General features: G+C 37.8%; 1 protein-coding gene across 1 annotated transcript; it reads left to right on the top strand.

Annotated features, from left to right (window-relative positions):
* The first annotated feature begins 12,157 nt into the window (after positions 1-12,157).
* Positions 12,158-70,686, top strand: LOC109613225 (uncharacterized). Its single transcript, XM_059123479.1, has 2 exons — positions 12,158-13,433; positions 69,470-70,686. Exons 1-2 carry the CDS (start codon positions 12,909-12,911, stop codon positions 70,079-70,081), a joined length of 1,137 nt encoding a protein of 378 aa, XP_058979462.1. The 5' UTR covers positions 12,158-12,908; the 3' UTR covers positions 70,082-70,686.
* The last annotated feature ends 1,403 nt before the right edge of the window (positions 70,687-72,089 follow it).

Genomic DNA, 72,089 nt, shown 5'->3' with positions numbered 1-72,089 from the left:
TCATGGCCATAAATCATGGCATTGGCACCATGGAATGGCAGTCACCATTCCAAGCAGACGAACAGCAAACGCGGCAGAATGAAAAGGACAACGAGAGGAATTCTTGTTCTTTTGATTTAAATTACTTGACAATTATTCTAATGGTGACAAGGATGTGAAATATTAGACAAGGATTATGCACCACCCGACACTCATTTATACATCCTTGCCCGCCGGCTCGCGAGCTGGTGGAGTGAGGAATGAAAAATACACTGTCTTGATATATTAACTCAAATCGTTTGTTCTTAACCCTGTCTCTCAGTCTCTGCGTTTCCCCATCTCATCCTTTGGTTGGTCATGAAATGAAACTCACATTTCATGCCATGAAATTAATGATGTTGAAATGAAATTCATTTCCTTTTTTCTTTTTGCATTTCTAGTTGGAAGTTTTCAAGTTTTCCAAAGATTTCGTTACAATTGGACGTGCATTTGTTGGCCAGTTTATGATCTGCATGGAAGTCGAATAACCCATTAAAATGGTTGTGTAAAATACTACCTTTTGCATTGTAGTTTTTTTTTTAAAGCTAAGAAAAAGAAGCGACTTTCCTCATTACCCAGTAATGAGTAGATTCTAATCTTGAAAAGTACGTGCAATCTTTCAAGGTAAAGCTGTTTACGCATTTACGTTTACCCCATTGCAATGGTACTAAATGTCGTACATATGCAAGCAATCTATGTATCCTTGTAAAATCCATAGAATAGATCTATTAGAGTGTGGTACTTTTCGTGCCATTTTCTGGTCCAGCCCTACAATAAATAATAAGGACAATTTCATAATTCAATCTTGTTTTATTAAATAAGCCCTATTTTCCTTCTATATCTGATGTATATTAACTTTCCAATAGCAGTCGATTGCCTTTGCCATCCATGAAACCCGTCCCCCAATCCCTTCCTTGATGTACAGATGTTGTTTAGGGCTCTCTTTAAGTTACTAATATTTTGAAATGAATTCAATTTTAAATTTGAAGGCTGCTCATCTAAAGTCATTTTTTTCCTTTGAGTTTGACGTCATCACCTTTGCCACCACAGAATCCGCAACCATCCATTCATTCATTTAGCTTCAGCTTTCTTTCAATAATTTGAAGATGTATCCTTGTAAAATTTCCTTTGTTGCAAAATTTCTAATTGCTTTGCGTTTTAATATCCTTAAACCAATACCTGGTGCAATAACAAAACAAAACAAAAAACAACAACATCTGGAGCATTCACAACAAGTACCAGGGCAATGGCAAGCTAGCAAGGTACCACCCGCAGCTGGCAATTGCAACACTGTGGGCAAGCAGCCAGGCATCTAGTCAGACAGGCAGTCGGACAGACATCCCCACTTGGAGTGCAAAACAAAGCTGTGCCACGGCAAAGGAATTTGCGGAAAACCTTTGCAAAATCTTAACAATTCGAAACGAACAACAGCAACAAGCTTCCCAAGTCAAAAGAGATTAAAGACAAACACTGTGAAGAGCATTAAAATCTCTGCTTAACTGGAAATAGCGGCAAAGGTTTACGGGTTGCCGCTGCCTTTGCAACTTTAAATGCCACTACTCGAAAACAATTTTCCACCTTTTAGCTGCCATCAGGTTGTGCAGTGTCGTTCTCGTTCTCGTTGTTGCTGTTGTTTTTACAACGGGTTGGCAGCAGCAGCCAACAACAGTTCAGTGCAATGCAACATAACAAGACAAGTCAAGTCAAGTCAAACAGCCAAAGTGGCAGTCATACTTCACCTCTATTTACTCATCTTTGTATCTTTGAAAGTTTTATCTGTTTTATTTTTCTTTCTTCCCTGCCTTTCTGTAACCCTGCGATGGAGGAAGTAGTGCCGGGAAAGAAGTCGAATTGGTTATTTTTGTTTCGTTTCAGCAAAAACTTCAAGTAACGTCAAAAGAATATAGAAAAGAAACGAAAAAAAAAAACAACAAAATGCATAAAGAATGTCAGGCGATTGTGGGACAAAGGGAGGCGGACGGGAATACATGGCGTGACATTATGCCCTTTGGCTGTTCGACAACGAATGTTGTTGTCTGAGTTACAAACAGTTGTAGCGGCAACAGTCACACACTTGTTGCCATGTCAGGCAGATGCGAGGATGGGTATGGAGGAAGGTGATTTAAATTCGCAAATCACTGTGGAAGCACAGTAACCGATTAATATTCCATGTAATTTCCTTCACAATATTTTTTGAGCAATGCCATCAATGGCTCTTACGTAGCAGTACAAAAATGCTGATACAATAACTGCTTAAATTTGAGACAAATAAATGCCAGCCTCTTAATAAAGTCGGTCTTCATCAAAACTGTTATTATGACGAGAGCGTATACGTATTATGGGCAAAATCGTTGCTCATACGCAACGGCGGCAAATGGTGTTAAATTACCCAAATGTACTGAACAAATACATGTTTGTTCTCCTCTCCAAGAGAAGAAATTAAAGCAATCTCTTTTAATTTGCTTTTGGCTGCTACAATTACTTTTTATCACTTTTCGTTTGCGGATGGACCTAACAACATCCCCAGGCCAAAATTATTATCTCAAATATAACCACTGGCAGTTTAGGTTAAGGATTTACTGCCAGAAACCCTTGTGGAAAGGAAGAATCCCGTTTTGCTGCTCTTCTCTATTTTTAATACTTCATTATCGCACCATGTTAGTTTACTTCATTTGCTTTATGAGTTAACAACAAAACAAAAACAAAAAACAAACAAATCTAATATAATCCCCCATTTTAAAGTGTCTCCCCCACACCACGGGAGGGCTACTCCTCTATACTGTGTATGTACGCATTTGGTGTGACTGTAAACACTATCAGATGCACACACACAGCATTACACCACACTACAACAGATATTTAAAACAACTTTATTATTCCGTAATTAAATTTTACTTCATAAACTTTGAGAGATGAAAAAATTGAGTAGTTCGAAAGGAAGTCTTTGTGTGAAGTCATAGTTTGTGAGGGGTGTGGTGTCCCCGTCCCTTCGAATGTGGGCGGGTGTGTGTGTGTGTTTGCATATCTTCATGTAAATACTCCATCGTGTGCTATGCATATGAATTTGGGATAAACTACCACAACTCTTTGCCTCCGATGCTGTTCGTTTGGTTCGAAGCAAAGTTTAGCTTTAGTTAATACTCATACTCTGAGGGTAGTTTCTGTTGTTGCTGTTGTTTTTGTCAATCATATTGGTCTAAATGAAACTAGTTTGAACTGAAAATTAACAAATCAACAATAACAACAACAACATCAATGGCATAGCATCAACCATATCTGTGATATTTTGTATTTGATAGGGATTACGAGAGATAGAGATGGAGACAGGGAAACGAATTTGGTTAGCAAAAAGTTTTGAATATTTAACGATAGGATTAATGAAGTTTTTTCCAAATATTTTTTTGAAAGCACAGGGATTATGGTGGAATTAAAGAATAATAATTTTTGTATAACGTCAGTAAATTAAATGCTGAGGGTCAAAAGTGTTAGTTCTAGAAAGAGATAGAGATTTGTAATAAAAGCTACCATAGGGTACTCATTCAAAATATCAATGAAAATATATTTGTCCCAAAGAATTTTTATACTCTTCACAGTAAAAAGTATGAAATAATAATAAAATCCAATCCCATTGCTACATCTCGAAGTATTCTTCGGAAACCCCTTGATTTAATCCAATTCAACGATGCTTGTCTGTTTGGGGTTTGAAGTCAACATTATTTAAATTATGTCTTGACTCGCATTGGGCGCCATGTTAAACGGTCGCTCAACTAGCCAAAAAGTAAGTTTTTTGTGTAAAAAGTAAAAAGAAGTAGTAAAATGGTATCAGTCGGTTTTGCCGACAGATGTATACCCTCAGTCTTGAGTTATGATTATTCAAACTATTGACCCGTTCCAAAGCAGTTGGCCAATATTGACCAATTTATTTTTGACCCAAGGCTGATATAAATATTACCAGGTGTCAGATTTGGCGATACATATAGCAAGTTGTAAAGAATCGCTGACTTGTTTTGCAAGTTATGACAGATATAAAAGTATTGAAAATTGTGACTCTTTGTGGGTGAGGTACCAGAAAGGGCTCGCAGATATATACCATCTTCACAACAGATCCTGCGTTGGTAAAAATATTTGAATGAGTGAAATTTAAAGAGAGTTGGATGCTTATCTTGCTTTCTTTGAGCGTTTTATTTTTTAAAATCTTGAACCCTATGTGGGCGAGGTACCAGAAGAAATTGTCCAATCTCTACCATCTGTAACCAAGTCTGAATGGAATCGGATGTTAATTTCCCATTTTATGAGTTTCATGGGTGCTCAAAATGTTGATCCTTTGTGGGGGAGGTTCCAGGATCTCTTCCATCTTCACCCCAGACCTTGGGTTAATAAAAATATTGTGATGAGTGTAATTTGAAGAGAACCGGAATCTTATTTCGGATTTTATGATCGTTTTTGTTATTTAAAACTTTGACCCCTTGTGGAGGAGGTACCAAAAGGAATGGTCCGATCTCTTCCATCTCTATAACAGATCTTGTGTTGATGGAAGTATTGAGAGTCTGAATGGAATCGGACTCTAAATAAAGAGTCATAATTATTCAAAAATTTGACTGTTTGTGGGGGAGGTACTTGATAGCACTGATGCAAATATTGGGATTTGCAAAGTTGGAGCAAAATTTGATTATCCTTTCTCTTTCTGTGCAGTAAAATGTTTTTTGAAAATGTTCACATTTTGTGGGGAAGGAAGGAATGGACCTATATTACCCAACTCCGAACTCAATCAAAGTTTGACAATAATATTACGATGTACCAAGATGGGGTCAAATTGGATAGATCGAACCCAAAAGCTAGCCATACGGCTGAGGGTATAAAAATAGGAAAATAAAACAAAATATTGGATGGGTCTGGGTATATCTTTTTATGGGATGGGATGGGTATATCTTTTAATACTTCAAAATGTCTCTCTGCTGGCTGTCTTTACCCAAACTAATATTTTTGTTAACTTAGGTCATGTTCGAAGCAGGGTAATATCGGCCTATTTCCTCTCCTTATGGTACTCCACAAATTATTAAAAGTTGGGTATCTCACATAAAGCGAATAGAGTATCCCATTTAGATCACACTTTATATTTTAATAGCTTAATATTTTAAGCAGGATAGGCAAAGCCATGATCCGATTCAAAATGTATAATTCCCAAATTCGTCAATCCCAAATGATCTCCATGGATACAAATACAATGTATAAACTCCTTGGAAAACTATATTTGTTAAATTCTGCACTTTCACCGAAAATATGTTTGAAGCGAACTCCTTAAAAAAAAAAACAATTGCCCGCCAATGCTACAAACATTCGTACAAGCTTAGCCAAACAAAAGGGATAAATACCGAACAACAATGGAAGTCGGCACCGCAACAAAACTATACTTCCATGATTTATTTCAACAAAAGTTAAGTTGAAGAAATTAAGGAAACACTTAAGTTGCCCGACAAAAAAAAAATAAAAGGACCAAACGAAAACGATAAACACAAATTGCTTTGGGCCATAAGTGAAACCTCTTTCGTCAGACGGCCATACTGTGAGAGAACCCACCGAAATACAATCTACATGACATAATTGTCCAGCCACAACAAATGGGCCCAAGAGGCACACATTTGTTTAACCGCAAGGGATTTCAGTTGGGAGGGTTTGAAATTATCAAAACCATAGGCATTCGGATTCGGTGTTGAAAGAGGGAATGGAGACTGAACAAATTATTTTGGGTTTGCAATGAAATTACTTGTTTTTGGGTTCGGTGGGGGAAAAGGAATAGCAACACCTAATGCCATGGTGACGTATACGTCGCAACGACAATTATACGCAGGGAGGGTCGGTAGAAAAATAACTTTTATTATTTGAGTATTCCATAAAAGTATTTTAAGTTAATCTACGGAACTATTGGCACTTTTGTAGCTGGGTTTAATTTCAAACTCTTCGTTTTGTACATTTCAAACTAATGCGCCCACCTTCTATGTTGCCAACACCAAATTTATTCAACACACTAAACTTTGGTATTAGTAGTTGTTGTTGTTTTGGTTTTACTTACAAATAACAGCGATATACTTATATTTGTTTTAGGAATACCTCCGCACGCCTGCCCCACAACATACACACTTATTGAACCCCACACGCCACGCCAAGTCAAGAGTGGATAAAATACAACCTCGCTCTCTTCCTCCCCTACACACTCTCTCTCTCTCTCACTGCCTGCCTTGCATATTTAATTTTACTACGAACTCCGGTTCATTCATAGTCTGCTGCGTGGCGAAGGTTCAGCTGAAAAACTGACAACTTTTTGAACCCACTGTCCATGAGGCAGAGCGCATGCGCTCTTTCTCTTCGGCCAAGTGTTTCTCTTGCACAGGATGTGGAAATCGGTTTGTAGTTGCCGACTGTGTTGTGATAAAACGAAGTTGTTCATCATCACCGTCACCATCGTCACCATCGTCATCATCGTCATGATTGGTATTATCACGGAGTTAACAACAACGACAACAACAACAACAACAAATGAAATTATCACGAAGCAGCTGGAACACAAACAGACGCTCGCAGTGAGCATGCTGCTGCGTGCGAGTAGTGGCAGTGGTAAACAGAGTTGGTGTTTACGTTTACATGGTGACAACACCTTGTGCTGTGCTATCAGTTACTCGTGATAGCTGCATGCTAACGGTTACTCGCTAACGGTAGCTCACGTTTTCCGTTCACCAAAGAATTGCAAAGCGCGCGTATTTCTTGTTCGCCTTCATCGGCTGTCTGTTGTCACTGCTGCTTGGTGGAACAGCCGATTGTGGTGGTGGTCGTGTGCGTGTGCTTGTGAGTGTATGTGTTGGCTGTGGTTTGAGGAAGCGGGACTCAATCACTGGGTGTTTTTGGTAGACATCCGTGTGTGATCTGATGATGACGATGATGTGATTTTTTGATTTCAAAATATCACGCTTACACACATTACCACATGCTCGTGGCTTATAGGTGTTCTTTGTGCACCTATTTGCACAACAGAGCAAGCGAGCGAGCAAGTGAACGGGAGTGTGTATGAGTGTGTGTGTGTGTTTGCTGATGGAAAAACAACACTATTCCCAGCCATCCGCCCTACTGCCACATGTGGCCGTGTGTGAATGTGCGGAGCTTGGTTTGCGCTATTTGTCTAGCTGGGGAGTTCATAAAGGCAAATATCAAAACGGCGGGAAAAGTAAATTGTTCGCGTCTACTCATTCTCGAGTCTTCATTTTAATAAAACATGAATTACCTGAAGTGTTTATGCTGTTCTGTTGTTGTTGTTGTTGCTATTGGTGGTGTGTTGTTCTTGTTCACCATTGAACTATGAATGTGTAATGGATTTTGAATGAAATTGGTACTTTAAAGGGCACAGTGGGAGAACGGGCACGGGAATCTAAATTGGAAACGTTTCGAAACGAAAATAGTATTTGTCGTGGAAAAATGTGGTTTAGAATCTTGAATTCAATCCGTTGGAACCTGAAATACATATTGAAATTTTTGCTAGACAACTCAGTGGAAATGGAAAATAATGTAAAAAAAACTCTTAAAAATGTATGAAAAGCTTTAATAAACTAAACATTGTATGAGACTATAACAAAAAGCGGACCATTGTCGAATATCTTTCATCGAGAGGCTTTGTGTCCAAAATGTCGAATTATCACAAGTCCGATTGAAAATAGTAAGATAATATCATACATGAGGAGGTGCATGTGGTCGGCTATGAACCAATATAGGTCGTAATCAAACTTGTTCTAACTGTCGCAATAAGTGGTTCAATTATTATTCGTGTGTATGCGGGACTCGATTTAGATTGTTTTATTACGTCCGTAGAGTGTTTTGAAGATATATAAAATGACTTCTTCAAATTTCAAAATAGTCACACCCTCCATGTCATATGGCTACAGAGGGTATATATCATTTGATACGGCCAAACCTTCTTCATCGATACTAAATCCGTTTCAGGACATTTGGAGCCGATCTAGCCAGGTCCGTCTGTCTGTCTGGCTGGTGCTCACGATAACTCTCGAAGGGAGTATCCGATTTGGTCCAAACTTGGTACGAGGTAATATTATTGTCAAACATAGATCGAGTTCGGAGATGGACAATATCGGTTCATTTTTTCTGATACATCCCCCACAAAAGGTGCACATTTTCAAAGAAAATTATTTACTGCACAGAAAGAGAGAGGATAATCCGATTTTGCTCCAACTTTGCAAATCCTAATACTTGCATCAGTGCTAGGTCAGGTGCGAAAATGGACAATATCGGTCCACTCCATCAATTATATTGGTCTATCATTCGGAACCCACTCCATAGAGGGTCAACAATTTGAATAATCATAACAGAAGTCAAAATATATTTAAATATTCGAACATTGGCTGAGGGAATACATGTGTCGTCTTGTTTAATAGAAAAACTAGTAAAAGAGAAAGTACGGAAAGCTTGTGAAAATTATAAAAATAAATGACAGTCCTTCAAAATCAACATCCAGCCATTCATAAGCTGGCAATGCTGCTGCTATTTTCTACTCGAACAAAATGTTTGTTTCTGAAATTTCTTAGAAACTTGCCTACAATTACAGAGAAATTATGAAATTCGATTTAGCTTCCATTTTACTTCCATACCGATCACAGTTGGCATGACTTTACATATCTTCTCAATTAAAAGGAAATGTTGGTTGAGGAAAGCTATGACAAATATGGGGAATGGTCTAGGATATACCATAGTCGAACCGCTCAACTTTTATCCTATGCTCTCTGGTCTGGAAATGGATCTGCATATTATTGTGACGATGATTGTTCGTCACTATGATTAAATTTCCATTCGAAATCCCTTTACTTTCTATTTTTTTGAAGGTCATCTACAAAATTCTATACTAAGTTAGTGTTCATAGATTAATTTGTATCTCTTTCAAGGGCCCTATAACTTTCCTCAGCTCAAAATTCAAATTCAACTCAAAAAATTCATCGAATAAATTGCCGTTTATTTTTAAGTTCTTTGTGAGATTTTTTTTTGGGCAGGGGATGCCTTTCTTTTTTATTTTATATCGTTTTTTGTTGTTGTCGATTTCTTATTCTCGTAGAGCAAAACTTAAATGAAACATAAGTACTTTTTCTTGGCAATGTTTACTACCGGAACAAACTAAGTGAATGTGTATGCGTGTGTGGGTGTGTGTGTGTGTGACTGTTTGCACACATATCTATGAAACTGTCAGGATACCCGATATTAGAGTGTTTTCGAATTTAAGAGAGCAACATTTTTTCAAAAATATTGGGCTCTCAAAACTATTACAATTCAGCTTATGGTGAGAATACATAAAATGCTCTTTTGACTGACTTAATTCATCGGATGGCTTCTTCCTAAAAGAACAAAGGAGCTTTAGATTGATGTTCTTCTATTTTGGCTCATAATTTATACTTGTTAAGCCCACGCTCCTTTGTTCTTCTATGAAGAAGCTAATCGATGACATGAACCAGAACAAAAAGGCGTTTTATGTATTCTCAGCTTTAGGCTTTTAACACTGAATTCCATTGCATCCATACATTCAGTGTCATAGAACCTTACAATAATCGTTCGGTGCCCTGAGGCCCCTGTTGTTGCTCCAAATGACTTCAGAAATGTCCCTAAGACCTCATTCGGAGTTTTCGGTCATCATCTCTTGATTGAACCCATATATGTTACACCCTATTGTGTCAGGGTATACATCAATGGATGCTCAAACTTGTTGTCTATACATTCATAGACACATGTATGTATGTGTGAGTATGTGTGAGTGAGCTACCTCAATTTAAAGCAACTGCTATGCTAGACGCCGACTAAACTTTGATCGTTAAATTATATATCGTTATAACAGAAAAATTGAAATTAAAGTATAGATACTATTACAAGAAATGCCAAGGAAATTACATGGTTGGCCAGAATCAAAAAGAAAAAATGAAAACATTTGAAGGATCACTTTAAACTGCTTCATGCCAAGGAGCTAAGTTGGCTGTTGTGGATTGATGAATTTCATGGAATTTGACTTGGGAAGTTCCAATGAAGAGTTTATTTTTGTTCGTTTCTAGAATTGGCCATAAACATTTTAGAGTATTTTTTTCTAATTTTTTTGCCAAGACTTCAGTTTCGAAGGTTGGAAGTCAGCGATGCCGGGCGTCGCTTTTTGTTCTTTTCTAGAATCGGCCATGAACATTTTAACAGCGATGACGGGCAAATTAATATTTAAAATAACACGAACTTTGAACACCTTAGATCGATTTTTTTCTACTTCGAAATCATCAAAAAAATTGATAATTCGATGAACATCTGCTCCATTAACCGACTGTTTTAATCACGCTAGAGTCAAAACGAATAAAGATATGAAGCTAAAATTTTGCACAGATCAGTCTTTTGTCAAGATCGAAGATAGGCTATATCAGTCCACGATATCGTATAGCCCCCATATACCGGTTCCCCCGATATTCGGTATTTTGATGATTGTATGCAAATTTTTCAGTGGAATTGTCTGAAAATATACGAAAGGACTACCTTCTGAGTACTTTATCTCCTGGAAGAGTATTGTCTTTATTGGTCCACGATATCGTATAGCCCACATACAATGGTACCCCCCGATATTGGATATTTTGACGTTTTTAGGGAGTTGTTTCAAATTTCGTATTTGGAGTTCATAATGGGAACTACAGTCTATGACAGAAAATTGTCTATGTCTCTAGTTCAGATCTTCGTATGGGCTACATATATCAGTACCTCCCTGTATTCGGTATTTTGACAATTTTAGCTACATTATTCACCGGATTTTTTTAAGTCTCTTATTTAAATATTGTAAAAGCTTATGACAAAAGTTGTCTATGCAGGTCCACGCCTTCGTATAGACGCCAATATAACGGCTATATTCGGTATTTTTAAGATTTTAACAGAATTTGTAATGAATTTTTTTTTTAAGTCTAAATTCGTTTCAAATTGTGGAAGGTATGACAGTTCGGCGCGGCCGAACTTACTGCTTGTTTAGTTTTTATCAATGACTACATGGCAAATGATTTATCATAATATTAGGCCTTTATGTAGGACTTAATGTACAGCTCCATTGATTTATTTTCAACCTTTCCCAATTCTGAAGGAGATTTACAACGCACTTCACTTTACATCTCTCCAATTCTAGAGTCAAAATATAGTTCTATGAAGCTATTGTTATTGCCTCCTGCAAAAGGACAAATTGTCCTAAGAAGCCACCTTTCTTGGAATTGATTTGTGCCCGGCAAATATAGGCTAGTGATAATCCGGCCCACATTCATCCAACAATGGCGGGGTGAATGACACAAAAAATGTTATTGCTCCGCCAAACGAGACCAGACAATAAAATCATCTTCTTTTCTGCTCCAGTGAAATGAAAATAATTCTTGGAAATCTCGTTTTGGATATTTGCATTTCGGCTGGGCTAGTCTCGGAGAAAAAAAATGCGATTTTTCCCAAAGAATTTTTAATTAATGCTTCTCGTTTGTAAAATGGAAATTTGGGAAATCTTTTTTGATGGCGAAATCTAATGAATTAAGCCCAACTTGCCGAAATTGAGTGCTAAGAAACAAAAGGCTTTTGGTACAACAATAACAACAACAAAAAAATAACAGATGTGATGACAGGAGCATTTAAAAATGTTCCTTTACAGCACCCAGAGAAAAGACGACCCAGCTTAGCGCAACAACAACAATAGCAGAAGCAACAAAACTCGTGAAAAGGATCAAAAGGAATTCTTAAAAAGCAACAGTAGCAAAAGGATTTAAACGTTTTGGGGGTAGGGGGGCCAATTGACTAAATTTGAGACAATGCCGCCAAAAAATGTCCTGAAAAAAGGAAAAGCTAAACAAACACACACATACACCCATACACAAATATAAATAATCAACATAAAGAGGGAAAAGGAACAGAGAACATTGCGAGCGAACAATTAAAAAACAAAGAAAGAAAGGGTTGTTTAGCTTGTGTCAAAAACTTGTAAATTGTAAAAACATCTTAGACATCGGGAACATTGAGAGAAGCCCTGCTCTAAATTAAATGTCGCCGGCGAAAGCACTGGCAAATTTTGCATAGATATATGTGTTGTAGTCCAGTTTCCCCTCTCCACCCACAAAATATCCTCTCAAAACAATTTATATCTGACTATGCCATAGATGATGTATGGAAATTGCCAAACACCAACAACAATCGCAGAGACAACAACAGAAAAAAAAAACACACACACACACGCATCCGAATACCCCCAACAACAATAACAAAACATGAAATTATTTTTTACAGGATATGAAGGAAAATTATGAAAATGCTTAGGAAAATACAAACATCCGTGATTTGCATATGAATGCAGACCAACAAAAGGGGCGGAGGGCCAAACAGCGGATGTTAATAACAAATAACCAAAATAAATAAACAAACAAACAAACGAAAGATAAACAAATAAACCAAAAAAAGTTGAATACCATTCTAAAACAGCAGCAACAACAACAACAACAAGTGGATGATGCCAACAACACCAACTAACTAATAAAAGTATTGCAAATAATTCATATATCCGGTTTTGTATAACGGAAACGGATATAACTGTTCAAGTTCGGACGTGTGCAAGTTACACAATTACATCGACACGAAGCACACACACACACACACAAACACAGACTGACACACTTGGAACGCCCACACACGTACATAACATTAGCAAAGGTGTAAACGGTGTAACTGGTTACAGTGCCAACACAACAGCTACACCAACAACCTGAGTAGCAACTCCTCTTCAAGGAAACAGGACACAGTGTTGTACAGCGGAAACATCTCCCAGCAGCTGTGGGAACGGAAATGCATACAAAGTACCGCATTTAACAATGGAAATCGATGTAAATCTCCATAAGCCACCAAACACCATAGAACTCAAGACCATCTCGGCCGGCAGCTACAGCTATCGCCAGGGTCACGGTGGCACCAGTAGCAACAGAAGCAGCAGCAATAACAACAACAGTCATTCCTTCAACAATAATAACGGGCAGAACCACCAGCAGGCTGGACTGCTACGCAGTGTCCCGCAAACACCACCATTAACATCAGATCCTGCTGTAACTCCCGGCTGTTGTGGTATTCTCTCACGTCTTTTGTGCTCCTCCAGCAGCAATTGCGGCAAGACGGCTACATCCAGTGCTGACTTCAACACAATTCCATTCAATGGCACAGAAGCCCTCTATGGCGGCATTGGCAGCAGTGGGGGTGGTGCCACCACCCAGCAACCTTATCCACTCTATGCCAATCTTTTGAAGAAGGGCCAGCAGCATCGTCGCACTCCGCAAGAAATCTATTTTGAGAGTCGTGGCAAATCCTGTAAGAAGCTATTGAAATTCAATGGTAGCTCCAATAAGGTAAGTGCAACACCACCAACAACAATAAGAGTACTACCAAAGAATGGGAGTGGAAAAAAAGATCTTCCCGACCGCACAACTAAAACGTTTTGTATGCACAAAGCTTAGAAATCGATGAATAGATTTCCAGTTGGGGATAAAAGTTGTTTTTGTTTGTTTGGATATTATACGGGGACTATACAATGGGATATTATCTTCCATTGTATGGAGGACGAGGAGGAGGAGGAGCAAGAGGAGCCTATTCACTAAGATACATAGAAACACACACACACAATATATACCAGTTTGTTGGAAATAAACATCATTTCCGTGAACTGTATTGCCCATAGAGTTTGTCAGGAACGGAGTTTGGATACGAAGTAGATTTTGAATGGAAAATAATCGGAACTGAAATCTGATATTTTTGCAGATTTATTTCCAATTTTATTTGGGAATATTGAAATGTTCTCTCATGTGTTGTCATGACTGGATTGACACAAAATTTCCTGAAATCGATTGTGTTCTAAAGGCGCCAAAGCCCACTTGGTCCTAAACAAAAATCTTTTCTTTCTTGGAGAAAGTACCAGGAGGAGGTACCTTTCTATATATTGCTATACCCTGCACAGTTCTTTTGTCATTTCGTTTGTAGCTCCTCGAAATAAGACGTTAGATCCTATCATATATATATTCTCGATTAGCATAAAATTTTAAGTCGATTTGGCAGGGACCCCCTGTCCGAAGGTCCGCATGTATGCCTACAATTTTGTACATATACAGGTCACGTAGGTCCAGGTACAATCCGATGATTTAAGCCAAATTTTCTAACGATATTGTTTAAAATTCGATATTTCGATTTCGTTTTGGATTGGCTTCTACCTTCAGTCGCTGAACTTTGTCTATACAGGCCCACCGTAGCCCCTTTATAACAGTAACATCACATATCCAGTATTTTCTGGGATTTAACGACATTTTTCGCGAAATTGTTTCAAATGTAACATTTGAAACTCGCAATAAATTACATTGCCTGTAGCAGAAAATTATCTGTGAAGGTTCACGTTTTGATATATTTTAGGAGTTTCTGGTGTTTTGAAGGCTTTAAGAGCATTCTCCAACTAATTTCACTTCGTTTGCAGTTAAAAATTGAATAATATGGAAGTTATTAGAACATTGAATTTCGATTCCTTTATTTTAAAAGATTCTCTTTACCTCTTGGTGGAGCGTATTAAAAGTTCGCCACGGTCGAACGTGAAGCTTTTTTACTCGTTATCATAGTGTTACAATCCCAACGGCCGGATATTTTTCTTGAATGAGGAGCAATCATATTATTATTCAATCGATAATCTCAACTATTTTAATGTACCCCCATTTAACTCTTTTATTTTGTTCGAAGAACACACTCAAAAAAATTTGTGCCATAAATATAAGAGAGCGAGGGAGAGAGAGGGAGAGAGGGAGAGAGACAGAGAGAGAGAAATTAGTTTTGCAGAAAAATCAAGGCCAATTTAAAAAGACGAACTAAGTCCTCTCTTCTTTCGTGAGGATCAAATTACAAAAGAAAGCGCATCTAAAGATGTACAAATTTTACCATATATATTTTTCAGAAAATGAATACTGATTATTGTTTTGAGTGGCAAATCTAGTAAAAGAGAGGCAATTGTTAAATTCGCTCTAAAGAGGGAGAGAGAGATGACTTTGCCCGAAAGTAAAAATATTAAGAATAGTTGAAAATTCTTCAAAATCAATATATCAGAAGGTGGCAATCAGCTATCACATTTTACTCGGACAAATTACCTAGTAAAAGTAGTAAAAGAGAACATCTATATACAGGGTGAGATAAAAAAAACTGTAGCAAGGTCAAACGCCATAATTTTTATTTTATTTTTTTAATTTTATTGAACGAAAGCAAAAAATGTCGAAAATAGCATCAAATTTTAAAATAAGTTTAGATTTGTTCGAATTGGTCACCTTTGGCACGAATTATGGTCTTCAAACGGCCAATGAAACCGTCACACGCTGCCCGAATGTTGCTCTGCGGTATTTTGGCCCAATCGCGGTGAAGCGCTTGCTTGAGGTGATCGACACTTTGGTATTTTTTAGTGCAAACCTTACTTTCCAAAATACTCCAGACACATTAGTCCAACATATTGGTATCCGGAGATTTTGGTGGCCATTGTGCGCTGGAAATAAAGCGAGGAACGTCATTTTGTAACCATTCTTGGGTGGCGCTGAGTGTGATGGAGCTGAGTCCTGTTTGAATGTCCAAGGTCTGCGCAAAAATGATTGTGTGCCTAAGTCTTTAATACACCCTCCAGAATATTCGGCATTAATACGAGCGGAGAGCGACCATCGGCTGTTATGAGGGAATACATCTGTCGGAAAAACCGACTGATACTTTTTAACTTGTTAATATTAAAAAAACGTCCATTGCATCATCTTAAATATATCCAAATAAGAGATCACATTATTAACCAGAACACAACTGAATTGTCCAGTGGTTACAACTGGCCCATAACTTCCACCGAAGAAACCCAAAACTAATTTCTTGCTGGCAATTAAAAGTTCACCATCCAATTTGTGCAACATCTGCAATTCTCGAAGTCTAACCACTTTTGTCGAGCGTAACCACAACTTCTGCCAGCCGTAAAAGTTTTCTTTGCCATCAATCCCCCGCACAGCCAGGACAACAGTCCGACGGATGGACGGACGGACCGACGGACAGATGGCTATTCCAATGTTTGAGAATGTCTTACTTAACATCCTCATTATACACTTCCACTGTCCTCCCTGTGGCAGTGGAGGGCACAACAATTCCATTTGAGTGCTGCATGACCATCTAAACTGGCAAATTGTGCCACTTCGGATTTAAAGTGAGTCATCCAGGGAGGTAAAGGGGACATTTTGGCAACCCAACCACCAGCAGCAGTGGAAGTCAAACCAAAAAACCATGGTCTTTGCATCAGGATAATGCATTAGATTCTGATTCTATTATGACGACAACAAATGAAGACAACGAGAGCGGGGGTTTGGGAGTGGGAGAGAGAGAGAGCGTGTTATTGTTAGGCAAACATCATAGATGCTACTTAGGAGCATACACACACACACACGCAAAGAGTGATATACTCGGAGTATGCATGTAACTTGTTGTTTTTCTTGTAACAATACTTGTTGTAAAAAAAAACGAAGAAAAAAATCATGATTTCTATCAAAATGATGTTTAAGCATCCTCCCTCTTTATCCTTATTGTCCTACTTAACCGCACGAACAATGCACAACTTGGATGTGGAGCAGAAGAATGTTTATTTTAATGATGACTTGGCACAAAAATTGGAGTCAGCCAGCCAGCCAGGCATTCATCCTGCCGCTGTAAACACACGCACGCATACCCACCCACTCACACACACACGCATGTCTTCACATCAACTTGGAATCATTCAAATTAAAAAGGAAATACTTAAACTATGTACTTATACAATTACATGCCTGTATAACCCTCTCCACATATATGATATGATGTGTGTGGGTGTGCGTATCCTTTATCTCCTGATATGAGCTCAAGTAAATGAGTGCGTCTCTAAATAAAGGACAGGAAAGAAAATAAACGAAATGAAAGATGAATGAAAAGCTCATAGATAGATGTTAACATATGGAAAATCTAAAGATTTCCTTGATGTCTTTAAATGGGGATGATGTCTGCGGTGGGTAGTTCACATCCACATCAGATCTATTCCATCTCCACATCAGATAGAAATATTGCGATGTGCCGGGTTTAAAAGAAATCGGATGCTTATTTCACGTTTTATGAGCTTCATGGTTATTCAAAATTATGACCCGTTGTGGGTAGTGAGTAGTGGTTTGTTGCACCGGTTCTTTATACCTGATATGATGCTAGTGGAAACATCAACATGTCCGAAATTCGAAGACCATCGAACTCATATTTCACATATTATAAAAGTTATAATTGTTCCAAATGTTGACCCTTTGTGGGGGAGGTGCCAGAAGGAGTGAGCACATTCACACCTGATCTTGTGTTAGAAAAATATTCAGATTTGGGATTTTTCAAGAGGATTTGATATTTATTTCGTGTTTCATAAGAGATATAAATATTCAAATTTTTGACCCGTTGTGGGGGAGGTGCCACAAGGAGTGGTCCGACCTATTTCATTTACATACCAGACCTAGAGTTGTTAGAAATATTGGGATATGCGAGATTTTAAGACAATTGGATTCTTATTTCACATTTTCACACCTAACTTAGCAGAGATATAAATATCAGGATATGCAAAGTTTGAACAACATAGGATGATTCTTTGTTGTTCTGTGATGTAAATAATTTTCTGTCAACATTTTCATATTTTGTGGTAGAGGTACCAGAGGGAGTGGACCGATATTGTCCATCTCCGAACTAGATCTAAGTTTGATAATAATTTTTTTTTATTCCCTTCGTGCGCACCAGACAACAAACAGACAGACGAACGGATGGACATCGCTAGAACGACTTCAAATGTCGTGAAACGGATTTGGTCCAAAGTGACCAAGAGTCTAAAACCGTTATTTCGATGAGGCACGTTTTGGCCGTATCAAATTATATACCCACTCTAGTCATATACCCTAAGGGTATAAAAAACGAAGTCGATTGACAGGCATTCCCCATCCAAGGCTTTTAAATTGTTCCCATTTCTTCTACTTTGGTTCCACCACTACAAATAAGTGCATAATTTTTTTTTCAAGCCAAAATAAAATTATTAAGAATGCATATACAACAGATTAACAATAAAAACAATTAGATTTTTAGCGACTTTTTAAGCCATGTCTTATAAACCCCATTCTCAGTTGGCCAAACAGCTAAAGAATTATTTCACAGAAAAGGATGACACTTTTATTTTCAAAACTGCTCGGTGGAATTAAAGAGACAGGAGGAGAAATGAAAACAATGCTGCCCACCTGTGAATGCTGGGCATGAGAAGGGGAACAGTCACTGAGTGAAGTGAGCCGGAAGTGTTAGTTGTTGGAAATGAGAATGAAAAAAAAAAAAAACAAAGAAAAGCTGACATTTATTTCTTTGGCAAGATGGGTGTCATGTTGCAACATGCCACTTAAAGTTGCAAGTTGAATACCTTTGTTTGTCTTTGTTATTGTTTTACTTTTTTTTTTGCTTTACGGAGACAAATCTCTGCTTAAGCGAAGTGCCGAAGAAAGTGTTCTGTTATTGCAATTTCAGCTGTTGCTGCCATGGATGCTGTTGCATTTGCCTGCTAAGCATTTATGTCCTGCCTGACTGGCAGGGTGGCGCAGAGAGTGGGCGCTCTGAAGTGCAGCATTAAAAGGCGAATAATGGAATGCTGCTGAAATATAAATGCAAATATTTTTTAATATTCATTCAAAAGATCTGACTCGACTCTCCCTCCGCGGCGCACTTTTGACATTCATTCGTTTGCTTTGCTACTTATGCTGTGACATTTGTTCACAGTTGAAATTCCTTCCTGTCAACGTCTGTTTAACTTCCGTTTTGTGAGGCAGTCCCACACACACACACACGCATACACCCTCAGTTGTATTATGGTTATGTGTATATGAGAGAGAGAGAGCCACAACAGAACGCTGCCGTTGTTGGCAGCGTTGACATTGAAGCCGAGCCACTTGTATGAATCAGTTGTACACTCACATGTCGGTGTTTCCGTTTCCTCTTGTCAAAGGTTAAACATGAAGGACATAAAAATGTGCACAAGAATTTGTTCAGCATTCTACGTTCCGATCCCTCTCTGAGTGAGTGAATGAATGCGTATGTGTGTGTTTTTATAATTTTAATATTCACATAAACATATTGATATTTATCCCTGCCATTACCAGACCAAACCGGATGTAAGTGAGAGAAATGCCACTCAGAGTATGATAGTGAATTGGTGTGGGTGTGTGTGTGTGTGTGTGTACATCCATAAAGCTAAAGTGTTTTCACGGCTTTGTGAATGAGTTAAATCTGTAGTGTTATTGTTATTGGTAGGATATCTTATGAAGGGTTGCTAATCTATTTCGGTTGGGGAATCTGCCATAGAGTTTTGAAGAGAAGTTTTTAAATCCTTAGATTGATAGGAACTATTTCTAGATCAGGGCCAGACAAAGGCAGGCTTTCTATTAGGGTAATTCTCTCCAAACTCACAATCAGAGCCATTGAAGAACATTGTAAGCAGGGAGTAACAAATTCGGGAGAGAATAAAAGTGAACTCTCTGCCCGACCCTGTTCTAGATATATACCTAAGTGTTAAGTGATGAGTAAGTGTCTGAGTTCGTCAAAGTCCAGGCGAAACGCCTGGATGCTTCCGAAATGGTCAAGAATACTGAAATGAACTTAAACGCATAACTTTTAAGTGAAGCGAATTATTTCCCCATTTCAATGGATATTTCCCATGCCCACTTTGATTAGCTTATTTGTTTGATCAGAAGCGAGGACTTTTTGGGCATCAAAGTCTTAGCTTAACGTTAGGCATTTGTCCCCGCTTATCTTTCTGAGAAAAATAATGACAATGGCATAAAGAAATATAAATCTATTAATCAATAGTAGATCTATTAACGACAATAAATTCTAGTTCGTACATTAAGATATACCTTGAGCGGATAATGAATGAAAGGACAAAAATATAAATGGAAAAAGAAACCAGCAGCTCATCCCACAGACATGGGAAATGTATCAACTCTGGCTGCTCCTTGCGAGTGGCTTATCTACATTCCCGGTTTCATTCTCGGCAGAAACTCATATTCCATTAAGAAGCCATTATTTAACATCATATCTGGCCTGGAACAATGAATGTCTTTTATTTGCTTTATTTAACAACAATAACGGCAACAACAACGATATTGTTATTGCCTCACATTGCCTTACATATTGCGGATCACAAAAACGACACCAGGAACTGCCTACTGGATGTTGCTGGGAACATTCGGTGGCCGACAATGTTTTCGTCGTTAATACATGTGTCGATTTGAACTATTTCATTCTCTACCTTGGGACAGACTATGTCCCCTCCCCATCCCTCCTCCTTTGCCTTACATATTGCGGATCACAAAAACGACACCAGGAACTGCCTACTGGATGTTGCTGGGAACATTCGGTGGCCGACAATGTTTTCGTCGTTAATACATGTGTCGATTTGAACTATTTCATTCTCTACCTTGGGACAGACTATGTCCCCTCCCCATCCCTCCTCCTTTGGCTGTGCAGTAAATAATTGGGCTAAACTTGAGGGGGTGGAGACACAAATGGGGATGAACAAAATTATGGAGGTAACTTCATTGGCAAAGGGCCAAACCATATTTGGGGAAAAGTCACTAGAGTATGAAAACGAAAAGAACTTTAGGTGCCATGCCGTACCGTGCCTGCCATGACAGGCTGCACCTCTGTTCTGCTACTGGCAATCAATTCGATTCTGTTCACTCGATTTAAACTCACCCAGAATATTAAAGGTAAGGAAAACAAGCAAACCAAACACCAGCACCTAGGAATGTGTTACGGAATTTAAAAGGATGTATGTGTGTGTCAGAGTGTGTGTTGGTAACACATACACACTCACATACATGTATGTGTGTTCGGCATCTTCTTGGTAAGTTAAGTCATTTGTAACGGAAAAGCCACAAAAAGGTTAAACCAAAAAAGGCCTTGTTTTACACTCCGACACAACTATTACAGGGCAAAGAGCCATACACCTTCACACGTTCGCACACACTCACACACACCACATCCACATACATGGCACACACACACACCTATATGCAGGCATGAAATGCAATTACCTGTGTTTTCAGTCCCTTGAAATGGATGAATGGATGTTTGTTTAAATTTTTCAGTTTCTCGGTTTCAGGGGCCGGGTGTTGGTGTAGGTCAGATATTTTAGTTGTTGTTGTGTTTGTGCACCATTTCTTTTGGCCTAAAGTTGTTATTGCTTTGTTGACTTTTATTGGAATTCTCTTTGAGGGGTCCAAATCTTTTAGAACCTGGTCGTCTCCTTCACGGCTTTCTATTGGAACGTTGGCTCTGTTGGTTCCTGTATTAAATACACATACAGACATACAGACATACATATGGACATGCACACCTACATATGTATTGGTGTTTTACGTACATGTGCTTGGAAGAAGATAAATTACTTTTTGTTTACACATGTTTTCCAGGCATTTCATAATTGGAGCTATCCTTTGTTGTTAGATTTGGTTTCGAGATCTTTTAAATTAACTAATAATTGCTTCACATTTGAGAAGAAAAAGAAGAAGAAGAAACAGGAGACGAAGAAGAAGAAGAACTAAAATCACTGATGTGTACGAATTATCCTGAATTTATTTGTGATTGCCTTTGAGATTTATTGCCATTGCCTTTTTTTGTTGAGGGGCACGGGGGTCATTGAAGAGAGATTAGTTTAGAATTTATAGTCTTCTGTCATTAAATGGGAATTATATAAATTATTATGGCTGCTACTTTGGAATCGAACCGAAATGAGTTCAAAATCATTTCCATGGGATGATAAAATATTTGAAATTTGGATAAGTTTGAGGAGTCATATTGTTTTTAATAAAAATAGGAAACGTGGAGGAAGTCAATAAAAAGAGGAATGGCCCACTGTCTCTTGAGTCCAAATATTTTTCTTTTTTCACAAATAGTGGCATTGTGAAGAATGCGTTTCCTATAGTTGAACTTCTTTGAGTCATGACATAATATAGGTATATACAAGAATTAATCACTTTGAATATTTTCCAGATCGAACGAAAATGGTCTCAATATTAGGTATCGATATTAGCTATACAATTTATATTCAGACTCTAAAACATTCTATCCTGCTACATATTTTGATAGAAACGACACCTTTAGTTGATCTCTCCCAACTTCCTGCTCTCATGCCAACCGTAACTCATCACTTGCATGCATGCCATCACTTTGGCTAGATGTGCGCTATAAAGCCACAAGATTATCCTTGGAAAACAGATGGAAGATAAGAATTCAAATTGAAATGCATTTCCATTAACCACATTCCCGTTGGAGTCTCCTGAAAAAACAATGGGAGCAATAAACTGTTGAGAAACAATCAATGCAAGCGGGCTTTGTTTCTTGTTCTCCACATTTGATAGTGCCTCCTGCTTTTCCTTTCAGTTCATGTGCATAGAAATCCCTCATATCGTTCGTCTGTCCATCCGTCTATTGTGTCCTGTCTTAAGCGCTGTCATTCAACAATCCTCTATCTATCAGCCAGCCCAAGCCATTCATGTGAGTCATTCAATGCAAAACAAGCAGAAAAAACTCCCCTCCCCTCCCAAAAAAACACAGGACAAGACGTGGACAAAAACAAAGTGAATGGGTAAAAGTAAATGCATGACAAAACACGACTGAATGGCAAGACAAACCAAACTTATTTACGACCACACACAAACACTCAAAAAGAAAAAGGGGAGAGTGTCTGAATCAATGAAAGGAGATGAGAAATGATGCAGAAGTGCGGCTATGTTAAAGAAAAGCAGACCCACCTACCCGCCAGTCTGCCATACAAAGTTGTTGGTTAAATGTTTCGCTCTGGAATTCATAACATGTCTGGGCAAGCAGTCGTGTTGCTTGAAGTGCCGTCGACAGGTCTCCGAAAAGAAAGTAAGAGGTCTTAAATTATGGCCTCGAACAAATGGAAATTTAAGAAGTTTTCGATTATGAGGCATTGTTTTGCCGAGGCTAAAATTGGACGGAATGTAAACTGAATGGAAATTTTGGGAGAATAATTAAAATGAACGCCGTCGGATTTATGCTATTCCATATTAACTTGCAAGAATTTCGAAGAAGTGATAAACAAACATTTTAAGCCCAACAAACATAATCCTCAAGACCAAAATTGTAAGGTGAAATAGAAAGCCCACTGCATTCGAAATAGTTGGAGGTACATAAAAAAGGATCTGATTTTTCTCTAGAGGATGAATATTTTTGATTTTAGGAAAAGCTTTGAGGACTGTTTTTCTTGTAGAAAAATATTGCTCTTAAAATAATTATCAGAATATTCCTTTTTTGGGCGCATTAAAAGGACAAACCTGGGAACAAGGGTCCATCTGCTCACATAGTTTCGTCCTAATATGGTTAAACATTTTCGTGTGGCATTGCAGTTTAGTAGATTTTTATGGAAACCTTAATTTGTTTTTTTTTTTAACTAAATTTATTTCCCGGGCCGGGCAGATCACCCTCGTAACCATGACTATCAAGTCATAGACATCATTTGCCCAGGACATTGTTGCATTGTCTGGCATTTTTTGTTTTGGTACTTCGAAGGCAGTGAGACAAACAGACAGACATGCAAACTGGCAGACGGGCAGACGTTCTGTCGTCGCGTCCTTGTTGCCTTTGCCTTGTTTTCCTTTTCTTGTTATTTCACAACAATGGCATTTTATTCCCTTAATTCCATTGTTTGTTGTCGCTATGTCGCCAATAGTTTCTGTGGAGACGACTCAAAAGAAAACAACAACGGCAACTAAAAACGAAGCCGAACCACAAACTACTAGGTATTCCAAAACAGACAAAGTGCATTTTCTACAAGGCATGAAGGCATGTCGCCCAGTCCAGCCCAGACCAGCGGAGAAATGTGAATGGCCCAGGATTAGGCCCACCGGAGAGTGAGCGGGTGTCTACAGTGGAGTAAGACGGACACTCATCTATCAATGAAATACTTGAAAAGTGAAAGAAGAAAGTTGCTGAAGCAGAATTCTTCGGCTGCTTGTTTCCAATAGAATTTGCTATCAAGTTTAGGATTCATCTACTTTTAAGAAGATGTCGCCGAAGCAATGTAATCCCATAAGTCACAAAAGGAAATCGTTTTCACTGATGATGATGATGGGAAACGTATTGATTACTATGTGTATGTGTGCGTGTGGGAGTGTCAATAGATGACAAAAGATGAACTAAAGTTGTATCAGACCTCTCTTCAGGCTAGGGTACCAAATTGGCCCCTTTTGAAATGCTCAATCTCAATGGAAAGTTTGTTGTCTTTTAAAAATAAAGACCATTTTTATTCATAAGTGGAATAGTCTCCATGTGCTGCATAGATAAATTCCCACTTCGGCTCATACTTGTAAGGCTAACATTTTACCTCTTGAATTCCAAAATCTATGCAAAATTGACCCCCATAATTCCGACAACAAATTCCTCGGGTGACAGAAGAACACGTTCTTATCCTTCTGCATTCCGGAACACAATCCTAACATCAGCATGCCAAAATTCATCAACTGTAATTCTTCCATTCAATTACAATTTTCATTGGCTGCATTGAGTTTCAATTCCAATCTGCTTTCATCTCCAAAGGTCACAAATTATATTCATGGCGTTCTGCAGGCGAACACTGCAATTCCAAAGAAAACAGAATGAAAATTAACTTAATGAAAATCGGAAAAAAAACCCGAAGCAAAACGAAAAGCAAAAAAAAAAAAAAAAAAAAAAAAAAAATAAACGCCAAAAGGAAAGTCATTTTGATTAGCATCAGCATTCACGGGCATGCGACCATGCAAAGCCAAATTGAAAAAAAATTGAAAGGAAAATACTGAAAATGGAAAACTAATTTGACCCATATCGATGGCCATCGCACCAATGTCTCGCTACCCCTGCCTTTGCCAATTGGAGAGGCTTCCCACCATCACCACCACCACTCTAATTGAGGGGCATAGCTGTGCCGTCGTAGCTTTGCATCTGATGTTGTGATATGTCACCAGATCAAAGAGTGTTAAAGAGAAGACACACACACACAAACACACTGAGAGATAACGACAAAGAGAAACTCGGAATTATATTCCCATCTTCTTGACGTATCGGCAATGATGCGAAACAATCTCAAAACGAAAATGAGACTGAAAACACAGAAGGGAATGTGAAAGGAAATTCAAAAGCCATTAACTCCACTCAAGAAACGAACAGAGTTTTACAAGAGTTTGAATAAAGAAAAACCTCTGGTCCTTGGTGCATTCATGACCATGGCGGCCATCCGAATGCTGACAAGGCAAAACTACCTAGCAGAGGAATAGGTGCAAGAAAATCATTGCTAAAAAGCTTATTTATCATCGATGGACATCCAGTGGTGGAGGTGGAAGGGGAGGGGGAACGGCGTTACAAATGTGCAATTGCCGACCACAGCAGGTATTTGCCAAAAGGCCAAATAATCCTCAACGACTGGTGAACGCTGGTGTTTTTCTATTGGAACTTTCACACACACACACACACGCAAACTCACTCGTTGGCGCTGCCACACCACCAACTCTCATCGATTGGGTGACAACTTAGTTTGTGATGTGTTGCCGAGTAAACGTCCTTGTTGCCGGTGATGCTATTGCCACTGCCACTGCCGCTGATGACGATGATGATGATGATGGTTCTCCTTCTGCCTCCGTCCATTGCAAAGTGCATTGAATGTGAAATGACTTTTACCAGCAAAAATGGCTGGCATCAGCCACACATCTGTATCCCGAGAATGAATTCATGTCCTGTCTGCCTGAATAACTCTGTTGGCATGTGGTGTTAAAGAATGATATTGGTTAGCACCGTTCCCATAGCTCCCTGGCGATTTTAAAAAGCTTGGCAAGTCCTGGTGGTTTTGGCATGGATAGGCGTCCGGCTAATGCTTTTTGGCTGTTGATTCCTGCACACACACACACACAGGACATGTGAAGTTATTTTAAAAAATCCCTGTTGAGTATGGGTGTGTGTGTGCGAGAGAGAATGAGCCTGGACTTGAAGTAAATAAATTCTGTACGGCCACACTCAGCAAAATACTTAAATGTCCTTGCTTCAGTCTTTTTATGGGCGAGAGGATTTCTCCTCGTTGGGTGGCTCTGTTCAAAGCCAAAGTGACACAGTTGAACGGACGAATGAAGAGCTTGGCCGGAGTGTGTGTGCGGTGTGTGCAACTCCAGTGATGGAGGTAGCCATCACATTTGATTCTGGCTGGCTGCCTGGCATTGTTTTGTGGCCCTGGCCACAAGTGTTTAATATTCGGACAGGGAGTCGCACAGCGACATCAAGAAAATCCCATTCATTGCTGTTCTGTGGCGTTGGTTCGTTTGTTTGTTTTTGTTTCTGCTTTTGTGTCTGTGTCTGTGGCATTATTCATTTTATCGCACACTCTCTTTATCTGTGATTATTACTCGGGCTGTGTGTGTGTGTGTGCGTGTGTGTGAGTGACCATTTTTCTTTGTGTCATAGTCGCCACTAAATGTCGATCTCTCATTATAAGAAAATCTCAGTTTATTTGCTTTTATTTGGCACATTTCATTCGTCCGGCAAAATGAAATACGTGACGTCCGTTTTATGCGGCAGGGCAATGACAGGAAAGCAGGACAACAACCAACCAACACAGCACAACAACAACAGCAAAAGCAAGGTAAACTCATTTTCAAAGCTTAGATTTAAACTTGAATGACAGACGAGATTAACTGCGGAAGAATTTTCAAATTGACGGAACAGTGGGGGCAGGATATGTGAAAATATTTGAAATATAAGTATGTACGTAAAGTTTTCCTTCATAAAGTACATGAGATCTACCGATGGCATATGTGACGGATTAGTACACAATTTTTGAAATTTGATGTTCAAGTGTCAGTTTACTGACTTCTGATTTTTATGTGAATCCCACTTTATTTTAAAAGGCAATTGAACCATTTATTGCCCCTGTCTCTGTTTCACTGCGTCGCTCTTCCTACTAATAACCTGGAGAAACTATATCGCATTTCAAAGCCACGAAGTCGAGCAAGACTACTTTTGTTTTCGAAAGTCCTTAGACATTATCACTCCATTGCCATGGAGGGATGCCATCAACTGGATGTGTGTTTTGGACATAGGAATAAATTACCAACTTCTATGGCCACTGAGCCGGCTGCCAGTTTTTGCTCTTCACAATTCATGACTCGGTTTTCATTACCTTCCCAAATGGCCAATAGAAATTTCAAGATTTCAACAAATCACCAACAGTTGGATGTTGTTATTGTTGTTGTTGCTCTGCTACTTTTGCTAAGTCTAGAGAGCTTAGTTTGCAAAGTTGAGACAGCAATGAGAACCGATGTTAGAATTCCCAAATGTATTTTTAATGTCTCAGCCAGCACTACGACTGGATGTGTACATGTGTGTATGTGTGTGTGTGTGCATGCCAACAAGACTATTTGGCAATGCATCGATGGTGTCATAAGACCTGAAAATAGTTTAGATAAGAATGTGTAAAGAATCTAAGGCGTTAGTTGTTCCAATAAATACGTATGCATACCCAAAGGGTGGCGTATACGTATTACCTCGTTGGGTACACACTTCATAACGTATACGCCACCCAAACATAATTTGAGTTTTTATTTTTTATTATTCATTCAATCAATGTCTTAAAGACCATTTTTAAAATATTTATTCGAATGTTTTGTAAAATACTTTAACCCCATAGACATTTATATGATATCTTCTCTTCCGCATGAAAAGGAAAACTTGCTGACGTTTTTATGCAATTTTTAGTATCTCTCAAATATGTACACACATACATAGATATGCATATTTGTGTACCATCGTCATCATCATCAGTTGCCAAAACATCCCATCGCCTTCCCCCCAACGTCTGTCATTGCAAACAAAATTATGTAAGGACACGTAATTTCAAAAAATACCCACATCCAGTCACATTCGCTTGCAAATTGACATTGCAACAACAACAACAGCAACAACACCAATAACAACGTGTGTCATTTTGCCGCTCTTGCATAAAAATCATTCTAAGTATATTCACAAACACTTTAGAGAAATTTAACATCCTCTACGAGGTAGAGTTTCGACATGAATGTTAATGGATAGAATAAAGGGGAGAGGAGGTGAGGTTGGAATAGAATCTATAAATTTAGGAAAAACTACTAAAACTAATTTTAGTGCAGAGTGGTTGAACTCCTCCATTAAATTACAGTCGATTTAGTTTAAAATTGAGCCAAAACTTCAAACTGCCGAAAATCAGGAGGTATGGTTACAAGGCGAAGGGTTGCGAATAGTTTAACCAACCATTGATAGCGATGGAGGGCTGATCAGTTTGCTCGAGGAAATTCTCAGTCGATTGATCTACCGATTGATGAGACTGTCAAACCACCAAAAAATAATTGTATCAGCTGCTGTAGAAAATCTCTCAACGAAGAAGCTGGAAGAAAATTACACTTAGAAACCGGTTATACCCTACAACCGATCTAAAGTGTCATTTTCTTCCTCCTTTTCAAGCTCCCTTCTGTCACTTCGTAGGTCTGAACTTAAAACCGCGGTAGTCATACTGATTAACCATTGCAGTATCTGTTATCAGACCTTGATATGGAATAACAGTGCTTCTAACTACTGTTGACTATGTGATGCCCTATGTTATCCAACAAGAGCCAAATGTCATTTGGAAGATCTTATGTCCTTTTCAAACATATATACCATTATAACCTACAAGTCGACCAAAATCATTTTCTGGCAAAGCAGACCACCCTGTGCCTTCAGCAAAAGCACTAATAAAGCCCAAGGACTTGTATCGTTACTAATTACAGGTGCGTTCCGAAGATCCTTAAGTATCCGAAGATCCTTCAAATTAAACAATCACTGGAGCGGCAGAAATCTTTACTGTCAGGATAGACATATATATAGGCAGAAGTGTCAAACATAGATGTATTGCCTCTTTTCTCCTCAATGATGTTCTCATAATATTTAGCCTCATTGCCCCCTCCCCTTTATCCTCCCCTCTCCTTACTAGTTGATCGCACATTATGCTTTATGAATACTAATTGTGTGTGTGTGTGTGTGGGTTGTTTGTGCAACCACCAACAAAAACATTATTGAATATTCGAAGGCAAAAGGGGCAGAGGAACCAGTCAGGATGTGGCGACATATATATGGCAAAGTTATAAACACCAGATGGGATCCTAGTTGTATGGATTCCTTATTGAAAATAACACCTACAAGAAATCCTCTGACAGCCAGCATCCAACCTAGCAAGCTAGGTGAAATCCAACTACCATTGAATGTTTCCTTTTGACAAGAGTTTCTAACGCTTTCGTAGCTATTTTGTTTTTTTTTTTTTTGGAAAATTGTATTTAGCATTCAGAACAGCAGCGGCAGCAATAGTAGTTTAGTAGCTGGAGAAAACGAAACAACAAGCTTCACACACATTTGCCAGCATTTGGCCCAACTTTCAGTTCGAGTAACTCTTCCATTCTTTGCCAGTTTCCTGTTTAGTCTTAAGTATGTGTTGTTTATATCCACTCATACGCTTCACGAGTGCCTCGCAGAGGTGTGTGAGCGGTGCGGGGGAGGGGGCTTGAAATGATGTTTTCGTTGTTTTTGTTAAAACATTGTTTTTTATATTTTTTCACATTAGGTTTGGTTGAGATTGGTTGGAGGGTGCGGGCGGATGGATGGATGGATGGTGAACAGAACATGACTGGTGTTGTATTCGTGTTGTTCGACGTGCTGTGCTGTACCGTGCCATACATAACAGCATATCCTGCAATTTGGTACCTTGTTTTTCAATGTTGTTGTCGTTGTTTCTCTCTCTCTCTCTCTCTCTCTCTCTCTCTCTCTGTTTCGGAATGTTTAACAATTTTGAACTGCAGCCAATTTCAAAGTGTCATATTAAAATGGAGCAAACACATGTCACTCGGCTGTTGTCGTTTAAATTATGTTGTGCTTGACGCCACCGTACCGTTGTTGCTGTTGTTGTTGCCGTTGCCATTGCTGTTGCTGCTGTTGTTGTTGTTGGTGTTGTCGTTTTCGGTTGCTACAAACATTAAGAAGCAATGACAGCACGTTTTGTGCAAGTATAGTGGCGTGTTGTCATAAAATTGTACACATTTTAATACAATTTAATAACAACAAACACATGTGAGTGTGTGAGTATATGCATCTGTATGTGTGTGTGGGTGTATGTGTGCACGTATATGCTGGATTATTATAGTCATCAAAGCAAATTTGTAGGGATATTGAAACAGATTCTTTTTCCGACTTGTCACAGAACACACAAAATTAAAAATAAATCTAGGCCAGTTTGTTGAATAAAACCTAAATTAAATATTATTAGATTTTTAGCAATAGAAGGAGAGAACTTATAAATTGGAGACATGCAGTTTTTGTTTTAAAAAAGACTACCTCATATTGTGTAAAGACTTGACAATATCGAAATAATAAGACATATATCAAATTTTAGTAATTTCTTAGATTATATTTTATAAGAGTCCTGTTCAAAACTTTCATAAATGCTAGAGCAAGTGTTGATTGAAAATTCGTTAAAATGTGTGAGAGTTGCCAGATATAGTCGACCGATGTATTCCAGTTTTAGACTTCATCTAATACAGATAAAAATATTAATATGGGCAAAATTGTAAGAGAATTGAATTTTATGCGGAATTATAAATTCCATATTTATCTCTGGTTTCTGGTTGAGAGAAATATTTAGATATAGCAAGATGTCAAGAAACGCTGACTTTTTTCGCTAGTTATTATGGATAAAAGTATTGAAAATCGGGACTCTTTGTGGGTGAGCTGCCAGAACTGGTTCGCAGATATGTATTATCTTCACAAAAGATCTTGTGTTAGTTAAAATGTTTGTATGCGTGAAATTTGCAGAGATTTGGATGCTTATTTTTGTTCTTTAAGCGTTTTGTTTTTCAAAATCTCGATCCCTATGTGGGGGAGGTATCAGTAGGAATGGTCCGAGCTCTACCATCTCTATAACAGATCTTGTGTTGATGCAAATATTGAGATGTATGAAGTCTGGAATAGAATCGAATGTTAATTTCGAATTTTATGAGCTCCATGGATATTCAAAAAGTTGACCCTTTGTGTTGGAGGTACCAGAAGGAGTGAACCGATATATCCCATATCCACAGCAGATCTTGTGTTGGAAGAAATAATAAGATGTGTAAAATATGAAGAGAACTGGATGCTTATTTCGATTGTTATGTTCGTTTTGGTTATCCAAAACTTTGACCATTGTTGTGTGGGAGGTTCCAGAAGGAATGGTTCGATCCCTAACATCTGTATAACAGATCTTGTGCTGATAGAAATATTGAAATGTGCCATGTTTGATGAGCTTAATGGATATTCAAAATTTTGAGCCTCCTGTGGGGGAGGTACCAGAAGGAGTGGACCGATATATCCCATCATCACAGTAGATCTTGCGTTAGTAGAAATAATGGGATGTATGAAATATGAAAAGAACTGGGTGCTTATTTCGGATTTTACAATCGTTTAGGTTATTCAAACCTTTGACCCTTTGTGTGGGAGGTTCCAGAAGAAATTATCCGATCTCTACCACCTTTATAACAGATCTTGTGTTGATGGAAATATTGAGATGAACCAAGTCTGAACGTTTTATGAGTTTCATGGATATTCAAAATTTTGACCCTTTGTGGGGAAAATACCAGAAGGAGTGGACCGATATATCCTATCTTCACACCAGATCTTGTGTTAGTATAAATAATGGGATGTGCGTAATTGGAAGACAATTGGAGTCTTACTCCATATTTTATAACAATTTGTAATTATTTAAAATGTTGACCCTTTGTGGGGGAGGTGCTTGATGGACTAGACCGTTTCGCACTTGACCTAGCACTAATGCATATAATAGGAGTTTACAAAGCTGGAGCAAAATTGGATCATCCATTCTCTTTCTGTGCAGTATTTTTTTTTTTTTTTGGAAAATTTCGACCTTTTGTGGGGAGGTACTAGATGGTGTGGGCCGATATTGGTCATCTCCGAACTTGATCAAATTTTTATAATAATATTACGAAGTACAAAGCTTGGATCAAATCGGATACTCCCTTCGAGAATTATCATGCGCCATCGCTAGATTAACTCCAAATGTCCTGAAACGGATTTGGTACAAGAAGACATAGTGTCAACAACCGGTATGTCGATGAGACATATCAAATGATATATATCTTTTATTCGCATTTAATTTCATTTGCCGTACAAAAAACTGTCTCCTATCGGTTTGTTTTAATTTCCGAACCACTTGACAATATCTAAGCAATTATAAATTTTTGTACTTTTTAAAGTGCCTAAATGCTGAAATTAAATGGAGATTTTCTTTTTTCAATTCTATCATGCAGGAAATTCATTTTACAGTTGTTAACAACAACGACGACAACAACGTGGATGATTTTCCACCCTCATATCATAGCCAAAGCAATCAAATACTTTTTTCCTCTCTTATTTTATGTCCCGATATGGACATTTGGGGAGAGGGGACGTTTTTTTTGTAGATTTTCAAATAGACATAATTTTTTACGATGCCATCATAAAAATATGAAAATAATAAAAATCATTCGGGATTTTTTTTTTTTTCATTTAAAAGTTTATGATAACAATAATTTAAATTCGTCAAATGGGACAAATGTAAATAAAAAGGACACTGCGAAGCGCATAGATTCTGAAGGGAAGGTGGGGAGGAGGGAGTATAGAACTCAAACCCAGTCAGCTATTGTGTGTTGAAATGTAGCAAAAAGTATGTAGCAAATGTTTGAAATAGCTGGCCCTCATTCAGTAGTTTACATTTGACAAATAGGCGTTTTGAAACACAGTCCCTCATGTGGCAGCCGTCCAATGCTGGGACATAATCAAAATATATATTAAGTTAGGACTTCATAATTTTAATGGAAATATTTGAATATAAATGACGATAATGGAATTATTATTAGTATTTGAATTTTATTTGCGAACGAATGAAAATACAACCAAACGGATGCTTTGAAGTCATAAAAATCACTCTGACTATGACATAACTTGGGTCGCATATGGCCATATACATACACATATATACGTACATACATACATACATGCATAAATACATTTAAATATCCCAGTTATGTTTAATATTTGCATTCGCATGAACAGGGTCTTTGACAAATCGAAACATTCAGTGAATTTGAAAATGATCGGTATGAACAAAGATTAGCATTTATATAATAGGAGGGTATAGGAGGTTGGGGAGTATATTAACTTTATCAGTACGTTTGTAACATCCTTAAATATTCGTCGTAGACCCCAAAAAGTATACGTTCATGATCTGCATAAAATTCGAAGTCGATTTAACGATGTTCTTCCGTCTGTCTATCTGTTGAAATCACGATACAGCCCATATTATTTGACGTAGAGCTTCAAAATTTGGCAGAACAATTTGATGTCTAGGATGGCAGGTATTGAAAATGAGACATATTGATCCACCTTTTGGTATATCCAACATATAACGGTAACTCCCGATTATCAGTGCTTTGATGATTTTCGCCACATTTTTTCACGGATTTGTCTAAAAATTGGTATTTGTAGTTCGTAATGGCCGGAACATAGTATGTATATAGGTCCATGTTTTCGTATAGACCCCACATAATGCTACCTTCCGATATACAGTGTTTTGATGATTTTTGCCCCGATTTTTCCACGAATTTGTCTAAAAATTGGTATTTGTAGTTCATAATTGGCTCTAGCTCCCAGAACATTGAATATTACTCGTTTTCCTATAGCGCACATATAACAGTACCCACCGATATTCGGTACCCACCCACCTAGTCACATTTACCCACGAAATTGTTTCAAATTTGGCATTTAAGAAGGTTTGGTAGATGACAATTCTGGAAGTATAACATTGTCTATGGAGGATCCCGTTTTGGTATGGCCCTCCCACAACGGCCTCAGCCACTTTATGGTTTTTTGAAAAGTTTGACAGCATTATTCAAAAGGGCTTACTGGTATTTGTAGTATAATGTGGAACACCTTTGAATTCAGATACTTTTATATAAAAATGTTTCCTTTAACCAAAGGTGGAGGGTATTAAAAGTTCAACCATGCTTGTTTTATTTTGGTAGATGTCGGAATTACCTGAATTATTTTAAAAATCGATGTAAAAGTCATAGGTCCAAAATGCGAAGAGTGCAAATATCACTCCTTACTCGAATACGAGCGGGAGTAAACAAATAAATCGAGTATGCTTTATTTTTTAATGCTACTCGAATGAGAGAGAGAATAAATTTTGAAACTGTGCCTGTGCATCGAAATAAAGGTTTCACATCAAATATCCCTCTAGGCCAATTCCGTTTTACGTTATTTAGAGGCAGGGTAGCCATGCCATGGTCTGTAAATTCTGGTGTTTTCCAGGCTATGATATTGGACCGACACAGTCTACAGATTCTATTAAAATTTTCCCCAATGAGCCAAATCGTCTCTATTTTTCACCCCAGCCAACCAGACTTCACCTTTAGCCATATTTTACTCCCCATTGAATCGGAGTTCTTTTTAACGCCGTAATAAAATTTCAGCAATAAAAATTCCACCATTAATATTGATTTATATGTAACGGGAAAGTCCATTAAATTATATTGACCTTTAAAACAGGGAATGAGTGGGGGAAGCGGCTTCATTGCATATCCCATTATATTTTATTTAAAAAAAAAATACATTTTTGGGACTCTCATGAGGTTGTGATGTCCTTAATGGCCTTTGACTCACCCCCTCTCCTCTGGTTTTATGCCAACGACTGAGTGTCTTGGTTTCCCATGTTCCCATCTTCTCTGGTTGATATTCATTCAACTTCAGCATGTTCTTCGTCTTATCTTGCTCTGTTTCATTGGCGAAATAATTTTCTTAACATGTTGCTTTCATATTTCACATTCCTTTTCATTTTCGATAAATAAACACTGGGCTCAGCTGCTAACAATTTCCAGCAATTCCTTTATTCCCATTCCCATTTTGACTGTCTTCACAGAAAATATTTTCGCCGAGGAATTTGGAAGATGTGAAAGAAACAGATACACCAGCATTACCAGCAATAACCTCAGTGTAGGGCCAACAAAGACAGTGGATAAAAAGATGTTGTGCCTAAAAGTCTGTAAATGTTGAGCACAGGGCTCCCACTATCTCCCTCTCACTCCCACCCACGTACATAACCTCGACCAAAAGCAGCTGTCAAAAGAAATCAAGTAAAAAATTGATGAAAAATATGCTACATATGAAACCATTAACGATAATTGAACAGCCATAAAATCCTGCCAGCAACAATCTTAATGCCTTGTTGGGTTGTGTCCTTCCTGCCATTTCCATTGCCCCCTCTCCCCCTTCCTCGTGAGCACCCTCGCCTAATGATGATTTAAAGTGCATTTTAAATTTAGTGCCTATTTTGCTATCCAAAATTAGGTATTTTATGGTTGTTCTATTAAATATTAAACTTGAGATTTGGATTTCAGTCGGATGTGGTGCGGAGGGGGGGGGGGGGAGGGTTTCTTGGAAATTTTGTAACATGGTTTTTTTCCATGGCGTTTTGCTTCTTGGGAGAGTCGTTGGCATTGGCATTCATTAATATTCAAATGGCGTTGGTTCACAATCTTTCAATTACCAATGCCACGTACTTGCCTTGCTAATGCCAATGTATGGGTGTGTGCTAACATGGAACGTAACATGCAGACACACACACACACACGCGGGCAACCTATAAATACACAGTACATGTATGAGGACACACATTTATGACACGGCATATGGATGTCACACACACATCCTGCTACGCACAACCTTCACTGAGGACCTCGGCGAACTCATCCATCATACTTTCGTGGGTGGGAGTGAGGGGTGGTCGATTTTGCGTAAAATTCACGAATTTGACTCTGAGTTCATGCCCGACTGGTGTTGGATCTAATATCTCTGTTGTCAATATCTTCCACCGCCGATGCCAGCTATCATCGTCACCCAACACGCTGTCATCGATGTTATTTGCATCAGCTGTCCTCTTACCCTGCCAGGGCGCAGCGCATGATTGGCACCGGATGTTTTTCATGTGTGATTCGAGCATTAGGCAGCTAAGGCTGCTCAAATGTCACCACAGTCGCATCAATTGATTAGGCAGCCAAAGATGACAACTTAAATGAGTTAACATGGAATTCTCATCACATATTGCAAGTTTCTGGGAAGGGGAAAAGAGGAGGAGGGGGGGCGTTGGGAGTGAATATGTCCTTGCTGGGGAATTCAAAGTGTGGGATGTGGCAAATTGTAATAAAGGTAAAGTCAATTGGGACTATGGTTGGCAGGTCTTCGAACGCTGTGATTGGAAAGTTACTTTGAAACAGACAGTTATTGGATGAAAACTTCAGAAATCACTTTTCATCTTTGAAACACTCAATGTGGAGTGGTGGAGGGGGGAAAAGGAAGCCTATTGGGTTAGCCCTGTGAATGTGACTGTAGTAAAAATTGCAGAGCTTCAATTTGCTCGATTCTTCTGAGAGTGCCTCTACTCGTGCTCGCGAAAAAAGAGTGTGGTGGTTAAGAAAAGAGTGGAAATCAAAATATTCGAAAAAGAGTATAAGTAAACTCTGATTCTCTGGACGATTTCTCTTGATTCGTGCGTTCATATGTAGTAGTAAACAGGTTTTGATGTTGTTAGTGATAATATCTTATACTTCTATGGATCTTCCGACTTCAGAAAACGCGAGTTGCGAACCTAAATCGTATTCATGTAGAAATTGTGGTTAGATCTTTAAAATAAAGGAAATTCGAAATTTAAAATTACTTTGCCTCCAAAGACATACAGGCTGATCAAGAATATATGACATGGGGTATCAAACTCATATTTCCTATATTCATTTGCAAACATTTTTTTTTGCCACAGGGCCTTAAAATGTAGAAACCCTGTTACCAGAATTGTTTTGCACTTTATGTCATGTTTGGCCTAGAGAGATATATTGCTTTCAGCTAATTGTCCTTTTTCTTGCAATTTTCCTTAATTTTCAATAGATTTTGGCATTTAATTTAAAGTCCAAACTTCTCTTAGAGTACCCACAACCAATTGAAACATTCGATTTGTCTACAATTACTGCTGCTTACTTTACTAGCTTGATAAGGTCCACCCTTCGGCATTGCAATAAAATTATCATTCAATTACTGCGGTGTGGGAAAAAGACGTGCCAATCTTTGTCATTTGGTTCTTCTCATTCAGATCGTTACGTTTCCTACATCACGTAGGCCACAGCTTCGGTGGCTGACTGGCTGGCTGGCAGGTTGGTGTCTTTAATCGAATAAAATCAAACGATAATTAAGTAATTTTAAATCATTCAGCAGGTAGACAATAAAAAGTTCTCATAGTTGGAATACCACACACGTCGCCCGCCACCGAGGCATGATTACAAGATTTGTAAGCATTTACATTGGTGGTGCACCGCACCGCACAGCAGTGGCAGCAGTAGCAGTAACTGGTGATTGTCATACCAAGCTGGTCTGACTATTCATTCCAACTGGCTAGGATGTGTGGGCCCTTCCTACCTACCTAACTGGCTTTGTTTGAACTAACAGCAATTTGTAGCAAAGAGTAGCATTGGCACTGGCTCTGGCATGTATGTGCCCGGTAGATGCTGGTGAATCCCCAACTGGTTATTTAGCGGTCCCCAAAGGATTCAATAACAATTGACAACAACGTACGCTCCTACAATGTTGCTAGTCGTCGTCGCAGTCGTTGTCTGAGCCCATGCAGTGAAGACTGGAATTGTGGAGACTTTATATCTTTTTTATGGAGTCGCAACAAACGAACGAAAATAACCATAATACACACACACACACACCCAAACTCACACATCACAAGCCACGAACAAAAGAGCAAATCTAAATGGAATTGCAGAAAAAAGTAACTCCACAAAAAACGAAGTTAACTTTGGCCAAGGAGGGAAGGGGGGCACCGTACCATAGAAGGTAGTCATGCAAACATAAATGCGATACAGTGGCACTGCATGGCCACGGGGCAGAATGGAAGAAAAATTGGTGCAAATGTGAAAACCGTTATCAGAGGCCAAGTCCAATCAAAAATTAGCTAACGAATTGGGTCCCTTGGACATATTTCGTGTGTCCTATCTGTATCTCTATATGAAATTCCATGCATTTTCGGCCACTGTGTCAAAGGGATGTTGATGGGGTGTGAGTGTGTGTGTGTGTGTGTGTTCGAGGGGAGTGTAGACTACGACAAGTGTCAATAGCAGTTTCATTTTCATTCCATTTGATTTATGCTGGCCATGCTGCTACTGCAATAAAGCAAATATTGCTGATGATACTATCACTGCTACTAGAGTTGAGAATCAACTCCTGCTGCCGCTACAGCTACCGCTGTTGGCGGAAAACTATAGTCCAATGACAAACAACAACTTTACGAATGTTGAGAAAGAGATTCTGACGCAAAAAAAAAATAAGCGAAACCAATTTTCAAAGCTATTAAAACAAAATAAGCAAATGGGCATACATGGCAGATAGGCTTAACAAAAAAAAAAAAAAAAAAACTAGAGGGTGTTGCAAAGTGGCATGATAAGTTCTCAAGGTTGGTAGGGCGAATCGGGTTTTGGAGATGATAAATGGGTGGTTGGGTAAAGGTTTTTATTTTTATTTTGAAAAATCTTAAATAATTGCTCTGTTCCGAAAAAAGAGAGAGAAGAAGAGATTGCCCCATTTTTCCAGTTCGTAAGTAGTTCCCTTAGGGTGTCATTGAAAATTCGCTGTTTTACCAAACTCCCAATGAAAAGGTTTGGGAACACAGCTTATATTATTTGACGTCACTTAAAAAAGTTAAAGATCAGCTTTACGTGATTACAATTCAGAACTATCAGAAACCTCTATCATTCCAAACACCATTACTATTCTCTGTGATGAAGAAAAAAAAACGTTTTTTTCTCTCCTTTTTCCAATATGGAAATGTTGTTGTTGTTGTTTCCTTTTTCAATTGAAATGGAAAATAAAATGAAAACCTAACAACAAAGAATGAAAGGCGGTATTCGGCCACTTTCCATTTCGGCAAACGGAAGCTGGGACAAAGCAACGACCGACCTGAACAAACATCATTTAAGAAAGGGAAATAAATTTGAGCCGCTTGAACATGAAAAAGGCGTCTGTGGACCTGATATTTTCCCCCTTAACAAAGGTCTTTTTTCTCCGTAGAGAAAATATCGCAACCATTAAAATGGGTTTATTTTTTCTCGCTTCACAGACAGAAGACGTATGTATATTTTCCGTGTGGTTGTATTGAAGAAGACAACAACACACGCACATACACGCACGCACAAATTATGTGTGAGAGTATGTCGTCGCTTCTTTATTTTTGCATAAATTGTTTGTAATTTATCGGAATATCTTTGCTCTCAGATGTTGTCGATTTTCGCTTGGTTCTGACACCCCAACTCCAACACCACCACAACGACAATGGCAATAACAAATAAAGAAAAAATCTACAACAAAAGCAGTAAATTAAAAAAAAAGAATGGTGTATATTTTTTTTATTGTTGGTGTTTTTTATTTATTCAGCTATTTCTTTTCTTCTTCTTCCACTTCTGCGTTTGGTTTGCTCCATTTAGAAATTCCAATCACGTCTGAGGCATTTGTTATGATTATTGGTGTTATTGCGGCACGAGTGTCTTTAAAAACCCATTAAAGCTTCCAGCATTTTCCAGTCATTAGACCAGCTGTGCCCCCTCCCCATCCCACAACTATATGTCGAAGATGCATTGCATTTAAGACTTGGCTGTGGATTTGCTAGGAAATTAGAAGCTAAGTTATAGGATTTTTATGCCTTGCCAATTGGACCTAGATTCCGATTCAAATCATTAGTCACACTTTGGTAATTATAGGTCACCGAATATAAAATAGGTCATGACATGTAATTGAATTGATTGATTGAGTGATTTTTTCTCATAAATTTCGAACTTTAAGGAAGCTCAATTTTATGTTTTTTAAAGAAATATTTGTTTATTTTTTTAATATTTTTTTTAAATAAATTTCTGCAATTTGATCTAATGTATCGTACTTGAGAATACGTGTATACTTGTAGACATTCGGAAATAAATTTCTCTTTTTTTTAAATTTGAATAATTGTTGAAAACATCACATGCTACACAACCCCCCTCCCCTACTGCTGGGCCCAACACCCACGGTGATAATTCAGCAAATGTTTGTCGGAATGCGTGTTTGTGGACTTTTATTGTTGTTGTGAATGTTATTATTATTTCGTTTTTGTTTAATAAATGGCTTCAATATGTCGTTTTTGTAACATTAAAATTTTGAATGGGGTCTCCTCCCTGCATCATTGTGTTGCATATGTTTCCTATGTTTATGGGATTTTTGTATTCAAAAAAGAAAAAAAAAGTCGTTATGGCAATAAGTTGGCAGTTTTATTTGATAGCCATATACATAATGTTAAACGAGTTTAGACAAAAAGAATTATGAAAATGTACTGGGGACCGGTAACAGTGAAGATTATTTATCCCTACAGCATAGGCATACTTAGAAGTCAGCTAAATTGCCTTAGCAATTTTTCAACTTCTGTCTTCAATTGAAAAAAAACCAAGTGACAATTTGGCATAATTCGTTAAAACTCGATTTTCGATTATTGCTTCTCATCGAAATTATAATTTTAGTCCCAACAAATTACATATATTCTTGATCAGCGTAAAATTCTAAAACGTCCGTCCGTTCCTATGTCCGTTTGTTGTAAACATGCTACAGTCAAAACGAATTAAAATAAGAAGCTAACATTTTGGACAGATCTGTCTTTTGCCTGCAGGCAGGTGAAGTTCGAAGGAGGGTTATATAGGTCCACGATATCGTATAGCCCCCATATAACGATACCCCCCGATATTCGGTATTTTGATGATTTTAGCCACATTTTTCAATTGTCTGAAATTCTACACAAGGAGTTCATTGTGAGTACTTTACCTTAAATAGAATTGTCTATATAGATTCACAATATCGTATATCCCCCATATATCGGTACCTTCCTATATTCGGTATTTCTAATATTTTAACAGAATTTTTAATGGATTTAATTTTTTTTAATTTCCTTATTCGTTCCAAATGAAGTGGGTTCGGAAGGAATGGGCCTATATTGTCCATTTCGTATCGGACCTAAATAAATATGATATAAATATTGCGACCTGCCAGGCTTCGACTATAATGGGTACTTCCTTCACTTTGTGTTAGATATGTGATTTTTCAAAATCTTAAACCCTATAGAGGGAGGGGTGGGGGTGTACCAGTAGAAATGGTTCGATCTCTACCACATTTTCAACAGACCCTGTGTTAATGGAAATATTGAGATGTATCAAGTCTGAATGGAATCAAATGATAATTTCACGTTTTTTGAGCTTCGTGGATATTCAAAATGTTGTCTCTCTGTGGGGGAGGTTCCAGAAGTAGTGGACCGATATATCCCATCTTCACAGCAGATCTTGTGTTAGTAGAAATAATGCTTATTTCGGATTTTATATTAGTTTAGGTTATTCAAAACTTTGACCCTTTGTGGGGGAGGTACCAGAAGGAATGATCCGATCTCTACCATCTCTGTAACAAATCTTGTGTTGATGTATATATTGAGATGTAACAAGTCTGCATGGAATCGGATCTTAATTTCGTGTTTTACAAGCTTAATGGAAATTAAAAATTTTCATCCTTTGCGGGGGAGGCACCAGAAGGAGTGGACCGATATATTCCATCTTCACAGCAGGCCATGGGTTAATAAAAATATTGTGATGTGTGTAATTTGAAGACAATCGGACCCTTACATCACATTTTAGAAGAGTCATATTTATTCAAAATATTGTCCCTTTGTGGGGCAGATACTTGATGGAGTGGACCGATATTGTCCATTTTTACGCCTGACCTAAAACTGACGCAATTATTAGGGTTTGCGATGTTGGAGCCTTATCGGATTTTCATTTCTCTTTCTGTGCCATAAAAAATATATATATATATATTTTTTGAAAATTTGTTTCAAATCCGTCTCATTAAATTTTTAATTCTTTGAATCGGGGTTTCATCTGTGTTAAGGGCTATTTTCGAGAGTTGCAAACGGCGTAACAGCTCAAGTATGCTCTCCATGCTGCTACAAAAACTTACTGCTAACATCTCTAAATGTCCATAAATGCCATGTTTCAATAGCTGCCATTACAATTTGCAATATAAGTTGTATCTTTTTTTTTTGTTAGTCTACCAAGGCACTACCATGGCAATTTCCATGGAAAAACTCAAAGTTATTTAAAAGAAAAACATCAAGTGGTATCTTTTAATCTCTGATACGAAGATCTTAAAAAAAGAAAATTCTCGTTTTTTTTTTTCCAAAAGCAGTTGAAAAAGAAAAACTTTACGATGCGTCCTCCCTTTTGACACGAACAATTCCATGTCATAAAACTTTGCTCTGCAGCAAAACTAGAAAAGTTCATTTCAGTAGTTTCTTAATTCGTGTTGACATTTTCATTTGCTTGCCAACGAGAGTGTGTTTTTGTTGTATCTGTTGTCCTCTGAGCCTATTTCTTTTTCGGTTTCAGTGTGCCCTGCCTGTCAGCTAGAGTTCTTTCGTTGATGAGAATAAGTGCCGGCAAAAATTGTCTTAAACTGTTTGGTAGGAAATTTGAGGCTGAACTGAGAGGCAAATGTATTGTTTTTGTGTGTGTGAGTGTATCGGTGTGTATTGCATTTGAGTGCAACGGAAACGGAAGTTGACATAACAAAGTGTGTTTTTGTTTGCATCTCCCTGAGCTTCCAGATGTTTTCGTGCTTCTCCATTTAATGGTTTGTTGTAATTCTCATGTTAATGAGTTGTAGAACTGACAACACAACTTTGTCTTTTTTCGTCTCCTGCCCTCCCTCCACTTCTTGTCTTTGGGCCTCAATTTATGCACAGCCTGACGCCTCGAAAGTGTCCATTTTTCTGTGTGAAAGGTTTAGGGCGCATGAAGAGGAGGAGGAGGAGGACTGCTCGAAAGTACCTTATTTAGTTTCCTTATTACTGTTGAAATTAGTTGTCATTATTCCAACAGTTAAACTTTTCTTCAAAGTTATTTTCCTCGGGAGCAAAATAAGACAACAACTGGAGTAGTAGTAGGACCAGTACCAGGCAACAACAGCTACAAGTTTTCCAACTATTTTGAATAGTTTGAGCAAGAATGGTTTGCAAAGTCAAGGCATTTGTGGGTAGTGGATGCCGCTGACAACTGACAGCGGTAATGACTTCAGACTCCTCGGTATTGTTAGTCAGCCTCGTCAGGGTGTCACCGATTCTGCTTAAATATTTTCACAAAACTTTTTCCTGATTACCGTGGGGTTTACGTTTCTCTTGTTGTTGCTCTTGTGTAATTGTCCTTCGGTTGCGCTGGCAGAATGGAAAAATTAAAACAAAAGGTATTTGTTTTGCGAACTACAACCACTGAAACTATAATTAAACGTTATCGTCGATGATTTCCAGCAAATCAAAAGCCCGCTGCAGGCTATTTGTTAAGTTTTGTGATCATTGGCAAATGAATGTTGTTAGAAAGGCAGGACGACATTGATTACAACAAATTAAAGAGTTTTTGTTTTACATTTAGATTTGAATTTTTAAAGCTAATAATCGTGAAATTTGATGCAAACCTCCATCGTCTAAAAAAGCCATTTAACTGATTTTGTCAAAGCCATAAGGCGAAGATGCAAAGCTGTAGCATTTCAGTTGTAACATTTTCGCATTTTCTGAGGGTTAGCGTTATTAAAAATATTGATTCTCCGTGGGAAAGATACCAGATGAAGTGGATGAGAATCGAATGTTTATTTCACATTTAATGATCGTCATCATGTTATAGTTATTTCAAGGTAATTTCATTTTAAATTATTTTAAATTAACATATCCAGCTCTAATTTTTTTGTAATTTCCCGTGTAAAATTTAGCTGCATCGGAAGCTAGTTCCCATCCCATTTGTCTATATATAATGGATTTATGATTAGACAACTTAGACAATGCTGTCGAAGGTCTAATTTTGTAAACATATGATTGTATTTGTGGATAACCTTCTTATAAATCTTACAAAATTTAGGATCCGTTGTGGGGGAATGCCATTAGGAGTAGTGCCTCCTATCATATCTTTACGATTTATACGAGTTATAATTATTCACATTAGACTCCTGACGTAGCACTGATAAAAATATTAGGATTGGCAAAGATTGGGGAACACCGCTAAATAGACTCTAAATGTCCTGAAATGGATTTCGTCAAATAGACCTATGGTCCTGATCAAAAATGCCAAGTTTCGACAATACTCTTATATATATCGGTACGGGAGTTTCAAGTATTTTGTGGGTTGTCACCACCTCAATTTAGGATTTGGATTTAAAAAGCATTTCGAATTGTATGTTGGTATTTAATTCCATGGTTCATAATTCTTGGCATAGGTTTAATAATTCCATATCGATCGGTATTTTGAATATTTCATCACATTTTCAAGGGAGAACCTCATTTAGTTATGATACGTAAGTAAAAAAAACTCCCATTGTTTGCTTATTTAAAAATAATACTGATATAAACGATACCAGAATTTGTTGTTTCTCCGCTCTAAAATTGTAAATTTTTTTAGAAAACAGAACATTTCATTCGAAAATGTCAGGTAATGTAGAAAGTTTGTTTGTGTCAGAAGAAATCCAATAAAATTAAAATTACACACAAGTCTAGCTTAACTTTCAAGGTATTCACATTTGGGAAGAGGCTTCCCTCCGACTGCAAATACACTGCAAAAAATTATGAGATAAAATGCTACCAAATATTAATGAAAACATGCAAGAAGAAACACTAAGACTCCGACATAGGAAACTACATATGGACCTTCCTATATCGCCGAGCTGAGTCGATCTAGCTATGTATGTCCGTCCGTCTAAAAATGGAGGTGGGATTAAGGTCCGAATAGAAGCCTATTGTTTTTAGAGATGATCGCAAAATGTATATGGGTAAAAATGGACCATAAACAGAAAAAATTTTTGAGTTTCCTGTTGCTCTAAAGGCCACAGTTATAGACCAATCGACGGAGTTTTGCATGGAGTTAGAGTTTAGCCTACCAATGTGACGATGATCGGACAACATTTAGGGAGAAAAATGAACCATAACTTTTATTTCAATAAATACAAAAATGTCCACTAAACCGCGGAGATTTTTAATCCCGACCAAATCACAAATACATTAAAAGGTCACTTTTGACCATTCTGGTGATTCTGATAGCCAAGATATCGAATATATAGCGAAAAAGGTGCAACCAATATGTAAAACAAATAGATTTTAGTTATTCTGCTTATAAGCCAAGAACCGCTGGACTAATTTTCACAATTCTCCTCAATTCGGAATGGTGTCTTGCCAGAAAATAATAAATCTAAGAAAATCGCTTCATCGCTTCTGCCATCTCCTCAGCTTTTGAACGGCATTCTTTCAGTGTACCAACTATTTATTTCAGCAATGCCTTTGTCATCGTTTCTCCCCAGTCGTTCAGTTCCGTGACACGCATTTTATAATCCTAATCTGAAATGTACCAACGAAAGAAGTAAGTGCAAATGCGAATTCCTGCCTCCGGTAATAGACGAAACGACAACTTGAAAATTAAACTTTTGCTTGTCAAAAGTTTTCGTCGTTATGTGTGCTGGCAACGCATGTTGCAAGATTTTGTTACGCCTTTTCAACTACAAAACATAGTTAGAGATGTGGAACTGGCACCGCTACGGAGTCGAATACATTATCCGGAAGAAAACATGTGGGAAAGGTTTTCGTTAACCGGATATCAGTTTCTTTGTGTTAGGTACCATCTCTCACCTTTGGGGGAAAGTAGATCGGTCGAGATACCATGATAGGAGATATTTCAACGTGTCGTGTATGCCCCCCCTGCACAGGTGTGGCGTTTCATGTGTCGTCGTCCTGCCTTTGTGCGTGTTCGTGCATGTCTGCAGGAATATGTGCAATGTCTTCAAATTACAGGTTTTACGCATTTATTTCAGCTCTAGCTTAAAATTTGCGACCTACAGCAACAACAACGGCAATAATGCATGCTCTGATATGCTTAACATGTCACAATGCACAAAACTTTAGTTCTTTTCATAGTTTCGCTGTGTCGGCATCGTGTTGCAACGCAACAAGAATTTTGTATCGTGTAATACGAAAAGTTTAACAGTAGCTTAAAGTTTTTACATTGTTGTTGTAGAAGTTGTTGTCTGTCACGACTAATTCCGTTGCAATCTTTGGATGTTGTTGTTGTTGCTTAGAAATACACCCTGGGAAGATGCCTGCTTTTAAGTTGCAACATCCATCCACCATTTGATATCATACATTACACACACACCCACACATGCCCCACAATCATAAGGGTAATCGTAAAAATGACAACTACAACTGCATTACAATAAAAAAAGTTGAACAAAAGTTTTGCCTTATTTGGCAGGAAAAAAAATATAAATTTTATATTTTTCTCTAAAAAGCATTTCAACAGCACAAGAAAAAAACATTGGATTGTATTGTCGTAAAATTGTTGAGGAATGCATAAATATCTTTTTTTTCTACGTTTTATCCTCCTGCTGAGATGTTGGCATAGTTTATTTGTCACAGACACTGCGGCTTAATTCCCATGAATGTGGACGTTAGGTTGGTTCGTGATTAATGCTAATAAAATAATAAAAATTAAGTCTCGCTGACGTCAAATACAGAAAAACAGAGAGAGAGAGAGAGAGAGAGAGAGAGAAAGAGAGGATATCACTAAGTTTTGCATTCTACTTTAATAATTTACAAGGCAGGCCATAGAAAACGCTTGAATCGAATTTATCCTTGAAATGTCAAAACATACGCACAGATGAAAAAACTGCGACCAACTTCAGACTGCTGTCATTTCTAAGCCACACGTCCTACAGCTGTTAAAATTATTCCAGTGACAGCTCTTTATATTGCAAGCTTACACTAGCATTTTGGTTAGTATTTTCCAGAAAAATAGTTATTCGCGATGGAATTCACGAATATTGAAATTCGGCAAATATTGAAAAATGAGCTCGCGGTAAAGCCATTGAAATTTCATAAAGTGCAAGAACTTATACCGCAACAGAACGAAAATAGACTCAAAAGAGCTAAAGAGTTGCTTCGCTTGGCCGAAAGTGTTGAACTTGGTTGGCCGAATTCGGTTTTCTCCGATGAGAAAACATTCGTTGTCCAGCAGTTTGTAAACCAACAAAATGGTCGTGTTTGCTTGCCAAAGAGGTCAGCTGAAAATGTACACCTTCGGATGGCCACCAGAACTCAAGCACCGGCCATGGTGATGGCGTGGGCCGCCATAACAGCCGATGATCGCTCTCCGCTCGTATTAATCGAACGTGGCATCAGAATTCTGGAGGGTGCATTAAAACGTTGAGCACGCAAACATTTGGGCCGCAGACCTTGGACATTTCAACAGGACTCAGCACCATCGCACTCAGCACGCGCCACCCAAGAATGGTTACAAAATGAGGTTCCTTGCTTCATTTCCAGCGTACAATGGCCACCAAAATCTCCGGATATCAATCCGTTGGACAATTGTGTCTGGAGTATTTTGGAAAGCAACGTTGGCACTAAAAAATACCAAAGTGTCGATCACCTCAAGCAAGCGCTTCGCCGGGGATGGGCCAAAATGCCGCATAGCAACATTCGGGCAGGGTGTGATGGTTTTATTGGCCGGTTTTCGTTTTTTGCCCATAATTCGTTCCAAAAGGTGGCAAATTCGAACAAATCTAAACTTATTCTGAAATTTGATGATATTTCCGATATTTTTGCTTTCATTCAATTAAAGTTAAAAAAACAAAAATAGTAAAAATTATGGCGTTTGACTTTGTTGTAGTTTTTTTTATCTCACCCTGTATGATTGTGTGATACAGGACATTAAAATTTCCTTTAACATTTCATCGACAGATTCCCATAAGGCTTCAGATGGGGTTCATTTGGTATTAATAGAAAATCTCAATATTTATACCAGCTAAATCCTATTTCCCCCATTTGATATCTTTTTTTCCCGCGATATTTATTTCATTCGATTTGGCATCCCATCTTTTCTTTTGACACTTTTTCACCCGGCGACCTAAGGCTCCCCTTACGTTTCATTCATATTTTACCACTTAGCTGTACTCGTATAAATATATGTTTGTAATAGCTTTAATGCTACAATAGACGCATCCATAACAACGTAACTATGCGGAAACTTTGCTAATAAACGAAATACTTATGCTGACATTTGCAAGAAAACAAGAAAATCCTCCACCAGCAAAACATTGCCAGGACAACGAGCAGGAGAAGGGAAAACTTATGGGACTTTAGAAATGAGATAAGTCAGAAATGCAATAAAAAGGAATTATGGACTGGATGATAATGGGCTTTACAAATGAGCACACACACCCTCGCACCGCTCAAGGTCATTCAAGAGTAATTTCAAAACATATTCTATTTGTTTAGAAACAAGGTAGCAGAAACAGTTTAAAATATCCCATTCAAAAATGCCACCCCTCCCCGCTGCTCCTCTGCCGAATTCGTAATACCCCTTTTGTTGTCGCACCGAACTTTGTTAATATATTCCTCAAATAGCTGCAGCACTTAACTTTGTTAAAGTAAAGAGGATAATCGTGCTTTAGAGCTGATTATGGGTCTTAACAATGCCACTCTCCTCGGGCGTTGCCTACACCCCGATTCCGCCATTAGGCTAAGTAAGCGCAACTCAACGAGAACCAAGACACAAAAAGGACATTAAACAGAGATGGTCTTTACGAGTAGCGAAGGTATACTTCTCCCCCACCATGGCTTGGCATGGCTCCGACTGCTTGGACTGGGTAGTTAAGTTCAGTTCATCTCAAGCATTTGGTTTTCCTTCGAGCCAAGGAGAAATAATTTCATTACTCTGGATATAATGACATAAAACAACAGAAGGACCAGGAAGAGAAAGGGGGGGGGTGAGGGAAGGGGGTTTGGAGAAATATGCATAAATGATGAGTTGGAGTTGGTTCCTTGCCACACGGCTGTGTGTGTGTGTGTGTGTCTGTCTATGTGTGAAACCAGTTAAAACAAAAGGCTGCCGGAAGTTATTTTTTCTCTTGGCCCTGCTTGGCTGCTGGAAGATGTGCTTTCAGCACACTACTCATAGGCCTTACTCCAGCTGATTATTATCAGCAGCTCTTATCATATTTTGGTAAATTATGAACCTCATGAAAATAATGTAACTTCCGCTTTTATTATAAAGCCATTACCCAGTGCCTGTGAGTAGTAGCTGTAGCTGTATGGGTGTATGTGTGTGTTTGTGTGAATGTGAGTTTTGAGGGGGATTAAAGGACTAACGTCCACAGTTTTCATGATCTCTTCACTTCGCCGCTGTGTGGGAATGAAAAGCAGATGGTTTTGAGGCAATATTGTTAAATAGGTTTTTTAAGTGCATAATTTTTCCCTCACAACCAAAAACTATAAAGAACTAGCCGCATATACCAAAGGGATAGGATCAAACAGAGTTATGAATTCGTGATCGGATTACATTAAAGAATGTTCATAATTTTGGAATGGAAATGAGAAAAAATGTCATTTCTAATGGAAATTAAAAAAATGAATATTTTGTATTTGATTTTCTAATAGAAATCGGACCGGGGATTAAAAAAAATGAAGATATTCTGCTTTTTTACCAGAAATCTAAAATGACCAAGGACCCCATCCCTTCATTAATACATAAATGAGACGGTCTGTGAAGGATTTTTTCCTAAAACTGTGATTTCGTTGTATATTAATTTAGGTTTAACGCTAATGCCTTTGCTGCAATTATTGCGAACACAGCTCTTTGTTCGCAAAATAATATTTTTTTTAAAAACATTTTTAAAACTCCTCACAAAAATAAGGATATTTTCCCCTAAGGACTTTTATAGGCCTTCAATGTTGTGCTGTTGTCATATGCCAAAAATCTACATTGTTTTTGGCAGCAACAACACGAACGGCAATCAAGTACATTGGCCTGTTTTTTTGTTGCTGATCTTTTGCTCAGGCTTTGCCACTGATGGGGCCATTTATGTTCTGTTCGGGGGTTTTTTGACCAATTTGTTGTATACCCGAAACTGACAACTACAGTTCAAACAATTTTGATGTTCATTCAGTCAATCACGACCAGCAAATAACAAAAACAACAACACCAAAAAGATGTAGAAGTTGGAATTTGTTGCCAAAATTCGAGAAAATTGAGGCCAACTAAATTGGCAGCAAAAAAAAAATCTGTTGTCAGTTTGAAGAAAACAAAAAATCGACCAACAAGTCAAAGGCAGACAAAGGGACAGAGAGAGACGGACGTGTTAAAAGTGGCAGGAAGATAAAAAAGAACAATTTCCCTCAAGATAGGACACATCAACGTGCCATAGACAAGTCCTAACAAATGACAGGACATGTGCTATGTGCGGCCATAGCATGAAGGAGCAAGCAGAGGTTAAGGGGCCAGTCACACACACACATACACACCAAAAAAATCCATCAATAGGTCACATCCACCACTGAGACTAGAAAGCATATTGTGAGTAGAGCCCCCTCTCCCAAGTACTTCCTCCAGTTCCACGGCCGTACAGATGCTCATCTGACTGCCTTTCTATCATCCATCGATTCTATTTGTCCCACTTTTGTGCAATGCTGAGCCAGGCAAAAAATGGGCATTTGGATTTCATGGGTATTCGGCGCCACCACCCCCTAGTTTGCCAAAGTATAGCGCCTAATAGAAACTTCTTATGGCTTCCATTGTGACGAGATTAATGCCAAAGTAAACGTATCTCCTCCTCCTGTATCCGTTCCATCCGCTTGATGCCTTTCCGTTTTCGTTTCACTTTTTTATTGTTGGAGTTGCAGATAAAATTGGTTGGATGACTGGTTGTTGACTTTGATTTTTATTGGTTGCGAATTGAGAAATCGCTTGCTGGCTGGTTTTGAAATTTGTTTTCCTACTTTTTCAATTATGTGTGCCAAAGGGGGCTGCCTAGCAAAGCCAATCTCCGTTCTTCGATCTGTGAAAGGACAGTTTGGATAAATCCCTGAGCTGTAAAAGCCATTGAATGCTGACTGAGTGTGTTTACGTTTCATTTCATTCCACGTCCTGCACTTCTTCTTCTTCGCCTTCTTCTTTTTTCTGGGGGCAAACGTTCTACGTTTTGGCCTTCCAAGCAATTGAAGCTGTAATGCTTAGTTTGGCTTCATTTCTATCAGCGTGTTTTGTTATTGAATGGCCCAAAGATAGCGGTTGTATGAGACTGTGCCAAGGACCCTACAGCCATTATCTGCAGAATCAAGCAAGAACCACAACAACAACAACAACAATCACCATCATCATCATCATCGCCAGCTGACAAAATGATTCGGGTTATTGTAAAGCCATTTGCGTGTTGCCTTTGCCGTCATTTGAATTTGTCATCATTTCATGGTCCATGATATTGCGTTTCATTGATTTGTCTCCGAGGGGAGAAGTGAGGGGGGTGCGGGGGAGTGGGTAGGGGGCTGAATGCAAACGACAGCTTTCCGTGATTTTAGGGGATTTTAAATGTCAATATCAATTTTGTATTCTGGCAATGTTTTGAAATTTTAATACCTTCAGTAAATTTGTTTATTTACCGTTTCCCCTTTCGTTTCCTCAAATTACATTTGATGTGGAAGGGGGGAGGGGGGAGAAGAAATGGTGGGACATCAGTGCGACAATAATACCAACTCCCAATGGGGTAAAAGTTTTCATTTTTAAAATGCAATTGTGTGGACAATCTTATCGAAGTTTTGAAAGGAACAAGCAAAGAATTTTTGCAGATACAATTCAAAACCATGGAAACTTCTGAAACCTATGGAAATTAAAATAAAATTAAAAAATGCAATTTTCTAGTATATCCTATTCGGATGGCTCCAATAGGAGACCCTTGGGTCCAATCGATGTCTAACTGCTTCCCTCTTTGGATTTCAAGTTCACATTGTAACGCTTCCCTAACCCCTAATCTAGAGTACAATTACCATGCTTTCTATTTTCCACATCTGCCATTCCTCCGCCGCTGGAAAGTTGGCCATTGTTTCTGTTTTTTAATTCGCCACATAACCAAATTAAACAAACAACAGTGCGAATGGATTGGAATGCGAGTCCAACTCAACTTCAGCTTTAATTATCCTTTCAGGTGGATGGCAAAAAAATACAAACGAATGTTGGCAGAAAACGCAAAACAAAAACAACAACGGAAATAGAAATCTCAGAGAACAACAAACAAAAGGAAACAAAGAAAAGAGGAACGTGCACTGGCATCCATCCACCTTGGCGGAAAGGGAAAATACGTTGAACAATGCGAACGAAACCCACACTCCGTCGCACGACCAATAGTCGCATTGCTCGAAAACACAAACACGCAATAACTGTAAACTCCCCTCGTTCCCCACCTTCAACCCGCTGGAAAACAAAAAAACACAAACTTTTTTCATTTGTTTAACAAAACAAATGCGAAAATTTATCTTTCGACAGTTTTCCAACAGCTACTGAACTCCAGTGAGTAGCTGCTGCTGCTGCTACTATTCTCCTCGAGTACTTTAGCGATAATGAGTTTTCCAAAGCGATGAGAAAAATGTGGAAGTGGGGGAGGGGGGTGTCTTAGGGAAATAAATAAATTTACAGTTTCAAATTGTTGTTTGCAAAATAAAAGAAAAAAAAAACAACGAACAAACGCACGGACGAAGAAAAATGTAACGAAAAATGAAAGTTTCGCAATTTTCTTGTAGCCGAGTTGAAGCCCTCAGTACTCATCGCACTTAATTAAGAAAAATTTGCCAAGTTAATGTTGATGCTCACACACGCACACACAAACATTCTTCTGCATACAAACACACACACACTATTGCATGGCCATAGAACGAAAAAACAAGTCAAAGCATGGCGAGGTGAAATATTTACACGTATCCTTCTTCTCAAAGCTTTCTTAAGATGCCGTTATCCTCGTGATTTGTATGGGGGTTCATTCGTCTCTTGTTTCTCCTCTACTCTACTCTTGGAATTATTTAGCTTGACATGCTTAACTTTTTAGTTCAGGTCCAGTTAACTTTGGTTACAGTGGGACCAGAGGTCGATTCCTAAGTTTGATCGGATTTACATTGATACTGCAGCTAATAATGAGCTATAATTTTGAGTTCGCCTAGAAGGGGCGTCTTTCATAGACCAATTGAACTCTCCGAAAAACTCGCTCAAAGAGTGAAACTCACTCGAATTCGAGCGAGTTCGCTCCTGGGAGCAGAAAAAATATTTTAAGAAAACTCATTTTTTCGATGTCACTCGATGTCGATGTCACGCACACAAAAATCACCAAACAAAAAATGTTCTACTCATTTTTACTCTTAGGGCAAACTCTTAATCTATTTGGAGTCATTCTGCTCCAAATCTAATTTTTCAAACAGAAGTGACTCAGGAGTGCTCCAACACACAAAAAAGAGTGAAGAGTATATTCCATAAAACACTCCCACACTTTGAGCAATCCTGCTCGCGAGCAAGTTTCTCTCCTTAGTGAAAATAAACAAATCTGAGCTCTGCTCTAAACTCATGGACACTTCAAGTAGAGTTTGAGTTCAAGAAAATGCAGGTGTTTAATTGATCGACAAGTGCTCTGAATTTGCTTCCACTCTTTGGATTTTGAATATTAGAATATTAAGTTCAGATTGTCGGTTGGTTCGATTCGTCAAAGGGAGTTCTGAAGCCTTTCCTAAATTTTGTCTTGGCTTATTGGATGATGTTGTTCTCCTCTTGTCCCACTTTACTTCAGCCACACACACCCACACACACGTACTCTACAAAGTGCCGACAGACCGCCTTATTCAAATCTTAACTAAAGTCATTGCGTGTTGAATAATTCTGTCATTGGATTCATTAAGATAATTGCTGTCGTTCCATTTGAAAAGCTACACAAAAAGTTGCAAAACACTTTTCCTCAACTGAACTCCTTAACGGTTATCGTTTCCCCTGTGCTTGCAGCGGTAGCAGCAGCAGCACCACCCTTTCCCCCTGACCCTGCGACAAAATGTGAACGGCTTTATCTTTAGCACGGAGTCGACAAAATGTTAAAAGGTGAATTAGAAAAGTTTCTTCGTCTTCGGTGTACAAAGAAAAAAGAAATAAGAAGAGAATTTACAGACACACAAACACACACAGATACACACGCACGCACACACACACACACACACACACCAATTAAGTGAAAGAAAACCAGGCAGTGTTTCATTTTGTTATGAAAAAAAGGTCATCTCAGAAAGATTTCAACAAAATTAATTAAAGAAAATGGCTACAAAGATTCATATCCGCATCCTCAACCCCTGTAGACCACGTCCGCTGCCACCCGGGTAGGGCAAGCAAACATTTGGTGCTGTTTATCCCTGCTTTCTACCTGTAGGGATCAAGTTTATATGAAAGTAATTCGTATTCGAAGGTAATGCAATTATATTAAACCAAACTTGGTATCTGTATTACAACCAACCACTGCCATCTCCTCCACGACCGCCACCACCACCAGCAACAACAACAACATCATCAATGGTTGTGGCATCGTCATATGCTACAGCTCCACACCGAACTTTCGGTCATAATATTGTAAATATTTTATAAATTAATGACACTTACATTAAGTGTACAATCACAGAGTGAGAGGAAGAGGGAGAGAGAGGGAGGGAGAGGGATAGAGAGTTGGGAGAGTAAAGAAGGCAAAATGACAGCTATAATCATATATTGATAAAGTTTTTATTGTAAATGAGATCAGAGTTGACCGAAAAACAATCAACTGATTGCAGTTGTTGGGTATTATTACAACGAAATTAATATGGAAAGAAGTTGAAAAGGGAAATGAAAGAAAGGAAGAACTTCATTGTGATAATACAATGAATACATTAGGACAGAGAGAGAGAAAAAACAGCTAAGTTCGCCCGGGCCGAACTTTTAATATACTCCACCATTTGGAACGTACTTGAAAAAATTCAACAAATTCGGAAAAATAGCATTTAAATGATAACCTTTATACGGGGGCTATATCAAGACGCGGACCTGCATAAGTATTTTTTTGTCAAATACGAAATTTGAAACAATTCCATCGAAAAATGTCGCCTAAATAATCAACATACAAAATAAAGGGAGATACCGTTATCGGACATCGCTAAATCGTTTTAGAATTTATATATATACAGGGTGAGATAAAAAAACTGCAATAAAGTCAAACGCCATACTTTTTACAATCTTTTTTAAATTTTATTGAATGAAAGCAAAAAATGTCTGAAATAGAATAGAATAGAAATGGAATAAGTTTAGATTTGTTTGAATTGGTCACATTTGGTACGAATTGTGGCCTTCAAACGGCCAATGAAACTGTCACACGAGTTTATGCAAAATTGCTTTAAGGAGAATGTTGAATAAACTCAAATAAAGTAAATCTTTATTCCAAAAAAATTATAATCCTGACCTGATGCTTGGAAAAATACAAATATCTCCTAAAATAGTCTTAGAATCGAATGAAATATTTTGTACTGGAATTTTTTTTTTCTGTTTTTCGATACCTTCCCTCCATACGCCTAAAGCTGTCACGTTATGTCGCTGCTGTCATTACCCAATTCACATTATATTTGCATGTGAAAATCTCATGGACAGCGCTCCGTATGCATGTGTATTGGTAACGTGTCCTTTGTTGCGTTTTTTCCGCAGTCGGACAATGTTCGCCTTGTAAATGTCAGCGTTGGTCATTATTTTAATGCCGATTAAAATATGTTGACAATGCTCTTTTATTGCTCCTGCAATGGTCAGACATGGAGAGAGAGAGAGATGAAGCGGAAGGGCGGGCTCGCAGGGAAAGTGAAGCACACATTTATCCGGTTTTTGTTGTCCATTGATTGAAAATGAAAATAATATTTCACATGAAAAGGTTGGCGATTTTATATCATATTTTCCGAGAGTTTTACACACACACATACACACACAGATGTCAACATTGTGAGGTTACGTCTTTTTCAGAGAACGTATGTATGCTGTAGCAAAAAATATTAAACCTTTAAGTTTAATACCTTTCCCATGCCCTGGCTACGCGCCTGCTGGACACCTTACACGCCACATTCATAGTTTGGCAAATAAATGTCAGTTTAAGGTCTGCAATGACCTGCTTAATAAGATATGGCCAGTACAGCGGTTGGTTGTCTGTGTCGAAACTTTTTAAATTCAATAAAAATCCAAGCAATCAATTTCATAAAAATGAAATTCTGCAGGTCCACCATCAACAAACAAGGCACACACACACACATATACGTATGTATGTATGTACATGTGAAGAAATAATTTCCCATTTAATAAAGAGCTCAAAATTAAATTTTAAAAGAAAAATCCAAAGCCAAGTAGGACACATATGGCCACAAATCAAACAGACATTCATAAATACAAGTTTAAATTTTCGCTAACCATGACCTGATTTTCGTTCTTTAAAGAAGCCCTCCAAATATCCGTTTTTTGTTGTTGGGACCATGTTATTAATGGACAATTTACAATGTGTAACAACAAACTTTTATTTTATGGCAAATATGCCGAGGGCGTGACGGAGGGGGGAGGCAGGGAGGGTTCTGTGCAAAATTATAAAAGTTATTGCAACCCCAGGTGAAATGTGGCTACCTAATGCTCCAACTTTGAACTTGGACCCTTTCGTGTGCTCCAGACCAAATACGAATGATGGAAACATCCTCCAGTCTCGAACATTTCATTCAGCTCTTCTCATTTGGCCTGGCTTTTGCGGGAGGGGAAAACTCCAATTCATTTGCCACATAAACACATCGGTGTTCAGCTGGGCTTGGCATTGGCGTGCGGTTTTTGTGTGTAGCGGCGGAAGGTTAAAATCTGCCAACACAACATTTTTCATTTGTAGCAATGTGTGTGTGTGTGTACGTGTGTGGAGGGAGGCTTTAAGTATGTTTAACCTTTTCACCAACCCAAAGGTGTGCAAATATAGCAGGGTACACATAAGTTACGTGTTAACATGTATGGTCGTCAGACCATATTTAAGGTAAGTATCTGTTTATTGGAACGACCGTTACGGAGGTCGTTTGAATAAGGATGGAAAAAATTGCTACATGGCTTAATAGGACGTTCTATTTGAAGGAAATTTAGAGATATTTTGGACGTTCAATGTGTTTTTTTTTTCAATACCTTTTAGATATTTATACCTTATGGCTTCAAAAGCTATACATATATTGCCAACAACATGGCTCTGTAAAAGCAATGGGCTTAGACCGCATGCCCCTTTGAACGTTATTTAGGAAATTCGAAGTCGGCTAGCTATGTCCGTCCGCCTGTTTGACTTTGTATCTAAATATCGGATTTTGTATAACCTCTGTTCAGTCCAATGTTTCCATCATCCCAAATTCAGTGTGTTCCACGTCCAAACCAAGTGCACACTTCTTGTATCTTTGGCCCACTTCTTCCCGAACCTTGACCATAAGAGCTTAAATTGTGAAAACCCATAGCCCTCATAAAATGAGAAATAGGAACCTTGGAATCTTATGTGGATATGGTATATAAAGATTATCTCTTTCTCTCTCTCTCTCTTTGGCATTTCTTCCTCAAATGGGCAAGAATTTGAAGTTCTATAAAACGTCATATAGGTTCTGTGCAAAAATGAATACTTCATCGCCGACTTTCTTTAGGTATTGAAATTGAAAAAAAAAACTCATAGTAGTCAGTTCCCGATGTAGTTCAAACTAAATAGATCCTGATATTTTTATCAAACTTAGCCAATTTACGGTCCATTACTCTTTGTACCCCTCAAGCTACTGATAAAAACATAGAGTTACCATGAATTTCGTACAAACTGATATGGACCGTTGGTGCGAACCGCCTGAAATTTTCCTTCATGGATATCAAGGGTTTGGAACTCACATAGGCTGGGGCAAAATCAATTGAAGGATACGAGAAAAAGTGTGTTAGTCGTTTAGGATGGTAGACGCGATAGCTCTTAAAGAAAGTTACCAAATTGGGCCAGAATTTTCACATCGTGATGTTGCTCTTTGACATTTCCCTGATATAGGATCGGATAAACCTAAATAAGTTTAGAATATGGGTTTAATTGGTCAACAAACTTCCCACAAATTGTTCCAAAACAAAAAGCCCATGCATTTTTCCCTTTCAATTGCCGAACTACCCCTCTCATATCACCATAGCAGCCCCCCTCCCCCTCAATTCATTATCAATAACAACCTTAAGCATGAGTGGGCTATTATTTTTTATTGAAACTTTCACAAATTTACAACTTATTAAGATATTTATTATTATTTTCTCTTTATTCTTCCTGTGGCTGTTGGGGATCCTGTTTTTTTGTTGCCCTCAGGTTCAATAAACTGCAACACATCAAAGGTTCTGCCTGGGAAACAAAAACAAAACGGGGGGAGAGGGAGGACAAAAGCAGCTTTAACACTTGATTGTGTATGTGTGTGTGTGTGTGTTTGATGGTAGCAAATACCAAAATGTGAGGCTGCTAAAATGTACTCAGGGATTAAACATCATCATTTGTTATACCGTCGTTTTGTTTCCAATCACCTGTCTCGGATGGTACAACAACCCTGCTCCTCTTCCTCCCTTGCCGCATAAGGCTCGTTGTAATCTCTGACAGAATGAACATAAATTTTTAATATAAATTTGTGGGTATGTCTGGTACGGGGGACAGAGTTGTGGGCATGTATGTGTTGCCAGCATATGTATGTATATTTGGCAAGGCTCAACAGGTGCCCATTGTTTTCTGATGTTCGCTAGCAAAAGCCAGAGCTTTGTTTATTGTCAAGGACTTTTTTCCCACATTTCCCTTGTCTACTTAGTCCGGCCTTTAAATATTAATAGATCATTATTTTCTCTTGTTTGTGGCAATTTGAGAATAAGTTTGCCCCAGGGGATTATCAAACTAAGTTGCCTTCAAATTACAACAAAAAAGAAACGACGTCGACTGAGTGATATTTGTGATAAAATAAATTATTGATTGAGGCATTTCTAGGAATGGCAGAGTTTGGGGATCTAAAGGGTTTGGTTTTGTTTGTTTTTGCAAATTTGAAAATAGATACTAAAGTTAATAAGTTTTTAAATTGACTGGCATCAGTGGAGTGGAAAAATTTGTTCAGAATCACTCCAACATATGTGACTTAAAGTTTAATGTTGAAAACCGCGTGGGAAGTGGTATTAGAGGAACAAAGAAATCAAAGCTTTACTTCTATTGCTTATTAAGAATACATATATGTGTTTATCGGTAGGAAATATTATCTACTTTTTCTTGAGTTTTTTCGGAGTAAATGCATTTTTTTAATATTTCCGAATAAATGTGGCCTAAGATTTTATTCAGGGAGTAAATTTCTATACTTAAAACCAGTCTACAGATAAACAGGTAACAAAGCAGTAAGTTCGGCCGGGCCGAACTTTGAATACCCTCCATCAACGAATTTAGAAATTTTCAAAAAATAAAATCCGTTAAAAATTCTTCTAAAATCTTAAAAATACCGAATATAGCCGTTATATTGGGGTCTGCACAAAGATGTGAACCTGCATAGGCAACTTTCGTCATAGACCATTACAATATTCAAATTATAAACTTTGAAGAAATATCCGGTGAATAATGTAGCTAAAATCATAAAAATACCGAATATAGGGAGGTACTGTTATATCGGGGCTATACGAAGACCTCAACATGCATAGGCAATTTTCTGTCACAGGCTGTAGTACCTTTTAGGGACTTAAAATACGAAATTTCAAACAATTTCGGTGAATATTGTACCTAAAATCGTCAAAATAACGAATATTGGGATATACCGTTATATGGAGGCTATATGAAGACGTGGGCCTACAGACTCAATTTTTTGTCATTGGATGTAGTACCCATTACAAATTTTAAATACGAAATTTGAACCAACTTCGGTGAATGATGTGCCTAAAATTGTCAAAATATTGAATATCGGAGGGTACCGTTGTATGTGGGATATACGATATCGTGGACATATATAGACATTTCTCTTCCAGGTGGTAAAATGTTTAAAAAGAACTTCTAGTATTGTTTTTAGACAATTCCATTGAAAAATGTAGCTAAAATCATCAAAATACTGAATATGGGAAGGTACCGTTATGTGGGGGATACACGATATCGTGAACCTATGTAGAAAATACACTTCCAGGGGGGTAAAGTACTCGGAGGAAATCCTTCTGTGAATTTTCAGACAATTTCATTGAAAAATTTGGCTACAATCAACAAAATACCGAATGTCGGGGGGTGCCGTCATACGGGGGTTACACGATAGCCCACCTTCGAACTTGACCTGCCTGCAGAAAAAAGACTAATCTGTGTAAAATGGAAGCTTCCTATCTTTTTTCGGTTTGACTCTAGCGTGATTTCAAGAGATGAACGGACGGATAGGCTGATTAAGAATATACTTTGTTATATCTTAAAATTATTATTTCGATGAGTTACAAACGGAATGACGAACTTAGTATACTCTCCATACTACGTATGGTGGAGGGTATAAAAAAAGCCTATTCGCCACATTATTACGGAATTGCGAATAAAATAATCGAAGACAACAATTGGCTCTTCATTTTGTTGAACTACAATAAAAAATCCTCTTCATCCAAATTATCCATCTATGTCCTAGCCATAATCGCCTTAACATTAAATCGTTCCCCAACCCGAAATTAATTTCTCGAATTGACTTCCACAAAAATTCTATTCACTCCGCATGACAACTGCCAAAAAGCTCATGTTCATTCATGTTTCATTATTTACTTTGGGAGCTTTGCAATTTCCTGTATTTTGTTCATTTAATTTCCTCCCCTACAAATTTGTGCGTAATTCATGGCTGAATTTCCGTTGGCTGGAAAATTTTACAGAGTCATTGATTTGTAATTAAAAAATGTATTTCTAATTTTCAACGAAACAAAACAGAAATTGCCATCAACTTGTTTCTTGTTACGAAAAAAGGGAATTGGAAAATGTTTTGCAATATATTTCAACTTAGAAGAGTAACTTAACGGGAAGTCAAAAAGAAAAAGCAACGCTCTGCTTAAGCAATGATTATAGAGATTCCATGAGTCGTATTTTGGCTAAAAAACAAGTAGAAGTGCCTTGTCACTGGCCCACCCAACCACCGCCGCCATCATCCTCCTCCTCATCGTCTTCATCATTGTCAGCATCAAGTTCCGCCTATTTGGTTTTTGTTTTGTTATCTCACCGAGAGCAGATTTAATGTTTTATTTTTCGAAAAGAAATCATTTGAAATTTTAACGAGTTCCGTTGGAAAAAAAACCATTGAATGTGTTTGTCTGTGAGTGTGTGTGTGTGCGCGCGTTCTGTTACTATTTTATGCCTGTGTCATTCCCCCACCCCTTACTCTTCCCCTCACTCAGACAATGATTTCGATTATTTGTGGTTTTAAACAAGTAGTGTGGTGGTTGTGTGCCTTGAGCAGTGATTCAGGAGATACATTTTTTTGCAAGGGTTTCAAAACAACAACCACAACAACAAAGATACCAACTCGAAAAAGAAACGGTAATGATAGCTTGTTTAACGCTCGCTTTGCACACTTTTCCAAAGCGATTTATTAACGAACAGTTGCCTGGGGCAATGAAATGAAATGCCAGTTAACCGCTTGATTTGTTGTCTTCTCAAAAAGAGTGGAGCAAAGAGGGGGAGGGGAGTAGCTGGAAATAGAACAATAGAAGTTAATACCTTTCATTATGGCCAATCATTTGTTTAAATGTATAATTATGTTTCTGGTCCGCTTTTGTCCACGTTCCAATTAGTCGAGCGTCATAAAATTCAGGAGAATTATTTCCCATCCTGAAATCGAAATTTTATTAAATTCAATTTACAATTAAATGTTTGTCATTTCCCGTTTTGTTGGTGTTGTAGCTGTGTTTGTTATTGTCCTGCTAATTATTTAAGTTGGCCTTATTATTTGTGGCGCATGTTTCGCGTGTTCGTCGTTATGTCGTCGTCGTTCTGGCCTTTGCAGTTTTTAATTAAAACATTTTATTACGAGTGACATATTTATTGTTTTTTTAAGTATCTGCAATTGTAACTGCCTGAAAACATTATCAGCATATTTTTGAAAATATTGACTGAATGAAAGTTCGTATTCGTTGTTGGGTATGGAGGGTTTGAATGTGTTGGTGTGGTCACATGTCAGTTAATACCCCACAAGAGATCTCATTATTAAACAATTAAGGTCGATTAAAAAAAGCTCCATTTAGTCCATACCTTTGAAAGTGGTTCGAAAGATTTTTCACGAGGAGTGAATTCAAGTCCGAATCGGAAATTGCCATAAAAAATGTTTCTCTGATATACCTGGATATGATGTAGCTGTCGTAACATCATTATCGTTCAAACAAACTTGAAGTCTGAAACATTAATCGCAGTGCAATACATATAATCCCTATAGAGTCGGAAACAGAAAATTATCTCGTAAAGAATACCGATATTGTCTAAATACTCACAAAAAATATAATTACGATGTGAAAAGGTCCCCATACATCTGGAAAAGTCGCTTTATAAGATACAAATCTGATGTAATCGAACATTTATATCCAATTTCATTCGAAACCATGAATTCCATATTCATCTCAGGTTTCTGGCTTAGAGAATTTTTTAACTGTAAAGAATGGCTGATTTGATTCACAAGCTATCACTAATAGAAGTTTTGAAAATTGTGTCCCTTTCTGGGTGAGATATCAGTAGAGACCTTGTGTTAGTCCAATTGCTTGTCTGTGTGAAATTTGAAGAGAGTTGGATGCTTATTTCGCTTTATTTGAGCGTTTTGTTTTTCAAATCTTGAACCCCATGTGGGGGAGGTACCAGAAGAAATGTTGCGATATCTGCCATCTTCATAACAGATATTGTGTTGGTGGAAATATTGAGATGTACCAAGTCTGAATATAATCGGATGTTAGTTTCGCTTTTTATGAGCTTCATGGATATTCAAAATTTTGACCCTCTGTGGGGGAGCACCAGAAGGAGTGGACCGATATGTCCCTTCTTCAAAGCAGATATTGTGTTAGTAGAAATAATGGGATTTCATAAGAATTATAATTATTCAAAATTATGACTCTTTGTGGGGAGGTACTTGATGAAGTCGGCCGATATTGTCCATTTTTGCACCTGACCTAACACTAATGCAAATATTAGGATTTGCAAAGTTGGAGCAAAATCGGAATATCAGTTCTCTTTCTGTGCAGTAAAATACTTTTTTTTTTAATTCGACTTTTTGTGGGGGTGGTAGCAGAAGAAGGGGACCGATATTGCCCTTCCCTGAACTCGATTTAATTTTTATAAGAATATTACGATGTACCAAGTTTGGACCAAATTGGATGCTCCTTCGAGAGTTATCGTGCTCACCAGCCAGACGGACGGACCTCGCTAGATCGACTCCAAATGTCCTGAAACGAATTTGTTCGAAAGAGACCTAGGGTCCAAAACCGTTAGTTCGATGAAACACGTATCAAATAATATATACCCTCTGTAGCCATATGGCTGAGGGTATAACTTATGGTCGCTGTTGTTAATTTTCACGCCTGGCGTATAAGTGACGTAGATTTTAAAATGTGAGAGATTCGTGTCATATCGAAGAAAGAAGTCGTATTTCAATCCGTAACCTAAAATGCGATTTTCTCGAAACTGAGTTCTTGAGATTTGACACCCTTTGAATAAATGTACCTCTGCGGGTACTGTAAATGTACCTCCAGGCAATGTCGTTAAGAGAGTATATCATTTGAGCAAGTACACAACGGGATTAAGGATATAAAATCTCTCTGCAAATATAAGAAATCATTAACATATATTCAAAATTCTTTTAAAATCCTACGTTTCTTTTTTCCTCTTACTTATTTTTATAATATAATTTTACATCTTAGTTTTGAAATTTTATTCGTATTTTTTATGAAAAGAAATAGATTTTTCGTTTTATTCACACCTGTCACTGACATCATGTTGTGTCATGGCATTGATTTTGCCCAGAGACATACATTATCTCTTATCAAACTAATAACGCACGCACATTTCCAATATTCTCGCTTTCCTTTTCTCTCTTTTTTTACTTGAACCTCACCTTTGGACCTAAATACACGGATTTCCATGCGTTTCCAATCATTCATTTGACCGAAATGGTCACAATTTCGAATGGTGACGATATCATTTGGCCATAACCACATTTTGTTGCCGAACCTTGAAAATGTCCATAAAACAGATATTGTGGCATTTATTCGGTTGTGATTTCCGTTGTTAGTGTTGGAGTTTTGCATTGCGTGTTTCCTTTTTTTGTTTTTGGCATTCTGCGGTCGAATGTTAATTTTTATTTATTTTATTTGATGTTATTTTATCCTGCCAAAGGACACTTTGTAATGCGATAGCAATTCAAACGAAATTTATGGCGTTGTGCAACAAATTAATGCTGTTATATGTCTGGCGGAGGCACATTGAGGCCGCCACAGTGAATCATTGATGCGGTTTTGTTGAGCAGGGGGATACTGTTTGGGGTGATGGGAAATTGTTGGTACAAGGATAACCACTTTCAAAGGCATTTCAATTTATAAAGATGTCCACAGTGTTTTCCTGGACCATGCAAGAATACTCCAGAGAGAGATTTCATATCGGATATCAGTATTTTACAATGATACTTACCATTTCTTATTAATTGCATGCTGGTAATAGTTTGGGATCATAAAGGATGGTGCAGGATTGTCAATGCCATTAAAATAAATAAATAAAACAAGTTAAAAAGCAGTAAGTTCGGCCGGGCCGAACTTTGAATACCTTTCACCATTTGGAACGAATTTGGAAATTTTCAAAAAATAAAATCCTTAAAAAAATTCTTTTAAAGCTTTAAAAATACCGAATATAGCCGTTATATTGGGGTCTATAAGACGTGGACCTTCATAGACATTGTTTGTCATGAGCCATTACCATATTCAAATTCGAAACTTGAAATAAACGGTGAATAAAGTAACTAAAATCATCAAAATATCGTATATAGGGAGGTACCGTTATATCGGAGCTGTGCGAAGACCTGGTCCAGTATAAACAATCACAGGCTGTAGCATCCATTACTGACTTCAAATACGACATCTCAAATAATTTCGGTGGGTATTGTCGTCAAAATACCGAATATAGGAAGGTACTGATATATGGGGCCTATACGAAGACCTAGGCCTGCATAGACTGTAGTTCCCATTGCGAACTCTAAATACGTAATTTGAAACAATTCCGGTGAATAATGACGCTAAAATCATCAAAATACGGAATATCGATGGGTACCGTTATATGGGGGCTATATGAAAACGTGGACCTGCATGGCCCATTTACGAACTTAACCTGCCTACTGGAAAAATAAACATGTGTGTAAAATTTTAGCCTTCTATCTCAATTCGTTCTCAGGAGTTACAAACGGAATGACAAAGTTAATATACCCTCCATAGTATGGTGGCGGGTATAAAAAAATTTCCTAAATTCCATCACGCCAAAAAATCAAACGCCTTTCTACATAAGAGGAAATAAATTCAAACCCACCTCAAAATCGAAATGTTATGAATAATGGTTTTGGGGTTTTTGCCATAATTACGCATTTTTATCATTATTATGTGCGTTTGATAGCTTTTGTTATGGTCGCTGCCGTTGTTATTGTTGTTGTTTCTGTTGCTACAACAATTTCAAAAACACTCATAAAAACACACACACGGACACAGACACACACATACACACAAAGGCGGCTTTTTTAAATAACTTCTTTTTGCGGTTTATTAAGTATGGTTCGAAATGTCATAACCATCAATTATGGTCGCCTACTTGAAAACCGAGCGGAGTGTGGGCTCGGTATTATTGCCAGGCAGCCGGGATGTTTAAAAACCAATTAAAAATCCAAAAATTTAAGAAATTATAATCACCGTTATAAATTGTTAAAAATTTTAAGAAGCCACTGGGAATTCAAATGGAGGGCATTTGAAATTTATAACAGGAGTTTGGCATGTAATCGATTATTTGGTTTTAGAAAGAATTTTGTAGATTGGTGTATTGAAATATTTCCATTTCCTCCCCCTCGCAAACACAATTCCTTGCAGTAAATTTGTTCCAATTTCCAATTTAACGAAGTAAATTTCCATTACCACAAAAAGAAGAAAAGTTTTTAATGCAATTTGCCAAAGAGTGGAAATCGGAAAGAATGCATATCCCATCATCTCGATATCGATTACAAACCAATCTTCAATCCCCCAGCGTCGCTCTTCACCCTCCGTCTTGCACTTCGACATGTTTGCATTGCTGGTCAGCAAATGAATGTAACAACATTTTAAGAAGATGATGAAAGTGAAGAGCAAACTTTATCCTTTCAAAAATCAGACGAAAAGCAAAGAAAAAAAGAAGAACAGAATAATTGCCATTAAACTGCAAATGTTCGCATAAAATTATTGAAATGGCAATTAAAGAAATTTTCAAGTACAAAGAATCGGCAACAAAAGGAAATAAGTTTCCGCAAAGGAGCAACGAGGGGGAGAATAGTAAGAGGAGCTGGAAAACGAAAATATGATTATCATTATACCCTCAGCCATATGGCTACAGAGGGTATATATCATTTGATACGGCCAAAACGTGCCTAGTCGAAATAACGGTTTTAGACCCTAGGTCTCTTTGGACCAAATCCGTTTCAGAACATTTGGAGTCGATCTAGCGATGTCCGTCCGTCCGTCCGTCCGTCCGTCTGTCTGTCTGTCTGTCTGTCTGGCTGGCTGGTGCGCACGATAACTCTCGAAGGGAGTATCCAATTTGGTCCAAACTTGGTACATCGTAATATTTTTATCAAACTTAGATCGAGTTCGGAGATGGGCAATATCGGTCCACTCCTTCTGGTACCTCCCCCACAAAAGTTCGAAATTTTCAAAAAATTTAATTTTTGCACAGAAAGAGAAATTATAGTCCGATTTTGCTCCAACTTTGCAAATCTTAATATTTGCGTCAGTGTGAGGTCGGGTGTGAAAATGGAAAATATCGGCCCACTCCATCAAGTACCTCCCCCACAAATGGTAAAAATTTTGAATAATTACAACTCTCATAAAATGTGATGTAAGTGTCCGATTGTCTTAAAATTTTACACATCCCAATATTTACATTAACCCAAGGTCTGGTGTTAAGATGGAATATATCGGTCCACTCCTTCTGGTACCTCCCCCACAAAAGGTCGAAATTTTCAAAAATCTGTGCAAAAAAATATTCGATTATTCTGCTACTTTGCAAATCCTAATATTTGCACCATTGCTAGGTCTGGTGCGAAAATGGAGAATATCGGTCCACTCCTTCTGGTACCTCCCCCACAAAGGGTCAAAACTTTAAATAATCACAATTCTCATAAAATGTGATGTAAGAGTCTGATTGTTTTGACATTTCACACATCCCAATATTTATATTAACCCAAGATCTGATGTTAAGATGGAATATATCGGTCCACTCCTTCTGGTACCTCCCCCACAAAAGGTCGAAATTTGCAAAAAATATATTTTTTGCACAAAAAGAGAAAGGATAATCCGATTTTGCTCTCACTTTGCAAATCCTAATATTTGCATCAGTTCTACGTTAGGTGTAAAAATGGACAATATCGGTTCACTCCTTCAAGTACGTCCCCCACAAATGGTCAAAATTTTGAATAATTACAACTCTCATAAAATGTGATGTATGAATCCGATTGTCTTCGAATGGCGCACATCCCAATATTTATATTAACCCAAGCTCTGGTGTTAAGATGAAGTATATCGGTCCACATCTTATGGTACCTCCCCCACAAATGGTCGAAAATTTGAGATATATATTTTCTGCACAGAAAGGAAGCAATAATCTAATTTTGAAAAACATAACGCTCAAAGAAAGTGAAATAAGGATTCAACTTTTTTCAAATTTCACACATACAAATTATTTTTGCTAACACCAGATCTGTTTTGAAGATGATCCTATATATCTGCGAACACCTTGTGGTACCTCACCCACAAAGAGACACATTTTTCAATATTTTTATCTGTCATAAATTGCGAAACAACTCAGTGATTCCTTACAATTGCTATATCCATTTGCTATAATAATATTTATATCATATTTATGTAGGTCCGATACGAAATTGACAATATTGACCCATTCTTTAAAAACCCACTCCATAGAGGGTGAAGAGGGCTGAGGGTATACATCTGTCGGCAAAACCGACCGATACTTTTTTACTTGTTTTGGATTCATTTAAATATTCATAAACTATTCTTGAATGCACAAAGAAGGCAGAAATTACAAAAAAAGCTTTCAATAATAAAAGAACTGTTCAAAAATTATATGAAATTTTAAATATTTAAAAAAACACTGGGAGACTAAATTTGTGGGTCAAAGAAGATGTAAAGAAAAAGTTAAGATTTAAATCATTTCTCCCGTCATGGAGGTTATGGAAGTAGAAAAATATTCAAATGTTTTGTTTTTCTAATTTTTACTTTGTCTCCTATTTCAATTTCAATTTTTTTAATTGCCTATAACGACAAACAATTGACATTTGTTTCCGACCCGCACCTCTCTAAAATATCTCAAAATATGTTTTCATAAAAACAAGTAAAAAAGCAGTAAGTTCGGCCGGGCCGAACCTTCCACCATTTGGAACAAAATTGAATGTTGAAAAAAAAAAATAAATAAATAAATAAAATCCGTTAGAAATTCTGTTAAAATCCTAAAAATACCGCATATGGTATATGATCTATACGACCTGGACCTGCATAGACAATTTTCTGTCACAGGCTGTAGTACCTATTAGGAACTTCAATATCGTCAAAACACAGAATATAAGGAGGTACTGATATATGGAGGCTATATGAAGACGTGGGCTTGCAGACGCAATTTTTGTCATAGACTGTAGCACCCATTAAGATCTTCAAATATGAAATTTGAATCAATTCCGGCGAATGATCTGTGCAACTTTTTAGCTTCCTATCTTTATTCGTTTCTAGCGTGATTACAACAGATGGACTGACAGAATATATATAGTTTGTTCAAGAATATATATACTTTGTTATGTCTAAAATTATTATTTCGATGAGTTACAAACGGAATGACGAATTTAATATACCTTCCAAATTATATGGAGGGTGTAAACAAAAAAAACAACAAAATAAGGGCAAAAGGTCAAATTGAATTCAACGCCAATCACCTGTATCCTTGATAGCTTCTCCACCATTTCCATTCGCCTCTAATGTTTGCTTTCTTCTTTTCTTTTGGCCTTTTGCAGATTCTACTCTATCCCGAAGAGGGATGGGCTCGCACCGCCTCATCATCATATTGGACGATAACCCCTTGTTGGTGGCAGCCGAATCGGTGTCGCATTGAGGAGTTTGCCGGCACCCAGCGACGTGTCACCAAAGCCAAAATGGTTCAGCTCGAGCAGAAAGGTTCTCTGCTGATAGTTGGTCATTTCCGGAGCAAAGACTCGTCGTCGTCGTCATCAGCATTCTCGAATTCGGGTGCTGTGTCAACATTCTCAACCACATCATCAACGTCGTCGTCGGGGAGGTCGCCATCCGCCGCTGCAGCCGCAGCCGCACCAAAGGATAACGACGAATTCAAATTGTATTTAAGTTCAAACATCTCCATGGAGGACTACAACATGGGTTACTGTCTGACGGGATTCGTTGAACGAAGATGTCAGCAGACGAACACATTCCAAATGACACATTTTGCCGTTATTAAACGTCAATGGCCGTCCTTAATACACACCCAAACGCCAGCCAGCAAAGCCAGTCGCGTGTTCTGTACGAGTGGTGGTGGTGGCAGCGGTGGCGGCGGCTGCGGCAGTGGGGGTGGTGGTAGCAAACGTCGTGATACATCAGTAAAGCCAACGTAATTATAGTATTTAAATAGGATTTTTCTATTTTGCATATTTATTGCTTTTACAACAAAAACAAAAACAACAACAGCAACAACAAAAACCAAAAACACAATGACGATGTAAATTTAACTAAAACGCATAACAAAGAGAACAAAAACAAGAAAAAAAAACAGCTACCCTAGCATAATTCTAAGAACGATGTCTATTTTGTGTGCAAAAACAAAACCGAAAAGAAAATGAGAAAAATAAATCAAAAAAGAAACCAAAAAAACAAAACAAAACTACTCTTTAAGGCCATCTCCCGAAAATAGTTGATAAGACTAGAAACTAAAACAAAATGTCCACGGCAACAAAGTCCATTTAGGCATTTGATAGCTAAATTGATATACAAAATGCTTAGTTTATTAAAATATTGAATAAGAAGCAGCAGTAACAACAACAACAACAAAAACAAATGTGGATATTAAGAGCATAAAACAATTACCAGTGATGATGAATCGTTAGCTAGACTAAGTGCTAAATTGCTTCAAAACGAAAGCCGATAGCATTCGAGCATAAACTTGCAACTTATGGACTATCACACAAACACACACACACACCCGCAAATACCAGGGACGTACACGGAAATGCATTTTGTGGGGGCTCAATTAGTAAAAACTTAAGTTTTCCAAGTTAGGTTCTCAAAAATTACAGAAAAGAAGCCATTTGGGAGACTCACGTCTCTGACTACGTCCCTGGCCCATACACACATCTATTCAACCAATCATACTCATACATTGTCATTACCCTCATCATTGTCATCCTCACTTGCATGTCTTTAAGCTTCTTGATACATATGTATGAGTGAATTTATATTTTGGTGTCTCACTTTGCATTTGAAAATTTGATACAGCAATTTTTTGCCTTTCCAATATTTCTTTAAATTAATTTCACAGACTTTTCGGAAATGTCAGAAAACTACATCAGAGCATTTTCCTCCTTTAGCTAAGCCACAAATATGCAGTTGCCTGCTTGACTTTTTCTTTATTGAATTTATTTCATTGCTTATTTTTTGTTTCTTTCTTACTTTCGGTTTGGTTGAATAATTTAATCTTTCATTTTTCACACTTCCGAGCCGGAGCTGCCATTTTTGCCGTTCATATTCTAAAAAGATTTCTCAAAAACTGCAGAGTCAGCATTCGAAATTCAGAGCAATTCTGTGAATTGTGAAGTTCTTCTTATGGAGAGAACTTATTTTAATAGGGCTTCTCCTACTTTTTCAAGAAATAAAGAAATAAAAATGGAGGCAATAAGACAATGTGCATCTATATAGCCAATTATCTGCCCAAGAAGCTGGTGCCAATTGGGAACGGGAAATACAAATTTTGTTAATTCCGTTGAGAAATGTGACTAAAATACCAAATATCGGAAGATACCATTATATGGAGGATCTACTGGAATGGGGGTCTCTATAGGTAATTGTTCAGTCCTTAAAAATAGTACCCAATACGAAATTCAAATAAAAAAATTAAAAAAATAAAATGGGACATAGGTACAGATATATGGGGGATATTCGAAAATGTGGATATTTTGTGTGAGAGAAGTTAGTGGCTACTATCAACGCCAAATACCAATTTCGAAAAAAAAAAATCTGGGACAATGTTGCTATGGGGCTGTATGAAGACGTAGATCTGTGTGACCTCTAAATACCGAATTTAAAAAGATTTTTCTGAAAAGTGTGACTCAAATTATCAAAATTCCGAATAACTGGAGGTACAGTTATATGGGGTTTACACCAAAACGTTGGCCTGTGTGTACAGTTCTCTGCAAGGACATACTCGAAGAAAATTAGGTTTGTAAAAAGTACAGGAACAAAACATTTTTTTATTTTTAAAAATTTTTATTAAAAAAAAAAAAATGAAAAATGGCAACACTGTTTCAAATTCATTTGGTAGTTAGAAAATACATTTCTTCGATTTGTGGTTGAATGGATAAAAATATCCTTGGAACTTAAATTGTCTTCAAATATTTCAATTGCACACAC

Source organism: Musca domestica, unplaced genomic scaffold (assembly GCF_030504385.1).
Source record: "Musca domestica strain aabys unplaced genomic scaffold, Musca_domestica.polishedcontigs.V.1.1 25, whole genome shotgun sequence".
Lineage (NCBI taxonomy): Eukaryota > Metazoa > Arthropoda > Insecta > Diptera > Muscidae > Musca > Musca domestica.
The sequence above is the reverse complement of the archived record's forward strand: the minus strand, read 5'-3'. Positions and strand labels throughout refer to the sequence as shown.

What these genes read in the sequence shown, in the direction of transcription:
- LOC109613225 (XM_059123479.1), top strand. Translation starts at nt 12,909, where the DNA reads ATGGAAATCGATGTAAATCTCCATAAGCCACCAAACACCATAGAACTC. An exon ending in TCAATGGTAGCTCCAATAAG is followed by an intron (nt 13,434 to 69,469) that starts GTAAGTGCAACA and finishes GGCCTTTTGCAG; the next exon opens with ATTCTACTCTATCCCGAAGA.